General features: G+C 52.7%; 4 protein-coding genes across 14 annotated transcripts; 1 reads left to right on the top strand and 3 right to left on the bottom strand.

Annotated features, from left to right (window-relative positions):
* Positions 1–3,053: 3,053 nt before the first annotated feature.
* Positions 3,054–13,949, bottom strand: Misp (mitotic spindle positioning). 6 transcript variants are annotated; one of them, XM_029482801.2, is made up of 5 exons: positions 13,880–13,949; positions 7,243–9,056; positions 6,668–6,801; positions 5,233–5,271; positions 3,054–4,657 (listed from the first exon to the last, which is right to left on the bottom strand). In XM_029482801.2, the coding sequence occupies exons 2-5, from the start codon at positions 8,966–8,968 to the stop codon at positions 4,568–4,570; spliced, it is 1,989 nt and encodes a 662-aa protein (XP_029338661.1). In that variant the 5' UTR covers positions 8,969–9,056; positions 13,880–13,949; the 3' UTR covers positions 3,054–4,567. The 6 variants fall into 6 exon arrangements, with proteins under 6 accessions (XP_029338661.1, XP_085699101.1, XP_085699102.1 ...); XM_085842975.1 differs by having other exon boundaries at positions 7,243–9,023; positions 13,880–13,928; XM_085842976.1 differs by lacking the exon at positions 13,880–13,949 and adding an exon at positions 12,235–12,333 and having other exon boundaries at positions 7,243–9,023.
* Positions 13,950–14,076: 127 nt separating this feature from the next.
* On the bottom strand, positions 14,077–42,483 carry Palm (paralemmin). Of its 4 annotated transcripts, none has more exons than XM_021174125.3 (9): positions 42,087–42,483; positions 29,137–29,188; positions 28,706–28,786; positions 28,140–28,270; positions 25,606–25,756; positions 23,081–23,102; positions 19,776–19,832; positions 18,063–18,194; positions 14,077–15,925 (listed from the first exon to the last, which is right to left on the bottom strand). In XM_021174125.3, exons 1-9 carry the CDS (start codon positions 42,089–42,091, stop codon positions 15,405–15,407), a joined length of 1,152 nt encoding a protein of 383 aa, XP_021029784.1. In that variant the 5' UTR covers positions 42,092–42,483; the 3' UTR covers positions 14,077–15,404. The 4 variants fall into 4 exon arrangements, with proteins under 4 accessions (XP_021029784.1, XP_085699098.1, XP_029338667.1 ...); XM_085842972.1 differs by lacking the exon at positions 42,087–42,483 and adding an exon at positions 29,762–29,780; XM_029482807.2 differs by lacking the exon at positions 42,087–42,483 and adding an exon at positions 29,600–29,618.
* A 4,427-nt stretch (positions 42,484–46,910) lies between these two features.
* On the top strand, positions 46,911–53,548 carry Prss57 (serine protease 57). 3 transcript variants are annotated; one of them, XM_085843377.1, is made up of 6 exons: positions 46,911–46,973; positions 47,085–47,284; positions 48,863–49,016; positions 50,457–50,601; positions 51,994–52,257; positions 53,310–53,548. In XM_085843377.1, exons 2-6 carry the CDS (start codon positions 47,185–47,187, stop codon positions 53,499–53,501), a joined length of 855 nt encoding a protein of 284 aa, XP_085699503.1. In that variant the 5' UTR covers positions 46,911–46,973; positions 47,085–47,184; the 3' UTR covers positions 53,502–53,548. The 3 variants fall into 3 exon arrangements, with proteins under 3 accessions (XP_085699503.1, XP_085699502.1, XP_085699504.1); XM_085843376.1 differs by having other exon boundaries at positions 46,911–47,284; XM_085843378.1 differs by having other exon boundaries at positions 46,911–47,284; positions 53,371–53,488.
* A 622-nt stretch (positions 53,549–54,170) lies between these two features.
* Positions 54,171–60,057, bottom strand: Fstl3 (follistatin like 3). Its single transcript, XM_021174909.3, has 5 exons — positions 59,934–60,057; positions 58,577–58,762; positions 56,771–56,986; positions 55,602–55,829; positions 54,171–55,521 (listed from the first exon to the last, which is right to left on the bottom strand). Exons 1-5 carry the CDS (start codon positions 60,028–60,030, stop codon positions 55,478–55,480), a joined length of 771 nt encoding a protein of 256 aa, XP_021030568.1. The 5' UTR covers positions 60,031–60,057; the 3' UTR covers positions 54,171–55,477.
* Positions 60,058–62,997: the final 2,940 nt, after the last annotated feature.

Raw genomic sequence — 62,997 nt, 5'->3', positions numbered from 1 at the left:
ATGGCTCTCTGTGAGTTCCAGGTCAGCCTGGGCTACAGAGCAAGTTCCAGGAAGGCCAGGGCTCTGCTGATTTGAATAGGTTTTACCTCCCATAGACTCCAGTGTTTGAATTCATGGCTCATGGGGAGTGGCACTAGTAGGAGCTGTGGCCTTGTTAGGGTAGGTGTGTCAATGTAGGGTTGGGCTTTGAGATCAAGCTCCACCCAGTGCAGAAGAGACCCTCCTCTTGGCAACCTTCAGAAGCAGTCTGCTGCCTTCGGATCAAGATGTAGAATCCTCAGCTCCTTCTCCTGCATCATGTCTGCCGCAGGCAGATGATGGTAATGGGCTGAACCCATTGTGAGTCAGCCCGAATTAAATATTTGCCTTTATAAGAGTTGCCTTGGTCATGGTGTCTCTTCACAGCAGTGGAAACCCTAACTAAAGCAGACCCTGCCTTGAAAGACCAAAGCCAAGCAAGCAAGCAAGCAAGCAAGCAAACAGACAAACAAGAACCAATACATTCTAGTGTCACCAAAGCCAGTTTGAGTTGTTTTGGTTGGGTTATCTTCTTTCAAAAAGACCTTTGACTGTTCCCACACCCAACTTTGGTTCTCAGGGGTCCAGCCACCAATTGGCTCTGTGACACTAACAAAAGTACACAACCTCTCTGATCCCCAAGCCCACCTGGGTTGGGACACACTTCCCACAGTGAAGGCTTCTCTGAGGCTAGTCTGTGACAACCATGGGAGGAGTTTCCTTGGTGTCAGTGGACTTTCCTGCTGTTAGTAGATATGATATGTCACACACAGTCTACACATAACTGGAGGTGAGAAAATACTCCAGTCTCAGCCCCAAGACCTAAGCTTGTCGCAGAGGGAACCCAAGGCCTGTCTCCTGTTGTGCTCGGTCTTCCTGGAGAGGCCAGGTTGTGGTCGCCCTGCAGAGCCTTGAGCCTGGGAGAAGCCTCAGTCATGAATGGCCACAGGGCGGGGTCAGACACCTGCCGTGCTGATGTGTGAAGTGGAGACTTCTAGTTTCTTTGGACAATCAGTTATGTCAAATGATGGTTTGCTGGGGCACACAGTGAAAGTCTGCTAAAGCAGACACGTGGAAGAAAGTTTTCCTGAAGAAGACACAGGGGAAAGGATGCTTTTTGGAGCAGACATGTGAAAGGACCACAATATAAACTGATACATACAAAGTGTTTTTATGACCTGTTACGCCCTAAGTTAACACATCATATAATGCTTAAGCACTTGTTGAGGCCTAACCTTTGCTCCTCCTCAGAATCAGAACTGCCTTTGCTGCAGCCAGTACATGACAGTACATACATGATCCCTTTTTTTTTTTTTTAAGACAGGGTTTCTCTGTGTAGTCCTGGCTCTCCTGGAACTCACTCTGTAGACCAGGCTGGCCTTGAACTCAGAAATCCACCTGCCTCTGCCTCCCGGGTGCTGGGATTAAAGGCGTGCGCCCACTGCCCAGCACAGGATCCTTTTTGATAGCTCCAGATTGACTTCCCAACCATTTGTCCTGGACTCTTCTGCCAATCGCTGAACAAAGTGTTGGCAATTCAAACGTCACAAGTCAAAGGTCACAGCACGTCTCGTCTTGGGGACATGACTTCTTCTGCTTGAAGGCATGCTTGAAGAAGGCGAGGGGTGCCTTGCGCTTTATCTGCCTAAAGACTGTGGCAAAGAGTGCCAGTTTCCCAGGCAGTCGTACTTCCCTCAGCCCTGGGTACCGAGATCTGAGGGTGGCTCATCTCAGACTGACAGGCCACTTGCCTCCCCACACCCCAGAGCGGTCGATTTGAATCTATGAGAGGACTCTTGATGGAGGAGTATAAATCTGACCCCACAGACACTGAGAGACAAGCGCCGAGCTTTGGTTTGGTTTGCTCTACCTCTTTGATAAAAACATGCATGTATTGGTTCACCTTACATAGTGTTTTGGGGGGCTCTGCTTGTGGTAACGCTGCCATTGAGAGAAACTTGTCAAAGAACTGCTCATGAGGATCCTGTGACATCTTGCCCCTTCAGTGGCCTCAGGCTAGTTGGTGAGTCTTGAGGTTTCTTCAGCTGCTGGTTCACAGGTGGTGTCGGCCTGCCGAAAGGCCTGGACTGCTGCCAAAGAAGGTTGAGCTCGCCCCAAAGAACTCCAGCTAAATAGGTTCACTTCCCCCATAGCCTAACAACTCTTCTCTCCCACCCCCCCTGCTGGGCAATGGGCTAGAGGAGAGGGCACATGTTTATTAAAATAGGCTGCAAAAAATGTATGCCTACAGATGTTGATCCTGGCCCAAAGACCCTGGAGAGGTGGAGGCAGGTTCAGGTCCAAGCCACAGGCACAAGAGAAGAGAGATGATGTCCCAGGGCCAGGGTGGAAATTGAGGTAGAGATGTAGAAAAAGACTGGGAGACAGAAGTGAGAGACCAGTGGCAGAGAGAGAGGATGTGGGCTGGGGGCACAGCCTCCCCTGGGCTACAGCGTGGCAGGTAGCGAGCTCTGTAGTTCTCTAAGGGTGAAGAAGCTGTGGCCTGAACCAGGCTTGTGACTCCTCCAGACAGAAAATGGCACTAGGGTAGAGGGAGAATGTTTGTAAAAGATTGTTTGTTTGTTTGTTTGTTTGTTTTGTTTTTGTGAGTCAGGGTTTCTCTGTAGCCCTGGCTGTCCTGGGACTAGCTGTAGATCAGGCTGGCCTTGAACTCAGAAAGGTCTGCTTGCCTTTGCTTCCTGAGTGTGTGTGCCAGTATGACGCTTTTTTTCCCCTTCTCTTTCTCTGGAAGAGAGATGCTATTGTAGATGGTTGTGAGCCACCATGTGGTTACTAGGAATCGAACTCAGGACCTCTGGAAGAGCAGTCAGTGCTCTTCACTGCTGAGCCATCTCTCTCCAGCCCCAGTGAGAGGCTTTTAAGGAAACACCAGCCATACCAAGCCAGCACCACAGGCTTGGCCAAGCGCCCTGTGCAGGGGCAACCTGAGCACATGATCTAGGGAGAGCTGTTTTCTGTGCACCAGTGTGTGCCAGTGTGTGCACCTGTGTGTGTGTGTGTGTGTGCATGCATGCTTCTCATGTGTGTGGGTGCACATGTGTGTGCAGGTACATGTGGAGGCCAGACGTCTTCCTCGATGATGGCAGGCCACCTTGTATACTGAGGCAAGGTCCCAAGGCTCCCAGTCCTGAGTCGTGTACCCTGCCAGCTTACCCTCTGTGAGTTGACATGCCCATCTGGTATTTACCCAGGTTCTGGGTATCCACATATGGGTCCCCACACTTGTGTGGCAAGCACTTTACCCACTGCGCCCCTCTCAGACAGTCTTAAGAGAAGGCAATTGTTGATTGACACCCTAGCAAAGTCAGGCAGAAGGCTCCAGTGTTCCCACCACGGAAGCCTTGGCTGCTGGGGCCATATGACCTTCTGCGGTAGAAGGGACCCTGCAGATGGGCTCAAACTGAAGATCCTGACTTGGGGACCATCCTCAGGCATTCTTGGTTCAAGGTCACCACAGGGTGCCCAGAAGGACGCAGGAGAGTCAGAGAGGCAAAGAGACTAGGAGAGGCCGCTGAATCAGGAGAGGGCGGAAGAGGCCACTGCCTCTAGACACTGTTCCTGCAGGAAGGCTTTTCCTTCTCTAGGTCAGAATTTCCAGGACAAAGACCTCCTTGCCCAGGCTGCCTCTGTAAGGTGTCCCACCCCTCACCCTTACCCACTGAGGCCATCTCAGGCAGTGGGTAAAGTGCTGTTCTACCTGTAGACCAGGCTAGCCTCAAACAAACTCACAGAGATCCACCTGCCTCTGCCTCCTGAGTGCCGGGGTTAAAGGCGTTCATGTGGGAACCTTAAAGATATGTATCTCCAAATATCTGCCATGGACAGCTACCTGTAGCAAGGCTCAGTGACCCAGAGGGACTGACAGAGTTAACTGTCTCCAGCTGCTCCTAACAGGCCTTGAGGAAGGAGAACACCCACCCTCATTATTCACCCGTTGCCACCTGGGACAGGTACACAGGTTGCCCACTGCAGAGGGGACTTGGCCAAGGCTCGGTGTCTTTAGCAGCTGTTGGCGTCCACCCTGTCATCTTGCCCAAGTCCCCCTTCTCTGTCCAACAACACATCCCTGCCACCTGCACTACAGTAGCCTCCCAACCCTGTGTGCCTAGCTCTCCACATACAAGGTCCCAGGACCTCAGGGCAGAAGTCATCAAGATGAATGGGCCAGACGGAGGGCGGGGGCTGCCTGCGATGCATCCTCTGCTCTAGCCAGGCAGTTCAGGACAGGTTTATTTCATAGCAACAGGCATACGTTTGGGGTTGGCAAGAGTGGAATGTGGGTCCCCAAACAGAGCCTTCTTTCTGCAGTGACAGATCCAAGCTCTGGACTGTGCTGAGGGCTGAGGGATGTGATGGGGATCGGTGGATTATCATTTCAGCCCTAGCTGAGAACCACCCCTAAGCAGGAATCACTCGTCCACCCCGGAAAACCAAACCAACCACAGGCCGCAAACATCAGCCTGGGGGCGTGTCTAGCGGCCTCCACAGGACTGCAGTGAGGCAGGGGAATGGCCCCCTGCTTCCAGTCTCAGTTTTCATCCTCGCTGGCATAGATGTGTGCTTCCCAGCGTTCCGCCAAGAGATTCTTGTGTCGCTTTACCCTGGTGGCTCCCAGGACCTGTATACAAGGAGGCATGGGGTCCCCATGAAGAGATGGACCACCCCCAGCTGGCTCCGCATCACCAATGTGCAGAGCTGAGATGGGAACCTCCCTTCTCCTCTTAACAGTATGAAACTGCTAACTTCTGCTAAGCTCCACAGCAAAGAAATTGTGTGCAGCTTCAGCCCAGAAAAGGTTACAGCTATAATCTCAGCACTCAGGAGGCTGAGGCAGGAAGACTGTGAGTTGGAGGCCAGCTTAGTTTACTTAGCAAGTTCCACGTGGCCAGCCAGGAATAATAACAATAACAGCAACAACAACAATAATAATAAGGCTCTTACTGTGGCTCAATCTGTTGAAAGCTTTGTCTTCCAGTAAAAAAGCCTCATACAGACATTTTTGCCATAATCTGTGCCCACGGTAGGCATCATAAGCAGATGACAGCACAATCTACCCCAGGATGACTCTACCAACAGAGCAAATAGCTAGTGCAGTCCTACAACCCAGTGAAAGTCCTTCAGTGACCAGTGCTATGGTCGGGGTATGGCCAAGAAGGGACAGACTCAAGTCCTTTCCCTCTGGGGCTCACTTACCTCTGAGTTGACACGGTCTGAGGGGTTGATACCTGCATACTGAGTGAAAAAAAATGAAAATCAGTGCTCATCCTTCCTGCCCAGCCCCAGAACCCACCTGAAAGTTCTTACATAGCTGAATCACATCGCAGTGACAGATGGGACGAGACCACCCCCCCAACCCCCCAACCCCCACTGGTGGCACCTTCCCAGAGTCTCATGGTCACCGAACTCAAGGCTATCTGCCACACTGAACTGGCACTCCACTTGTTGGAACCTCTGGCTGACAGTGCCCGTTACAGTCTTAGTGTACCGCAGTGAGGACTGCAGACGAGTACCAAGCACCTCTTGTGGCCAACACTGGCCCTAGCACACAGAGATGGCTCCATCCACAGAACACTCATGGTTATCAGAGGAGGAGACAAAGGGTATGGAGCTATCGCTCGCCTGCACTTGGATCTGGGTCATTCAGAGTCATCACGGGGTCAGGCTGTGATTGGGAGGCTAGGCTGAGATGTGTGTTATTTTCTGAGGGGTCCCTGGACTCTCCCAGCATGGTCTGGGTCACTACACTTGAAATCAGGCTGGTTTGTGAGTTCAGGGGCCCCGGGAATGTGTGAACCCAAAGATGGGAAGGTGTGACTTCTGTACAGCCCAGTGTGGGGTGGGGTTCATACCATGACTATGGGGCCCAAGAAGATGATTTAGGACCTAAGATGCTTGCCTTGCGAGTGTGGGGACCTGAGTTCAAACCTTTGGAATCAGTGTGAAAAGGAGAGTGACAGAGTGTGTCTGTGTCTGTGTGTGTGTGAGTCCATTGTTCTGTAGGGGTGGAAGACTGAGACAAGAGAGTGCCCACAAGTGGTAGGCCAATGAGCCTGCTGCAGACACTGGCGAGCAGAAAGACTCTATCTCAAAGAAGGAAGCTGAGAACCAAGGCCCAAGGTGGTTATATGATCTTCATACCTGCATAGTGGCACGTTCTCATTCTCTCTCTCTCTCTCTCTCTTCCTCTCTCCCCCCTGCCTCTCTCTCTCTCATACAGGCACACTTAAAAAAATCTGGTAGACCTGGGCTAGTGGTGCATATCTTTAACCCTAGCACTCCGGAGGCAGAGGTAGGTGGATCTTTGTAAGTTCAAGACCAGCCTGGTTTACAGAATGAGTACCAAGACAGCCAGGGCTACATAGTGAAATTCTATCTCAAAAAACAAAACAAAACAAAAAAAAAAACAAAAAAACCCAAAATGATAATGACCAGTCAGTATCTGTTTCTTTCTTTCTTCATTAGTCTTCCTCCTTTGACCCTGAGGGTGACCCCACAAATAAGGACAATGTCTCCTGCTGGTGTGTCCTCTCAGACTAGATAGCAGAGATGATAAGACACCCAGTCAGTGTAATGGCCTTGCCTGACCCCGTGGGTAGCAACCAATTATACCTCAGTCGACCCAACTCACCCACATCTCCTTCCTAGTCTTCTGCCCTGGGGGAGCACCGTCCTCTGGGGCCTCCACCTTCCACACCAGCCCCGAATTCAGGTGGATGGGGGTGAAGAGCGGTGATTCCGACACTGAATAGCTGCCAGTGATGCCTGCGGTGGGGGCAAAAGGAGGCGGCATTGGAGACTTGAGGTCTCTGGGCAAGAGTCTGGAGGGCTTATGGAGACAGGGGAACAGACAGGCTGACAGGCAACTCTTGACAGACTGACTAAAACAGCCACTCAGGAAAGACTGTAGACTATGGGCCAAAAAATATCACCAAGTGATGGAGAATATGTCATTAGAAAGAGGGGCAATCGTTCCTGAGGACAAAGACTTGCAGACTTCTAATCCAATAACAGAACATTCAGAGCTATAGAGCAAAATCCTACGTGCCCAATAACAGGACATTCAAAAACTCTAAGGCAAAGTTGGTGTTTTCCTCTCCAAAATCTACTCTCTGGGAGAAATGGGTGTATTTGCACCTCCCCCTTCTCCTTCTCCAACCCTGGGGTCCTCGGGAAAGCATAGCCACCCTCCGAATCCCCGCTCACCAGATGCCCGGGAGGAACTCCGGGAGTCTTGCTCGTGGCTCTCATCCTCGGTTGGCACTGGGGAGAACACCTCTGGGAAGAAAGCATTCCTCCGCTCTTCAGCCACCTCCCGCTCCCTCCGTAGGACACTCTCCATCTCCCTCTCCAGCAGGTCAGATGACTGTGACTTTTGTAGCCTCAAAATGGGGCCTCCAGCCACTTCCCAGCCCCAGGTATGGGGGGTCTCAGTCCCCTGGGAGACATCTGGGACCTTGAATCGCAGTGGACGCAGGTGGAAATTCCCCAATCTCACCACACCCACATTGGCAGCCTTTCCAGGAGGCTTGGACCACTCTTGCTTTGAGCTCAGAGATCTGCCGGAGGCAGCCTTTCCAGGAGGCTTGGACCACTCTTGCTTTGAGCTCAGAGATCTGCCGGAGGATTCTGAGACATGCCTTGGAGACTCCGTGGCCTTCTGGAAGACTGTGGCTTTGGTTTCTCCACCGAAGACACCGCTTGGCTTGCTGTATACTCCAAAGGCTGAGAATTCTAGTTTAGGGGTCCCAGGGCCCAGATACGGCTGGTAGGCATCCAGTGGGATCCGGCTGACTTTCCTTGCCTCTGGAGCCGGGTCTGTGGCTCGGGCATCTGGGCTGAGGATGCAGTCGGAGCTCAGGCTTCTCTGGAGCCCAGGCTGAGGGTCCTGGGAAGGCCAGTCAGGTGTGGATGCCCTGCCCACCTGCAGCCCCTCTCGTCGATGATCTTCTTCCCGCTGTGTCTCTTGCACCATGTCCCTCTGCACGTAGAGGGATGGGCGGCCTCTGTCTCTTCGTGGAGGTGTCTCTGTCAAGCTCATCTTGCTGAGCAGTGGCTTGCTGGGGATCTGTACCAGCTCTTGATGCCCGGCAGCTCGCCCAAGCCCTCTCTGCTCCCTCAGCTCTGCCTCTCGCTCCTGGGCCAGCCTGATCTCTCTCTCGATGGGCGTCTCTTTGGGGGTCTCAGGGGATTCTGCTTGGGTCTGACTGCCAGGATCGTTGACTATATGAATGGATCTAGCTGGGGAAACATGGAAAGACTTCTCCAGGGTCACTTCCTTCATTGGTGACGTGACGGCAGCGGTATAGCCATTGGCTAGGTGGGGCCCAGTGGAGGCCTTGGACGCTTGGTTGATGTCTGGTGGGGTTCGTGGGAAGGTCTCCCTGGTTGTGAGGCTGCAGGTGACTGGGTTTGTGTTTGCCTTTTCTAAGCTCAGGAATTGCTGTCGAGCAGCCAGGAAATCAATTTGCTCCGTGTCCACCAAGATCTCCTCTGTGACCGTGGACTGAGGTTGTCTGGCAATCCTGAGGTCCCCATGGTCCGATGCAGCCTGGAGTGTGGCCACTGTGCCACCTTTCCTGACGACTGCCCAGCGCTCAGCCTCCAGCTCCCTCCGCTGCCTGCCGAGGGTGTCACTGCTGTCGTCCAGGTGATAAGACTTCATCTCCTCATCGTCATCTTCCAAGTGCAGTGACCTCGGGGACTGCTGGCCAAGGAAGACGCGTCTGTTGGAAGACACGTTTGTTCTCTTTACATCCGGCTTGGTCTGGTACTCAGTGGACCAGGCCTGCAGATCACCCTGGCTCCAACCAGCCTCAGGCCCCACGCCCACTAGCTCAACGGTGTAGCTGGTGTCTTCATCCAGTGCCAAGCTGGTGACACGTGCTGAGCGGGGGTTGCTGAAGATGGGGTATCTGGTCACTCGATCCATCTCAAAGGGTCTTGTGTGTGACCTTCCTTCTGTGGGTTGGAGGCCTCCAGGCTCACTTAAGGAGGTGAGAGAGACCGTGTCAGGCCACCTGGGGACAGGGACATTGTCAGGGGGCTGCAGGAGCCCTGTGGACAAGCAAGGCTTCTTGACAGCAATCCCAAACCCAACATGGAATCTTCCAAAAACATCGAAGCTCCTGGATCAAACTGTACCTGACTGCAGATCACACAACAAACTTCTGTTCTCTCTCTCTCTTTTTTTTTTTTTTTTTTGTTTTGTTTTGTTTTTCGAGACAGGGTTTCTCTGTGTAGCCCTGGCTGTCCTGGAACTCACTCTGTAGACCAGGCTGGCCTCTAACTCAGAGATCCGCCTGCCTCTGCCTCCCAAGTGCTGGGATTAAAGGCGTGTGCCACCACACCCGGCTCTATTTTCTTATTTAATTTCTTTATTATTTTCTCCTTCCTTCCTTCCTTCCTTCCTTCCTTCCTTCCTTCCTTCCTTCCTTCCTTCCTTCCTTCCTATCTATCCCTCCTGTCTTTCTTTCCTTCCTTCTGAGACATGCTTTCACTCTGTAGCCCAGGCTGTACCAATCCTCCTGCCTCAGCCACCCCGCTGCTGGAGTAACAGGCAAGCACCAGCACACCCAGCTACCTACCCTCTGAGTTGCAGGCACAGCCCCCAACTCATCTCCTGCAGGCTGAGTGCCTGTCCCTGCTCCATCCTGGCAGCTCTTACCCTCTCTTCAGCAATGCCAATCAAGGTCAGCCTTACACCTGAGACTGTAGGGGTCCCACCAGGGCCCTTCCCCCTCTCCAGGGCACAGCCCTGTTCCTCACACTAACTCCCAAGTCTTTGCACCTGACCTTCACAGACAGTCGTTGGGCTCTGGTTCTTGTCAATGGATGATGCCGAGTGGGGAAACTGAGGCTCAGAGCGAGTAGCAAAGCTTGTTTCCCAGTTCTCACACCTTGGTTCTCTGCTTTGGACAGCACCTGGCCCCATCTCAACAGCACCTGCCTCAGCTCCATAAAGCCAAGAGCTGGGAGTGCCTTGGACCTTGTTCCTGGTCCTAGGCGTGGCTCAGAGCCACAGGTGACACACTGACTTGTTATCTGGGGCTCAACATTTCCCCCAGCTCCTTCCCAGACACACACATTTCCTTTCGCTTTTGTTTCTTCAGTCTCCTGAGTCTCAACTCAGATAGTGCTCCCGGAAACAACCGACTCTGCAGTCCAGGAAGTCACCAATCTCAGCAAGCATGCACCCAGCTCCTCACTGCGGGATTCTAGGCAGGGTCTCCACCCCTGATCACACCCCCAGCCCCTTACTGCGGGATTCTAGGCAGGGCTCCACCCCTGATCACACCCCCAGCCCCTTACTGCGGGATTCTAGGCAGGGTCTCCACCCCTGATCACACCCCCAGCTCCTCACTGCGGGATTCTAGGCAGGGTCTCCACCCCTGATCACACCCCCAGCCCCTTACTGCGGGATTCTAGGCAGGGCTCCACCCCTGACCACGCCCCCAGTCCCTCACTGCGGGGATTCTAGGCAGGGTCTCCACCCCTGACCACGCCCCCAGCCCCTCACTGCGGGATTCTAGGGCGGTCTCCACCCTTGAGCCCTGTCCCCTATCATTCCTCTTTGTATTTTGAAGCAGAGTATCTTAAGTGGCTGGGCTTTCCCAGCACTCCTAGCAGTGTTGTGAAGGGTAATCCCTTTCCCCTTCCACAGCTCTTCTGAAATTGGGAGAATTTCATTCTGTGTGGATAGGCAGTCCTAAGATATACCGCAAGTATTAATCAAGACTGGCTCATTGAACCCTGTTGTTCCTGGGTGCTCAGTCACTGGCCTTCCAGCTGACTCCCATCCGCTGGCCCAGAGCTGCTATGCACCCATGTTTCCTGGCGGACTGATATGTATGCAGTATTTTATGGCCCTTGTTGTCCAACAGTCAGACATGACCTCTGGAGAAAGGGTGTCTCCCCTCCATAGGTGGGGTTCTCATTCTTCTCCAGTGATTCAGGTCAAAGGGTGGAGTTCTGGGTCGGAATTCAAGGCCACTGGGCCCCTCTCTGATATGGGCTTGGCTGGCAAGACAACCTTGCCAAGGATCTATAAAACTGAGTTCTGGGTGTAATCGCTCACTCCTTTTGCCCCAGTGGGATGCAGAGGCAGGAGGATCTCTGTGAGTTCTAGGCCAGTCATGGCTACATAGGGAGACCCTGACTCCAAAAACCAAAAACAATAATAACGAAAACAACGATAAAACCTAATTCAGCTCTAGGAGCCTGGTCATACAGCAAGCATTCTATAGATGCTTCACACCGGCTGTAGATCTGACGCTCCAAATCCAGCAGGGGTCTCAAGGTCTCCTATGAGCCAGTCCGAAGAAGCCCTGTGGGCTACAAAGGGTCCCTTCAAGGCCTCCATCTCCCGACAAGGGTCGTTTGTTAGTCCTGGGTCGATCAATCACCTCAAACATTAATGTCGTTTTCAGGGTTCATGAGAACCAGGGACAAGAGGCCAATTTTGTCTCTGCCCTGAAGGAACTTGGGCACAGACAATTGAAGCTAGAAGTTCACAGAGATGATGGGGGGGGGGTCCCAAAGCCCATTTCCTCCCAGTTACCACTAGGGAAGGCTCCAGGCAGCCTGCCCCACCCAGCCGCACCCTGGAACTGTGACTCCCTATTGAAACTGGGTTTATGGTCCCCGTGGGTGCACCTGCTTCCTCCTACCCGCGGGGCAAAGGCTCCTTGGTGGGGGCCACCACCTAGTAGGATGGTGCCCTTAGGTGTCCTCTCTCCTGTCCCTTAGGGCCTCTTTGTTGCCTACATAGCTGGCCCTGGAGAAACCTGTCAAGGCTTATCTCTGACCCTGGACCCTGGACAAGCCCAAGCCTGAACAGCCGGGCATGGCATCGCTGGTTTCTTCAAATCAGGCCCTGAATCCATGGGGCCTCACAGACCTCTGCCCCGCACCCCAGGGTCTTTGGTTCTAGCCTCTTTCTCAGTGAACTAGGATTTGGTGTTCTGGCATTTAGGTACGAATGGAAGCCTTATCCACACCAGGCTCAGGGTTTCTTTTGGGTTAGTGGGTGACAGAGCAGGCTCTGATATCCAGAGGGACAACGTGGGGCCCAGCCAGGGCCAAGAGTGGTGAAGTACAGATGGGGAAAGGCAGTCCCTGTGGCCCCCTGTAGGCGAGCCACCCCTGCCAGTAGGCACACCACAAACAGACCCCCTTCTCCTTCTGCACGTGCCTCACCTTACCCGGCTCCAGACTCCCAGCTTCCGGGACTCCCAGCGTCCCCCGCCTCACCTGCCAGCTCCAGGTGCCCAGGCCACCTCCCAGCCTCAGGTTCTGTCCTCTGCAGGAAAGGCCCCCGGGCTCCGCCCCGGCCACATGTTGCTAAGGGGACAGAGGCCCCACCCAGGAGCAGGTGGGCCCCTCCTCTCAGTCCCCACCCGGACATGGGAAACAAAGTCCAGAGAAGACAGAAAAACGATACTCAGGCTGACGAGGGCGGGCACCGTGCCCGCTGCAGGCCTTGGCCCTACAAAGCCGGAACTGAGCCTTTGCCTGGCTTCCCGGTTTCCCACCTTCCCAAGTCCTGCTGACTGAGGCGGGGTGCATCCCTGCGGAAAGAGGAGACTGAATCCCAAGCCTGGGCTAGCTTGTGGGACCCCTTTGAATCTCTGTCTCTTCTTTCGATCAATGCCCTATTTGATCCAGGCAGACTGAAGGACAGATGTGCACGATGTTTTCCAGACTAGCAGATACCACGGCAGGATTAGGTAACTCAGGGCCTGGGTCTCGAATTGCTGCTCTCTAGAAGGGGGTCTGTGGGGCTTCCGGCTGGCTCCTCCCCAACCCTCTGACCCTCCCTTACTCATCCAGGAAATGGAAATTCTCCCTGTCACATTCACAGAAAATTTCATATGAAACAATGACGCCTTCAGAAACACCCAGCGCGAAGCCAGATACAGAGAAAGAGGCCTACACCCCAGCACTCAGGAGGCTGAGGCAGTAGGATTGCTAATAGCTTGAGGTCAATTTTGGCTACAGAATGAGACCTCTCTCAAAAACTCAAAGGTAATCATGTAAAACGCCCAGGAACACGGACCAGACACAGGTAAGGTTCAGACCCCACCATGCCCCTCTGGCAGCCCACGGCCTGTGTGTGGGCCCTGGGCATAGTGCTGGGGTTCCTGGCCTCCCGTGGGCGGGCTTGTGAGCCCCCTCTGAATTTCTTGTCTTCCCTTCCCTCCAGTCCGCGGTCCCCCAGCTGGACTCCAGGGGCCCTTGACAGATGTGGTGCCCATCACCTACCATCGAGGAGACAGTCAAAGCCAGGGTTGAGACAGCAGTTTTCCCAGAGCCCCCCTTGGGCCCCTTCATCCCTATTTAGCAGAAGTGGGCATTGAAGTGCAGTGCATATCCAGTCCCACAGGTCAGATGGATTTGAATTAGCACCTCCCTCCCTACATCGTAGGTACTCCACCATACCAACCACCTTTCATGGGGAAACAGTCCTGAAAGGGCCTCTGATTGAGCCCACACACCTGACATCTCAGTACTCAGGAAACTGATGCAGGAGGATTACTTCCAGTTTGAGGTCAGCTTGGTTATAGGCTTTTTTCTCAAGTCTGGAATACCCAGTGTGTTGGGAACACAGGATTCCTAGACATCTATTTTATACAGATAGGGCAACTGAGGCCAAAGGAGAAAAAAATTCTCCAAAAACCATGAAGAAAAAGGGGGGGGGTACTCCTCTACTATGCAGAACCTAGCTCAGAACTTGTGGGGTATCTGTGAGGACCTCTCTACCCCCATCACAGCCCAAGGACATGGGTGTGGAAGATGTGGAGACCAAGGCCCGTGGGGGTGGCTGGCCACAGCTGTCCCTTACCTGTCCAGGTGCCGCAGAGTCCTGGAGAAAATGCCCAGTGAGGGCTGCAGCAGCCGCAGGGGAGAAGTTTCTCCTGTGTTCTACAGGACCCAGCCTTTTTATGGCTCCACCACTAGGAGGCCGCACCCCTTCCCGCCCAGGTGAAACCCAAGAACTTCAGCAACCTGGCTCTACACACTTTTTTTTTTTTTTTTTTAATTTGTTTCTCTGGGAAAGTCAAGAACATGGGGGTGAAGGGCGGGGCCTTGCCACACGTCAAAAGCAGAAGGGGGCAGCAAGGGCACTTCAGCCGAGGCTCAGGGCTTGAGGAACTCAGGCAGACTCAAAGGAGGAGGAAGAGGGGGGTGCCATGACCACGGCCATAGCTCACCCTCAGGAAAGTGCGCCTCTCCTCCAGGCCACGGGAAGGACAGGACACAGACCCCGTGGCCTCTGCTTGAGCCCCTACTGCAGCTGCGGGTAGTGACGGGGCCCGCAGGAGGTCTTGCACCCAGCTGCACACCAGGCTGGGGTCCCAAGGAAAGGAACCTAGACCGGGCGTGGTCCTTTGAAGCTGAGTCAGCGCCTGTGTGCAGGGTTGTGCCTCTGGGGACCAAAGTGGCTACTGCTGCCTGCCTGAAGGTTGGTGACCCTCTGCCAGGCTCCCGTCAGGCCAGGTGGCAGATGGGGGGTCCCTTACTCCCACCCAAAATGTGTGTGTAGCAGCCTAAACCTGCCTGGATATGCTAGGTTTTGTGGCGCTGGCAGACATACCCACTGACTTCTGGGGTATGGGGGTACGTGGGAAACCCAGGACCCTGGTCCAAACCAACTAGAGAAGAGGGCAGAGGTGACCCCAAAGCTCCCAAAATTAGCACCAGGAAGAAGGGCCCAGTGTGTGCATGGTGGGGTGGGGGTGGGACTCAGGACAGGGAGTGGCTTGGCTGGCCAACAATGACTCCATCTTGCGGGTGATTGTTCCATACCCGGTGAAGTTTCCCCTGCTTTGAGCTCCGCTACCTATGGGAGGGGATCCACAGGTGCCCGTCGTCCTCCCTAGAACTTCAAGACTTTGAGTCCCCAAAGAACTGTGGCCTCACCCCACCTGCCCACATTAGGCCACTGGCGCCTTGGCCAGGGAGACGCTTTCTGGTCCCCTCGAAGACTCCCCAAAAGTAACGATAAGGCACAGACAGGCTGGCCTGGGACGGCAAGGGGACACCAGGCTGGGACTATGGTGGGCATAAGCCGCCTGTGTAAACCTGCTGTGACCTGGACTGAGGGGTCCCCATTCTTAGAAGGGCTGATATGGGCTGGCCTGTCTCTCACCAAGGGGTGACCCATGGCTCAGAGGTTCGGGGTGAGTGTGGAGTGTGGTGACGGGCAGAGCACCCCCCACCCGAGACTTGAGGTGCATAGGGACCACACACGTGTCTGGGGCCTGTGAGGCGGAGGGTGAGGGTGGGCAGGCGCCGGGGAGGGCCGGGCTGCTGGGTTTGAGTGTGGAGCATAGGACAGGGACCGGGGACCGGGGTGCCCCGACGGCTCACATGACAGAACAACATCTACAGCGAGGCTTCTTCATGTCAAGATCCTGGGCGTCGCTGGGCGTGGTCGTGGGCCCGGTCTGGTTCTCCTCCTTGGTGGCCGGGAGCTCAGCCGCACTGCCATTGAGAGGTGCGGGCTCCCTGGGCGTGGCTGCATCTTCAATCACCACCAGTTCAGCCTTGATGGTGTCCTGCAGGCCCAGTACCTTCTTGGTTTCTGCTTCATCTTCCACGTTCTGATAACCCATGAAGACCATGGTGACCGGGGGCTCCTGACCGGGCTGGATGCCTGGTGGGCCTGATGTGGCCTCTCCTGGTTGAGCCTCAACTCCTGTGATCTCCCTTCTGGACGGCGTGGTCCTGGTGACATCCTCTGCGAGTCCCCGAGGCTCCACTGGCCCAGCTGTGGACCCTGCCTCGCTCAGTGTGACCTCATCGGCCTTGTGAATGAGTTCGTCCACCTCGGAGGAACTTAGAGGCTGGATCCCGTTCTCAGCGATGCCGTCCACAGCATGGACCACTGCGTGGGGACACACAGAGAGAGTTAGCGGGCTGGCGCTGGGGCAGAGCCCGGAGGCTGAGGCAGATACAAGCCTTGACAATCAGCTCTGGTGGTAAACATCTGTCATTCCAGAGCTCAAGGAGACTGAGGTAGGAGGATTACCACGCTCTCCAGCCCCAGCTTCCTGGGTGCTGGGACAACAGGTATGCACTATCAGGCCTGGCTGTCACTTTCTGGGTTATGAGGAGCTAAATAAGGTCAATGTCTCCTCACCGATGGGAACAGCTGTCTACAGCCCCAGAGCACACCTGAACCTCAGCTCTGCAAACTCCTCTGGGATCCTAGACTTCAGGAGGCGCAGACAGGGCGATTCCAGGAATCTAATGAAGGGTCAGGGCTACCATTCCCAGATGTTAGCTTCCCAAACCCCTGGAGGAGAGTCCCTGTGCCTGGTCTCTTGGTGACACTGGAGGTGCAGAAGGTGGGGTCGAATCTCTCCCATGGGCCTGGGCCTCTAAGATGAGAATTCAAGCCATCAGTCTCCACGGAAACAGATCTCCTGCTGTTACCAAGCAACCAGGGTCCAGTCTAGCTGGTTCTGGGTCCCCAGAGAGACTGTGCAGAGGTGGATGGAATGGCCCAGGGTGGAGCCCTGTGGAGTCACTCTGGGAGTGGCAATGGATATCATCAGCCTTGCTGTCCTTCATAAACAGTCACATCCACCGGGGCCAGCAAGTCCCACGTCAGTTACACTCTTGATAAGGCATGTGTGCACACACAAACATGCCCGGTAGTAAACATACACAGCACAGTCCTTCCACACTCTCTGACACACACACATAGCATGGAGGGACCTTAAGGACACCGCTTTTGCGCAGTGAGGAACCCAGACACAAAAGGTCACATAGTGGGGATCTCTGTGATAGGAACTGTCTGAAAGTGCAATCCTGAGACTGTGTGTGTGTGTGTGGTGTGTGTGTGTGTTCGTGGGTGTAATGGAGCGAGCGACAGCTTGTCGGGGTGGGGACTTCCTTTGGGGTAATGCAATGCTCTGAAAGTATATAAAATGACTGTAAACCTCCTAAATCACAAACTGTAAAAAGGACAATTATATGGTATGTATTTATTTCTTTAAAAAAGGGATGGGGTGGGGACCAATTTGACTTTATGGTTCCTGCTAAAAAATGTCCCAGATTAGATGTATCTAGTTTCCTCAACACCACTTCCCCATAGATCCGTCCGTTAAACACCTATAAAGCCAGTCAGGAAAGCCAGAAAGACCAACTTAGAATTCCACAGTGGGTAGGATGGAGGTGGAGGCTTAGGGGTGGAGCCCCACCTAGAATCCCCCAGTGAGGGGCTGGGAGCTTGATCAGGGGTGGAGCCTTGCCTAGAATCCCCCTCCCCCCCCCCCCCCCCCCCGTGAGGGGCTGGGGCGTGGTTAAGGGTGGAGCCCTTCCTAGAATCCCCCAGTGAGGGGCTGGGGCATTAGTTGTTAGCCTTTGCCTAGCACTCTGGAGGCTCTGACTTTTGTCTTTACCATCCAGACACATAAAATTAGATCTCTTCTATACCAACATCCCTCCGCCCAGGCCACCCATCGCTTTCAGGCCACAATCCCTTCTCCCCTGTAGCTCAAAGCCCTTTCTTCTTCTTCTGGTTTTGTTTTTTTGTTTTTTAAATTTATTTATTATGTATACAGCATTCCGCTTGCATCTATGCCTGCAGGCCAGAAGAGGGCACTAGATCTCATCATACAGCCACCATGTGGTTGCTGGGAATTGAACTCAGGATCTTTGGAAAAGCAGCCAGTGCTCTTAACCTCTGAACCAACCATCTCTCAGTCCCCACAGCCCTTCTTTCAGTATTCACCATCTGCTCACCTCAGGGCCTTTGCACAATCTATGGCTCCGGCCAGGTGCTGTTTCCTTCCCTTGGCTATGAACTGGGGGCCTCTGGGAAGCTCCCTCCTTGCTTTAACTTTGAGTGGCAGGTAAGAGCTTTACAATGAATGGCTAAACCTGCCTCTAGATTTCACCTCAGTGCTCAGCACACAGCCCAGGTTCTGAATGACTGACCAGGCCAGGAGAAAGGGCTGGGCAGGGCAACCTAGGCTCTGCTGGGTGCCCCTGCAGCAGGCACGGGCTTCTCATACCTTTTGTTTCGTCCTCGTAGACTTTCACGCCCTGAGGGAGTGGGTCCCGGGGGAGCACTGTGGTGCTGGACAGCACCCTGGTCTCCCCGGTCACCTTGTCCTTCTCGACCGTGATCTCCACCGAGTACATGGCTGATACAAGAGGCACGGGGTTACCCCACGACCCATCTGCCCTCAGGTTCAGGTTCCCCCCGCTGGGCTATGGCCAAGCCAGGGAAGAAAGATAGCGGCAGAGCCAAGCAGCGATGGCAGTCACGCCAGGGACGCTGAGCACGCTGGGATGCTGAGCACACCCCAGATGCAGCCCTCCCCACTCCAGATCCTTCCATAGCTCTGGATGACAAGGGTTCAAGTATGCATTCTGCTTAGAACCTAGAGCCCATGCTAATGTCCCCCACCCCAAGACCCCATGTCCTTCCATCTATGCCCACTGTGTCCCGCTGAGCCACTAGACTCTTCCTGGTCTTGAACTCACAGAGATCTACCAGTCTCTGCCTCCTGCATGCTGGAATTAAAGGCGTGGCCGCCATGCCCGGTGAGATGAATTTTAACAGCAGCTGCCTAGACACTGACCATGTTCCTGCCCAGAAACCTCTTCACGGTACTCTGAGAGATGCTAAACCCTAGCAGCCACATCAGACCTCACACAGAGCCAACTGAGCTCCCAGCACTCCATCTCAGCCTGCTGTCCATCCCCATAGGCTGGGCCCTCTCGCCGTCACCTCCAGAAACATCTAGAACTTTCTGCTGCTGACCCACACAGTACCCCACCACCAAGGCTGGGACCTAGCATGGCTCCCTGGCCCAGTGGTCTCCTCAGTCCTGGTGTGTTCTCTGTGCAGCTACGAGGGGTCACTTGTAAGCACGTGGGTATCCCTGCTCTTCCCAAGGCTGTCCTCCTGGCAGCTCTGGGGCCCTGAGAACTGCTCGCTCCTTCCCGCTGTCCTCTCTCCTTTTCTGGCACAGTTAATTGAACAGCCACTTGCACCCGCCAGAATACCAACTCCTCCTCTTTTGTGTCTGTCTTCATAAGCATTTGTTGAATGAATAACTGATTGTAAGTTAATCATTTGACTCTGTAACTACATACCTACTACATACCTACTTACAAGGCTGCCTGCTCCATTGGGCAGGATGTGTGCGCTCTCTACAAAGTCACTGGCTTGAAGAGATGGGGGATGGGAGCCACACCTGGTGTTATTACAACAGAGATTCTGACGGCACCTTCTGAATTATGGAACATCCCCTAGTCCTCCTGAACTTAGACTATGCAAGAAATTCTCGGTCTCCTGCTGTCTTCCTCTCCCTGGGATGCTATAATAGAGTACCCACTAATCCCTTGTTTTTCTGGGTTTTGGGTACAGAACATGTCAGGTCCTCCTCGTACGTGAGGTCAATGTGATGCTGGGACCCCTGGAGCAGGCAGGATGTGATGCAAGCATGGTCAGGCATGTGGGAGCATGTTCAGCCTGAGCGCCAACCACCCCCCAGGTCCTCAGGCTGAGGTTAGGGATGAAAGCCGCGGGCACTGGGTTAGAGCCCCCATGCTGGGCCCGTCTTCTCAGAGAAGCCTGGGCCAATCACAGCAAAGCAAATGGGCTCTGAGGTCACTGGACACCCTGCCAAGGGCACGTCCAGGTGAACCCCACTGCAGGATCCAGACAGAGCCTCAGGTGGTAGCTAGACACCAGGTAGGGGATGCGGGTGACCCACCTGCTTTCATCATTGTGGATCCCCCTGGACTCCGCACCGGTGTGGACGTGCGATTCTCTGCATGGGGCACAGGGTGGAGAAAGAGATGGAGTCAGAGACAAGATTACAGGATTCCCACAAACATCTCTACAAGAACATGAATCCAGACATGGCCAGATCTGCATATGGCCCAGACAATCAGAATATGTACTGGGACCCCAGACCTCCAACACGTGTCTGCACTCCAGACCCCCAACACATGCACCTGGATCCCAGGCCCTCAACATTTACACCTGCACCCCCAGGACCCCAATACAATGCACCTCAGACCCCAACAATGCATCTACACCCCTAGATTTCCAACACATTCATCTGTACCCCAGATCCCAACACATGCAACTGCACCGCACCTTTAGGCCCCCTAACACTTTCTCCTATACCCCCAGAGCCTCAATACACGGAACTGTACCCTCAGACCTTCAATACGTGCACCCAACACCTTCAGACCCCCAACACGCTATCTGCACCTCAAACCCTTCAGACTTCTGACATTGCCTGGGTCCCAGACCCCAACACACACACTGTCCTCCAGAGACCACAGCTACATCCTCCAGCACTGTGCACGCCCAGGGCCCCTCACCCCACAGCCAGCCCAGCTCAGCCTCAGACTCCTCATTATTCAGCCCAAAACTGGCTTTCACAGAATCCCTAAGAAGCCTGTGTGGATTTTCTTTTAATTATTAATTTTTAATTCTACCGCAAGACTAGGGGACACTCCATATGAATAATTAACAGCAAATCAGGTCAGAGAGTCCTAGGGCTGCACTGACAGCCATGTCTGCTGCCCTGGGCAGAAACACATGCTCAAAAATCAGAGAGCTGAGACGGGTGTGGTGGCACACACCATTGATCCCAGCACTCAGGAGACAGGCAGGTGGCTCTGAGTTCAAGGCCGCCTGGTCTTCAGAGGGACTTCCAGACAACCAGGACTATGTAAAAACCTTGCCTCAAAAGTAGAAAGAAAAATAGATAGATAGATAGATAGATAGATAGATAGATAGATAGATAGATAGATAGATAGATAGAGTTGGGCTTGGGCTCAGTGGACAGAGCTTGCTTGGCATGTAGGAATCCCTGGCCCCATCCCCAGTACCACACAGACCCACACACTGGCACTGTCAGCCCCAGTAATTGGGAGGCAGGGGCAGGAGGATCAGGACTTCAGGGTCCTTATCAGCCACAGTGAGTTTTTGTTTTTTCAAGACAGGGTTTCTCTGTATAGCCCTGTATAGACCAGGCTAGACTCAGACTTAGAGATCCATCTTCTGTAGATCAGGCTAGACTCAGACTTAGAGATCCATCTTCTGTAGACCAGGCTAGACTTAGACTGAGAGATCCATCTCTCTCCGAGGTCCTGGGATTAAAGGTGTGTGCCACACTGCATGGCTGAGACTCTGATTTTAAAAACTGTATTTATAGGGCTCGTGGTTAAGAGCACTTGTTGCGCTGGGCGTGGTGGCGCATGCCTTTAATCCCAGCACTTGGGAGGCAGAGGCAGGCGGATTTCTGAGTTCGGGCCAGCCTGGTCTACAGAGTGAGTTCCAGGACAGCCAGGGCTATACAGAGAAACCCTGTCTCAAAAAAAAAAAAAAAAAAAAAAGAGCACTTGTTGCCCAGGACCTGGGTTTGGTTTCCAGCACCCGCATAGAGGTTCCACCACCTCGTCAGCACCAGCACACATGGTACGGACACACATGAAGGCAAAACAGTCATACACGTAAAAATAATAAAGATAAACTAGGGAAGATATTTCTAAAGTGTATTTATACACGAGACATGTACATGTCTTACATATACATATATTTCTTCTTTCCTTTTTTATTACATATTTTCTTTATTTACATTTCAAATATTATCCCCTTTCCTAGTTTCCCCTCTGAAAATTCCCTATCCCCTCCCCGCTTCCCCCCGCTCCCCAACCCACCCACTTCTGCTTCCTGGCCCAGGCATTCCCCTATAGTGGGACACAGAACCTTCACAGGACCAAGGGCCTCTCCTCCCATTGATGACCAACAAGGCCATCCTCTGCTACATATGCAGCTAGAGCCATGAGTCCCATCATGTGTTTTCTTTGGTTGGTGGTTTAGTCCCTGGGAGCTCTGAGGGTACTGGTGCTCCTATAGGGCTGCAAACCCCTTCAGCTCCCTGGGTACTCTTTTTTTTTTTTTTCTCTGTGTAGCCCTGGCTATCCTAGAACTCGTTATGTAGACCAGGCTGGCCTTGAAATCAGAGATCCACCTGCCTCTACCTCCAAGTGCTGGGATTAGGTGTGTGCCACCACCGCCTGGCCATCTCTCTCTTTTAAAAATGTGTGTGTGGGGCTGGTGAGATGGCTCAGTGGGTAAGAGCACCCGACTGCTCTTCCGAAGGTCCAGAGTTCAAATCCCAGCAACCACATGGTGGCTCACAACCATCCGTAACAAGATCTGGCGCCCTCTTCTGGAGTGTCTGAAGACAGCTACAGTGTACTTACATATAATAAATAAATCTTAAAAAAAAAAAATGGTTTAAAAAAAAAAATGTGTGTGTGATATGTATACTTATTCATGAGGGAGTGTATACAAATGTGCGTGTGCACACAGAAGCCCAAAGTTGACACCCTGTGCCTTTGTCAATTGCTTTTCACCTCGAAGGCAGGGTATTTCCTCAGTGTATTATATCCTAGTTAGGCGTGTATGTGTGTACATGAGTATGTAGATGCTCATGGAATCGGGTCCCCTGGAGCTGCCTGACGTGGATGCTGGGAACTGTACTCAGGTCCCTGGAGGCGTGGCTTGACCATTGAGCTACCTCCCAATCCTGCCTGTTTCTCTTTTTTTTTTTTGGTTTTACGAGACAGGGTTTCTCTGTATAGCCCTGGCTGTCCTGGAGCTCACTTTGTAGACCAGGCTGGCCTCGAACTCAGAAATCCGCCTGCCTCTGCCTCCCGAGTGCTGGGATTAAAGGCGTGTGCCACCACGCCCGGCCCTGCCTGTTTCTCATGGAGCCTGAAGCTTACGGATTAGGCTGCGCTGGTCTGTCAGTGAGTCCAGGTTCCTCCCGCCGTGGCCGACTCAGCACCGGGATGACAGCGGTGACAGTTTACAAATGTTAGGCCAGAGGCCAGCCAGCTGGGGACTATGACACAGAGAGTGGATGTGGCCAGGTCTCCGCCACCACAGCCTGATCCATAAAGTGCGCTGATTGAGTTCCTCAAACCTCACCCACCATCCCACATCTCACCACCAGAGGGCACCAGAGGCTGCATGTCCTGGCTGGAAGCTTACCTTTTGGGGTACCCAACGGAGTCTGCAAGAAAAGAGGGAAAGGATTATGAACTGTCCTCTCAGCCTCCTCCACAGCCCTAAGCTTCATTCTCGGCTGGAGAATGAGGCCGTCAGCCTGACAGCCTTAACCTCTAATGGGGTCTCCAGCAAAAGCTGTCAATTTGTGCTTGGAGAATTCCTGTTCAATCTTCAAAACTCACACCCTCTGGGAAGCCTGCCCACCCTCCTCATGGCCCTAGATGCTTTGGGGGAAGGGTGGGCCGCCCAGTGCCCAGGGATTCCCTGAGACTAGGTCTGGTCACTTTACCAGCTGACAGTGCTCATGTGCCAAGAGGCTGGGGGGACACTCAGAGGACATTTTGGTCTCCCCAACCCAGGGTAGCATACAACAGGCGAGGGCTGGGCTAGCTCTCCAGTAGCAGAGCAGTTTCCCAGTATGCACAGCGCCTTGAGTTCATCCCCAGCCCCGCCCCTACAGATCTCCTGTCAGCTGTGTGGCCTGGAGTCAGACCCTTAACCTCTCTAGCCTTGGGCTTGGCCCTTTCTCCATCACAAGGAGGTGTTTAAAACTATTTATGGGCAGGTGTGGTGCCTTACACCTTTAATCCCAAGGATCAGAAGGCAGAGGCAGCAGGATCTCTTTGGGTTTGAGGCCAGCCTCGTCTAAGTAGTGAGATGCTGTCTCAAAAAACAAAACTAAACACAAACCAGATTGCTTATTATGATTATGATTGGAGAAGCAGTGTCCTGGCTACAGATGGGGAAGTTATTCCTACCAGAAAGGTATGAACATTATGGTTATTTAGTTCATGGGCATGCACACAGTACATGTTCAATAAAACACAGCATCAACAGGGCCAGGAGACAGCCCAGTTCATAAAACCATGCCAGCCATGCAGTGGTAGCCCACGCCTTTAATCCCAGCACTTGAGAGGCAGAGGCAGGCGGATTTCTGAGTTTGAGGCCAGCCTGGTCTACAGAGTGAGTTCCAGGTCAGCCAGGGCTACACAGAGAAACCCTGTCTCGAAAAAAAATCTAAATAAATAAACAAACAAAACAAAACCATGCCAGACAAACAGCAGGGTCTGAGTTCTGGTCCCCGCACCCCTGCCTGCAAAACGCACAAAGGAAGGCAGAGTCAGGAGGATCCTCAGAGCTCCCCGCTGAACCGGCGAACAGGCTTAATGGGAGAACTTGTCTCAAAAATAAAATAATAGATAAATAATAAATGAAAGAAGTCGGGTGAGGCTGGGGAGATGGCTCGCAGCCTAAGAGCACTGGCTGCTTCCACAGAAGACTCAGTTCCAGTCCCCAGCACCCACACTGGGCAGCTGACAATCACCCGGAACTCCAGTTCCAGGGGGTCTGACGCCCCCTTCCGGCCTCCGTGGTCACTGCACTCATGTGCACACACAAAGACACACGTATAAACACATAATTTAAAATAAATCTTTTAAAGCCAGGCATGGTAGTACATGCCTTTAATCAAGAGGGAGAGGCAGGCAGCGATCTGTGAGTCCAAGGCCAGCCCGGTCTACAGAGAGAGTTCTAGGACAGCCAGGGCTACTTAGTGAGGCCTTGATTCTAAAATAAGTAAATACATATTTCAAAAAATAATAATAATGTGGAGAGATCAACTGAGGCAGACACATCATGCAACTTGTGGCCTCTGCATACATACATACCTATGTGTGCACATAGATTTCACACACATACAGACGCTCGCGAATGTACCCCCCACCACATGAACACACACGTACACATGCACACCCACACAAACACATAAAAAGCAGCATGCACAACTGGATATGGCAGTGCAGGCTTGCTGAGGTTGGTAAAGGGAGAGCCTGAGCCCGAGCTGGCATGTATACAGTGAGATCCCATCTCAAAAGAGCCAAAACTTAGGTCAGCAAGATGGTGGCTCACGGGGCAAAGGCACACGCCACCAATCCTGAAGACCGAAGTTCAATCCCTGGGACCCACATCAAGGTTGAGAAGGAAGACTTGACCGCCAGAGGGGTTCTCTGGCCCGTGTGACATGTGTATGTACCCCACATGATTAAAAGTAAGAGATCAGCCTGGTCTACAGAGCAAGTTCTAGGCATCCAGGGCTACACACAGAGAAATCCTGTCTCAAAAGACAGAAAAAGAAAAAAAAAAAGAATATTAGGCTAATTTTTTTTAATTAGGCTAAGATGTGGATCAGTAATTAGGGGGGTGAATAACATGTCTCAGGCCCTAGGTTCAATGAACAATACTTCCCCTGAAAAAAAGAAAACAAGAAAAAAACTGAGAATAAAAACAGAAAATTTAAAAAAGCACAGGAAAGTCTGAGGGTGGGGTCCATCTGAGGCCAAGGCCTGACTGTAATGGCCAACAGTCAGGCATAGAAGTTGCCTCCACATACAGGAAACTGAAGCTCAGAGAGGTCAAGCAATTCCTCTCAGGTTGCACAGCCTCCACTCCCATGCACTGAGGAAGGGGTTGGTTTTGCTCAGGACCCCACCTCCTCGGGAGTCTCTCACCTGCTGAGCGTTCACCATGGTTTCTGACTTTTGCTCCTCCTTGGCTGGGCTTGCAGACTGGGGGCGGCCTGGGCTGGGGGCTGCTGAATTCTCCTTTGAGGCAGCCGGGGCTGACTCTCCAAACTCCAGAACATCGATCTCTTTCTCGAGCCTGGAGGGTGAGAGAACACACACTGAGCCCCACAAACTCAGTCTGTGTTTGTTTTTGTTCTTTTCTCTCCCGAGGACAGGGTTTTCTCTGTGTAGCCCTGGCTGTCCTGGAACTCACTATGCAGACCAGGCTGGCCTTGACCTGAGAGATTTGCCTCTGCCTCCCAAGTGCTGGGGTGACAGGTGGGCCCCATGATGCCCAGCTCAAACCTAACTTCATCTTTATTCTTTTTTTTTTTTTAAGATTTATTTATTTATTATATGTAAGTACACTGTAGCTGTCTTCAGACACTCCAGAAGAGGGAGTCAGATCTTGTTATGGATGGTTGTGAGCCACCATGTGGTTGCTGGGATTTGAACTCTGGACCTTCAGAAGAGCAGTCGGGTACTCTTACCCACTGAGCCATCTCACCAGCCCTCATCTTTATTCTTTTTTTTTTTTTTTTAAAGATTTATTTATTTATTATATGTAAGTACACTGTAGCTGTCTTCAGACACTCCAGAAGAGGGAGTCAGATCTTGTTATGGATGGTTGTGAGCCACCATGTGGTTGCTGGGATTTGAACTCCTGACCTTCGGAAGAGCAGTCGGGTGCTCTTACCCACTGAGCCATCTCACCAGCCCTCATCTTTATTCTTACATTTACTTATTACCACATAGTGTCAGTGCGTGTACACATGCCACGGTGCCACCAGTGTGCAGGGTGCCGTGTGAGTTCTGGGGACCAAACTCAGGTTGTCAAGCTCGGCCGCAAGCACTCTGGCCACTGAACCATCCTACCCAGCCTCCATTTGGGTGTTTTACCGCACGTGCAGCCCTGGTCAGCCTGTGACTCACTCAGGCAGCAAACAGCAGGGCTGGGATCCACCCAGGGCTGAGTCTGCTTCAAATAAACTCCCCTCTCTGTTTTCCCATTCAAACCTGACAGGAAGTGTTAGCATTGTAGGGACAATGGAAAAATATGTGTCACTGTCACAAGCATCAGAAGACTTCAGTACAAACAAATAACTAGGACAGAGCCGGGCAACGGTAGCTTGCCCCGTACGTGGCAGGACGCTGCAGGGGGGGAAGCAGACAGTCTTAAGGCAGTCTGAGATCCTGGTTCAAAAAAGCAAGCCAAAAAAATATAGAGCTGGAGAGATGGCTCAGTGGTTAAGAGCACTGACTGCTCTGCCAGAGGTCCTGAGTTCAAATCCCAGCAGCCACATAGTGGCTCACAACCATCTTAAATGGGATCTGATGCCCTCTTCTGGTGTGTCTGAAGACAGCTACAGTGTACTCACATAAAGTAAAATATACGAATTTTAAAAGATGGAGGCAGCCGGGTGGTGGTGGCGCACGCTTTTAATCCCAGCACTTGGGAGGCAGAGGCAGGCAGATTTCTGAGTTCGAGGCCAGCCTGGTCTACAGAGTGAGTTCCAGGACAGCCAGGGCTACACAGAGAAACCCTGTCTCGGAAAAAACAAACAAACAAACAACAACAACAACAACAAAAACAAAAAAAGATGGAGGCAGTGAGGGGGCTATGAGTGTGGTCAGGATGGAGCCCCTGATAGACTGTGGGTGTGGTGAGGGTGGAGCCCCTCTCTAGAATCCTCCAATGAGGGACTGGGGACCTGGCCAGCGGTGAGCCTAGGCCTAGGCTGGTTTTAGTCCTTAGTTCTACCAGCAGGGCAAAACCCAAACCCAAACCTCAAAAAACACTCAGTGGGACCCCTGAGCTTCATAGGGAGGGAAACTGAAGCCCCGAGCCCGCGGGCAGGCTGCACTTAGCTTTCACATGCAAGAGAACCCCAAATGCTATCTTTGACTGCTCCTCCTGGACCCGGAAATACTGGCTAACCCCATAGGCAAGGCCTCGGGGCCTCTCATGGCCAGGCTGAAAGGACTCTCACGTGGGAGTCCTTTCCTTGCTTGCAGGTACTGTAGATGTGAGTGAGTCATTTCCTGCTAGGCTGACCCCTCTTCTCCAAGCCAGACCCCTACCAGCCTAAGGAAACACTTGTGTTTTGTTCCAGGCTTCAGGGAAAGGCTCTTCTCCCCATCCTGTCCCCTCTACGGCTTCCTGTGAGCCCATCTGCCTCTGTGGTCTCTATTAGAGCTGTAAAGGCCAGCTGGGCTGGCGCCAGGAAGCCCTCAGGGAGGCTGGTGACGGTCCTTCCCTTCCTTCGGGACTTCTGCTTGCCCAGGCCTCCGCACACCTGCTCCTGTGTAGGGATGTCACAGAGGAGGAAGGCTAGGTTGTAGCTGGAGGCTGTACACTGTGTGATCCTTTCTGAGGCACATGGAAAGGTCCACACTGTGACACACCTGCCCATTTCTGACCCATCCATCTGGACTCCCCCATCATGTCACCTGGACAGGCCCCCTTCCCTAATGCTCACCTGGTGATGGATTCCTCCAGGCCCCGGGCTTTCTGCTCATCCTCCTGCATCTGTTTCCTCATGTCCTCGTCGCCCTCTGAGGCTGAGGATGGTGTCCCCTCCAGCAGCCAGCGTTCCCTCAGTGCCTTGGACTAAGGTGGCAGGGAAGCGGCTCAGAATTGAGGTAGAGTTATGGTTGGGTAGGGCAAAGTTAGACTCGGGACTCAGGTCAGAATTATGAACGTGGGTCACTCACTGTCCGGGTTAGGCTGGAGGTCAAAACTGAGATTACAGTGACCTTAGCCCCATCCCAAGGTCACATATGCCAGTAGTCCCATGCAGGCTCCACATAGAACTTCACAGACCCACCTTGGACAAACTGCCCCCATAGGTCTGGGTCCATCCCAAAGATCAGTGCTCAAATAGATCTAGAGCCCAAAGTGTCCCTCCAGGCCCCACCCTCAGTCTCCACACAAGGCCACGCCCATAGGTCTGCCCAAGACCCCGCCCACATGCTTCACCCAAGGCCCTGAACACAGACCCCACCCAAGGCCCCACCTGCTTCACCCCCTCCACTACGACCCTACCTTCAGGTACTGCAGCTGTCTTCGGTCATCCTCCAGTTGTCTCCGCTTGCTCTCAATCTCTGCCTGCTTCCTACGCTTCTCCTGTGGGTGCAGACCAGGTCAGGACAACCCTGGCCCCTGGGACCACAACCACCCCTGTGTTACCCAGGAGACTCAGCACCCCTGCGAACCGTACCCTGCACTGCCAGGTGACCCAGACATGGGAGCATTTGCAGATTGTAAGCCTGGGTTGTGACAAATGCCAGCCTCAGTTTCCCCACCTGTCCCCCAAGGGGGCCAAAGGTCACATGAAAACAAGAGGACCCCTACTTTCATTTCTGGGAACCCTAGATAACGCTACTAGCTGCATCCAAGTTCTGAAGCATAGACTGTGCATCAGGGATCCTGCCCACCCTGCTTGTGACCCCAGGACCCAAATGGGAGGAACTCACAGCGATGGCTTGAAGCCGCTCCTGCTGGGACGCCGTGTCTGTTGCCAGGACCCTGCATATAGAAGACAGAGTCAGGTCCTTTACTGTAGCCAATGCAGGGCCACCCTTAACCCTAGATTCCCTCTCCAGTGGGCCTCTCCTGGGCTCTCTCAGAGGCTCTGTCTAGAGACCTGGGATGGATATAGGAAAAGGGGGTATTAGGTTTGGGCCATGAAGAATACATAGTAGTTCACCAGGCAGCAAAATTAAAGAGGGGTGTCACCTCCGAGGACAGACTAGAGGACATGTCAAAATGACCCTCAGGGACCCTCCCCTCAACCAGGTCAAGCTTAGGAAGGATCAGGGACCCCCACCCGCCATCGGCCACTTGACCCTGCAAAGTAGGTGACAGAATGGTAGAATCTCAAAGCAGCCAAAGATTGGACAAGCAGCAAAGCCCCCGCAAAGCCAAGATCATCTCCACCTTGTTCTTGAGACAGCTGTCCAAAAGGGTTAGGCTCAGACACCGCCCCAGCTCCCCGAATTTCCTGATGCCTTATCTCCACAGACTGAAATTACAGCGATGCACAACACCCTTGGCCTGGGGTGAAGCTTCCCAGAATGCCCGCTAAAGGCTTCTCTGTACCTCTCGGGGCCTCAGTTTCCCCATCTGTGCGACTCAGGAGCAGGAGAGGCATGTAACTCTGAGCTGGCCTAGGACCACAGCAGGGAGGCGGTCCTGCAACCCCCACCCGAGAGCTGCCTCCACCCAAGTCCACCCAGACAACCTGGAGCCAGCGACATCTCCCCACCCCCAACCCTCCGGTTTAGTTTCCTGACCTCACTAAGGCCTGTGAAGTGACCGGCTCCCACGCCCTGACAGGTGACCCTGGACAGCCTGCTCCCTTCCTGGCAGGAAGCACCTTCCCTCTCAGTGCCTCCCTGGGGGCCTGGTAGAGTGAGCCCACACTGATTTATCTATTTTTACAGGCCTGGGAATGGAATCCAGGAACTTTTTTTACCTGATAAGCAGGGTCTCTACACCTGACCCCGCCCCCAGCTGATCATTGGGGGATTCTAGGTGTGGGGTGGGGGGTATCCATCTCTGACCACACCTCCAGCCCCCTCACCGAGGGATTCTAGGTGGGGACCCAATCTCTGTGACCACTGTGTGTGCATGCACATTTGTACACACATAGACACATAGGTGTGGAAATCAGAGGCCCATCTCTGGTGTTATTCCTCCGTCACTACCCTGCTTGGTCTATAAGACAGTTTGTCACTGGCGAGGAGCTCCCTGGTGAGGTTAGGTTGGCTAGCCACCTGTCACCCACACCCCCATTACTGGGGTTACAAGCACAGGCCACCACACAGCCATTCCTGGCTTTAACAAGGGAGCCAAGATTGACCTTAGGTCCTAGTGCATAGACAACTCTACCAACTGAAGAAGAACTTCCACTGTTATAGTGAGATAGGGTCTCAGGGAGCTGCCCATGCTAGTCTGAAACATGCAATCCTCCTGCCTCAGCCTCACTGAGGCTGGCTTCCACAGTGGGTTTCGGGAGAGGCTGGTCTCAGCTTGGCTCTGGGGACCTTACAGGGTCCATGGGAACAGTCTTTCTTGGCTACTTTCTTCCTATGAGGCCCACTTTTTTTTTTGTAAAGATTTATTTATTGACTATATGTAAGTACACTGTAGCTGTCTTCAGACACTCCAGAAGAGGGAGTCAGATCTCGTTAGGGATGGTTGTGAGCCACCATGTGGTTGCTGGGATTTGAACTCCGGACCTTGGGAAGAGCAGTCGGGTGCTCTTACTCACTGAGCCATCTCACCAGCCCCGAGGCCCACTTATTTCCTTACAGCCCCAAATGTCCCTGACCAAGCCAGACTTTTACTGTCCCCTCCCACTTCTCTGCCTCCCTGCAACTGCTCTATACCCAACAACGCAAACTACCTTCTCATAGCGACAACCCGACCCCGCCTCTCTCCTTCACTCACATCATCCCGCGAGAAGTCTGGGTCTGGTGTGGCCGACTTGCCTGGGTCCCGGCCCTCCCTACACCCAGGCCTTTGCATCTCCTGGGAGCTGCCTGCTGAGTTCTCTCAAGGCGGAATGCTGTGTGCAGAGGGGCTAGACACAGAGGGGCTGCTGTGCAGGCAGAGGTCGCTCAGCACTCCCTCCTTTGTCCTTCTAGGAAGAGCGCAGAGGTGAGAAGTCCTTCTCCAAGGCCATCTCTTAACCCCAGCACCTGGGAGGCAGCAGGCGGCTACATAGTGAGCTCCCAGAGCTACATAGTGAGACTGTTTAAAAATAAAATCCAGGGGCTAAAGAGATGGCTCAGCTGTTAAGAACACTGACTGCTCTTCCAGAGCTCCTGAGTTCAATTCCCAGCAACCACATGGTGGCTCCCAAGCATCTGTAATGAGATCTAACGCCCTCTTCTGGAGTGTCTGAAGACAGCTACAGTGTACTTAGGTATAATAAATATAAAATTGAAAAGATTAAAGACCCTCGGGAAGAAGGGCCACGCTGAACTACCCACCCAGTGTGTAATTCCCCCCACCAAAGAATCAGGTGGCCACAGGCGGGACACAGAGACAGCTGTGGGCGGGTGAGACAACAAAGCCGTCAGTGTCCTCAGCTGGACGGCCTGTCCCCAGTCCAGGGCCTGATGAAAGTCAAGCAGACACAGCCAGCCGACATAGACAACGTCCCAAGAAGACAATTTCCATCCCTCGGTCCCTTCCTTCTCCATATTGTCGCTGCTTGGTCACAAGTACAGGCGCGCAGCTGAACCCTCCCTGCGCACCCCTCCCCACCCCCGGGCGCCACTGCCACGCTGGATGGCGGGCCCGCGGGAGGCGGTCGCCCTGGCAACCTCGCTGTCCCCATGGCAACGCGAGGCCCCGAGTGTGGAGGTGGGGCCTGCGCTGAGCATCCACCCCCGGCCCGGTGCTAGGGGGCTGCGAGACATCCAGTAGCTTTGAGGGGTGCGGGGAGAGGGCGTTTTTCTCCTATTTTGGTTTTGGCGTGCCCACGCATCTCCCTAGAAAGGGTCCGGACCAGGCAATGAAGGTTAAGAGGGAAGAAATATGCAAATCATTAAGCCCAAATCATATCTACAGGCGCCGCCTGTGATTTCAGCAATAGACACACTGAGGCAGGATAGTGAGTTCAAACCCAGCTTGAAAAAACTTGGTGTGACCCGGTATCAAAATACAGAGTGAAAAGAGACTTTGGGGCTGAGGTAGAGATGGTGGGAGTTGCTCCAAACATGTAAGAGGCCCAGGTCATCCCCGCACTCAGGAGATAGGGTTCTGGGAATCAGTTCAAGGTCATCCCTAGTTACATAGAGAGCTTGGGAGCAGCCTGGGCTATGTGGGACTCTTATTTCCAAAAATAAAAATAAGCAGGGACATAGTGGCAAAAGCCTTTAATCCCAGCACCCCAGAGGCAGGCAAATCTCTGAGTTAGAGACCAGTTTGGTCTACAGAGCAAGTTCTGGGAAAGAGAAACAATGTCTCAAAAAACAAACCAAAACAACAAAAAAAAAGGTTTTATATGTGTGTGTGCAAATAGAGCGGGGCATAGTGGCGGATGTCTACCATCCCTGTGCTTGGGAAGCTAAGGAAGGGAACTTTCAGTAAGCTTGAGGCCAGCCTGGGCTACATACACCCTGAGAGAACCCCCTGTGTGGTGACCTTGTGGATTGGGGTTGGGGCTGGGAAACACCAAATAGAGGCTGTATCTACAAAGGTCTTGTATAAGCATGGAGAAGCTTATACAAGTTTAGTTTTAGTGAGACAGATGGCGTGCTGCCAGCTGTGTGTCCCCAGCCAGGTGACTTGTGGTCTCTGCTGAGCCTGTCCTGGTACCTCTGGAGATGGAGACAGTGGGCACCAGCTCGGAGCCCCCCATGCCCATTCAGCCTGCCACTCAAGGAGTAGCACCTTCTGGGGATTATTTTCAGGCACCCAGTGGGGGATCTGGGCTCCTTGGCTGCTTTGTGTGGGTGGTTGAGGACCAGGGAGGGCCTCATCTCCCAGCTCCTGAGATAATTCAACTCCAGATGAGATAATGGGAAGCCAGTGACAGCCCAGCCCAAGCCTTGGCTTCCAGTTTTGTTTTTGCAAGGCCCAGAGAGGTTATGCAACAGGCCCAAGGTCACCCAGCGGCCAGGGCGGCCCTGGCAGGGATGGGGTGGGGGAGGGGCACAGGGGGTGTTGACCACGCTTCTCCTTCCACAGCCTGGGCAGCTCCAGTGTCCGGCAGGACAGCAATGAGAGGGATCAAGCTGGTCAGGCATGGAGCCCAGTGCCCAGAACATTCCTGAAGCTAAATGAAAGGAAAGCGCTGATGGTAACCTTGGCTGGGAGGGGAGTGAGGCGGGGATGAGTGGGGATGAGTGGCGACTGACAGGGCAGCCCTTCCCCCACTGAGGCCTCCAGCGTGGGGTTGCCCAATCCACCTGTCTGCCCCCCCCCCCTCAGAGCACCCTGTCTCCTGGGCTCTTACTATTTGACACCTTTAGAAACACGCGCACCTCCCCCCAGGCTCTAAACCCTAACCTAACCCTATCCCTTAGGCTGGCTTTCCCTTCTTTTCATCAGCTCCAGCCTTTCCATCCCCCAAGATAAGCTGGCACAGCCTCTTCCCCCAGGGAGCCCTCCAGGGAGTCTCCTCAGGCTGGAGGAGAGACTCAGTCATCTCCCAGCAGGGCAGGCCCATGCCAGGGGAATGGAGATTTGGCCACTAACCTGTGGTTGGATGAGAAGCTGGACCCTGCCCTGGATCCTCACAGGTGAAATGAAAACTCAGGCATATTCTAATGCAGAGATCAGTTTCCACAGACACCCCCCCCCCATAACACTTCCAGGAGAGATCCTCAAACATCTGGAGCCTGCTGTGACCCCTGAACCTTGGTGCTTGCCATTCTGCCTCCCCCAGATCTCCCTACCCAGGCAACCCCTGACCATCTTAATTCTCAGCTCAAACACTCCTTAGCCCTAACCTCCGTGACTCATGACACTTCATCATTTTTTGTGTCCCATAAGAACAAAAAGAGCAGACTGGCAAAATGGCTCAGTTGTTAAGAGCACTGACTGCTCTTCTGAAGGTCCTGAGTTCAAATCCCAGCAACTACATGGTGGCTCACAACCACCCGTAATGAGATCTGATGCCCTTTTCTGACGCATCTGAAGACAGCTACAGTGTATAATAATAAATAAATCTTTGGGCTGGAGCGAGCAGAGTTGACTGGAGTGAGCAGGGGTCCTAAAAATTCAATTCCTAACAACCACATGAAGGTTCACAACCATCTGTTCAGCTACAGTGTACTCACGTACATAAAATAAATAAATAAATCTTTAAAAAAAAAAAAAGAACAAAAAGCGCAAAGCTTCAGCATATGGCACGGCGTGGAGTGACAGAATGACGGGAGCAACGGCACCGCTGCACAGTGTGGGACTCCATCCGGAGATTGGAAGCGGATTCAGGGATGCTGAAGACCTAGGGTGGAGTGACTTCATTTTGGGGTAGTGGGGTGTTGTGGCGTGGTGGGTCTCAACCTTCCTGCTACTGCAACACTTTCATAGGTCCCACATGTGGGGTGGCTGGTTGACCCCAATCATAAACTTATTTCATAGCTACTTCATAACTGTAATTTCAGTACTGTTAGGAATGTGAGCATCTGCGTTTTCCCATGGTCTTAGGCGACTCATGTGAGAGGCTTGTGGGGCTGTGACCCATGAGTGGAGAACCACCACTGGAGAGCAGATACAGGTTATGGTCAAATACATTGCATCAATATGTAGGTTAATGTCCCTTTATGGGAAACGGAAAGGGATCAACTTAACACAAAATGCATTTGGTTCAGGTATTCACAGAACACCATCTTTTCTCTGCGGCAGGGCCTCAGGTAACCCAGGGCACAGCTGGACTTTGTATGAAGCCAAGGATGCCGGGGAATTCCTGACCCTCCTGCCTGTGTCCCATCCATGCCTGCTTTCTGTGATGCTGGGAATGGGAGCTCAGGGTTCATGCGATACCAGGAGAGTGGCCTCTCCAAGGGACCTCAGCCCCAGAAGCACTGCATGCTGCATACTCGACCTGCTTCAGGAGGGACCAAAACCCAAGTCCTCTGGAAGAAGAGTGCTTGCTCTTAACCCCTGAGCCATCCCTGCAGGACCCAGGTTTCGGGTTTTCATCCAGCTTTGATGCACACCCTGGTTCCCTAGCACTCAGGAGGCTGAGGCAGCAGGAGGCGGTGTGTGCCCCAGGCTAACCCATCTCAAGGAGGGTGGGGAGAAAAAGAGATTCAGATTTAGAGATTTTTAGACTTCCAGTCCAGAAGTTCAGTTCAGACTAAAAACCACTTTTGGGACCAAGGAGAAGGGCTCAGTGGATAAAGGAGCTTGCTGTCAAGCCTGGCAACATGAGTTGGAGCCCCAGGACCCACAGAAAACAGACTTGTGAAAATTGTCCTCTAACTTCTTCTGCTCATGTCTTCTGTGTCATGCATGCCCATTCCATAAAACACACAAATAAAATGTAGCTAAAAAATACTTTTAGGAAGCCGGGAGAAGGTTCTGTGATTAGAGCACCAGCTGCTTTTCCAGAGGACCCAGGCTCAGTTCTCAGCACCCACATGGCAGCTCACAGCATGGGTAACTCCAGCCCTAGGAGAGCCAATGTCATCTTCTGGCTTCTGGCAGTGGTGTCATGTGCACAGCACTCATGTACATGCACAGAGAGAGAGAGAGACACATACACACACAAAGACACACATACGGACACACACAAAGACACATATACAGACACACACACATACAGACACATACACATACACACACATACAGACACACACACAGACACACACACAGACACACACACAGACACACATACAGACACACACACACACAGACATACATACAGACACACATAAATACAGAGATACACACAGACACACATACAGACACACACAGAGACACACATACAGACACACAGAGACATACACATAGACACACACACAGAGACATACACACAGACACATACATACACACAGACACACATACAGACACACACACACAGACACACACACACAGACACACACAGACACACACAGAGACACACATACAGTCACACATACAGATACACATATAGACACACATACAGACACAGACACACACAAAGACAGACACACAGACACACACACATACATTTATTGTTTAGATCTGTTTTTTTATTCATATGAGTGTTTTGCTTGCGACTCTGTTTATGCACCATGTCCATACAGCACCCTCAGAGGTCAGAGAGGGTGTCAAGTCCCCTGGAACTGGAGTTGCAGACAGTTGTGAGCCAACCGTGTGGGGGCTGGGTCCTCTGCAGGAGCAGCCAGTTCTCTAACCGCTGAGCCGCCTCTCCAGACCCATAAATAAGTAAATAAATCCACATGGGCTGGATATTCAGTTCTGCAGTTAAGAGCACTGGCTGTTCTTCCAGAGGATCCAAGTTCAATTCCCAGCAACCACATGGCCACACCTGCCTGTAACTCCAGTTCCAGGCAGACCAGACATACATGCAGGCAAAACACCAATGCACATAAAATAAAAACAAACAAATCATTTTTAAAAAGTCTGCATGGTAGTGCACTTCTTTAATCCCAGCACTTGGGAGGCAGAGGCAGGCAGATCTCTGGGAGTTCCAGCTCAGCCAAGGATAGATACACAGTAAGACTTTCCCTCAAAAAAACACAAAAGCCAAAACCCACACACACAAACAAAACTTGAACAACTCCTTTGAATAGGCGGTTGTGGAGAAGGGGCTGACGGTGACTGTGATGGTTAATACTGTCAGCCCAACAGTATCTAGAATCAACAAGGAGACAGGCTTCCGGCTGACTGAGCAAAAGTCTCTACACTTGATTAACAGAGTGGGAAGTCCCACCCTGACTGTGGTGGTGCCATCACAGGTTAGGTTCCTCAACCGAGGAGGAAGGAGACCAGGAGCTGAGCCTGGATGATCAGTGATCACTTCTCTCTGCTTCCTGACTCTGCCCCCGCCACGCCTGCCGCCGCGCCCTTTTCCACATGATGGACAGTAGGAACTGTGGTCAGAACTAACCCTCCCTTAAGCTGCTTTTCCCAGACGTGAGACAGGACACTAAGGTAACAATGGCTTATCAACTCATATTTCCAAGCATGGGTCCCCGTCCATCTCCTGGTACTGCCCTGAGACTCCTACAGATGGAGGATTTGAACACAAATGGACAAAGTGGTGTGAAAAGGGCTTGCTGCACAGCATGAGGACCCGAGTTCAAACCCCCAGCACCCACATAAAAAAGACAAAGTATGGTGGTATGGGCTTGTCATCCCAGCCCTGGAAAGGCAGAAACATCAGAATCCCTGGAGCCCATTGGCCAGGCAACACACCTTAACTAATAACGTTCCAGCCCAACGAGAGGCGCTGTTTCAATAAGTAAGGGGGTGGCTCACGCCTTGATCCCAGCACTTGAGAAGCAGAGACAGGCTGATCTCTGTAATTTTGAGGCCAGCCTGGTCTATTTATCAAGTACCAGGACAGCCAGAGCATAGAGGGAACTTGTCTCAAATCAAAACCACCAGCCAAACAACAGAAATTACAAACAAACAAACCCACAAACAAATGAGAAAAAGAAAACAGACAAAGGATGTGGTCTCATCTTCCCGTGGTAGGTGTCAGACTCCAGCCTCTGTGCTCCCCCGATTCCCCACATCTCCATCTAGCCTCTGCCTCCTTGCTGGGCGCCAAAGGCCTGGCCACACCCTCCACAGCTGTTTCTCACATCTGGGTCCACCGGGCTGCTTCCTCCCAGAAATCCAAGCCGGGGCTTGGGCTCCTCCATCATCAGTCTGACCCAGGGTCAGGCACGCACCTTCTGATGCTGTGTCCCCTGGCTCCCGGGGCCCAGCCTGTCCCCCCTCGCCCCACAGCGCCTTTGCTGCTCAGACACCAAGGGTGGCTACACAGCCTGCAGGCGTTGGGATCCAAGCGCACACACCAGTCTAGCCAGCAGATGCACCAGTCTGTCTGAGTGGCAGGTCCTGGAGAATCCTTTACAGAAAAGGCTCAGATGGGATAGACAGAAACAAAAGAAAAACATTTCTTAGACTAGGAGACTGATGCGGGAAGGTGGAGAATTTGAAGTTAGCCTGTGCTACACAGTAATAACCTGCCTTGAGGAGGGGATCATCTTTAAAAAAAAAAAAAAGTCGCCAGGCAGTGGTGGCACACGCCTTTAATCCCAGCACTCGGGAGGCAAAGGCAGGCGAATTTCTGAGTTCGAGGCCAGCCTGGTCTACAAAGTGAGTTCCAGGACAGCCAGGGCTACACAGAGAAACCCTGTCTCGAAAAACCAAAAAAAAAAAAAGTCAGAAAGCTGAGGCAGGAGGATTAACAAATTGAGGTTGATGCCACTCTGGGCTTCATGTCTCAAGAAAAACAAAGAGCCACCATAAAACAGCAAGGACAAGGCTGGCAAGATGGGTCAAGAGGTGAAGGTTTTCCCATGAAGCTGGAGGACCTGGGTTCAATTTCTAGAACCCATGGGTTGGACAGACAGGTTGACCTGCAAGTCCTTTGGTCCCCCCCACACACACGTGCCATGTCCCCACAATAATAACAAACTAAAAACACAACAACAAAAATCTCTAAATGAAGAAATTATACTCAACATTTCTCCAGCCACCTTCCCTGTTCTGAGGCTGGCCGGACAGTCTGCTAACTCCGTCCAGGGAGGTGGCTGTAGAAGGGCTTGCTGCCAAGCCTGCCCACCTGCGTTCAATCCCCAGAACCCACGTGGTGGAAGGAGAGAACGACTTCTGAAAGTCAGACTCCCTCTAACTTGCTTACTTGCCCACACACTCTCCCACACTACACACAAATCATAATTAAAAACAAACAAGCCGGGCGTGGTGGCGCACGCCTTTAATCCCAGCACTCGGGAGGCAGAGGCAGGCGGATTTCTGAGTTCGAGGCCAGCCTGGTCTACAAAGTGAGCTCCAGGACAGCCAGAGCTATAAAGAGAAACCCTGTCTCGAAAAAAAAAAAAAAAAACCAAAAAAATAAAAACAAACAAACAAACAAAACCTCACATTTCAAACTAAATTCCCTTATATTGTAGAAAAACATTACAAAGTTGCCCAGGCGGACATGCTCAGCTAGAGTATGAAGGTGCAGGGACTAAATAGATACAAATAGAACCAAAGCTTGCTCTGAAATTGAACTATCAGTGCAGACCTGGCACCAAGAGACTGACAGGCAGAGGGAGGGGGAGGGGAAGGTGGAGTTGGGGCAGGTGGGTGGGGATCCAAAGAGAACCTGGTGAAGGCTTCACATCTGAACACCCCCATTCCTCCATTCTGTTAGTTCAAACTTGTCGCTCCAGGATTCCAAGGGGCTGAGGCAGGAGGATTGCCACAGCTTCCTGGTCACCATATCCGCCACCTCTCTTCAAAAGTATTTTTTTATTAGGTCTTTAGATTTTTCAAAGCTTTATTTCATTTTTAGAGCCTGTGTGTGGGTTTGTGCATATGCACGCAATGCCTGTGGAGGCCAGAAGAGGGCATCATATCCTTTGTCTCTAGAGTGACAGGAAGTTGTGAGCCACCGTGGGGGTGCCAAGAATCAAACTGGGGTCCCCTCCCTGTCCCCGCCTCTCACCTGACACACAGGGTTTCTCTATGTATCCCTGGCTGTTCTGAAACTCACTCTACAGACCAGGCTGGCCTTGAACTCAGAGATCTGCCTGCCTCTGCCTCCTGGGACTAAAGGTGTGTGCTACCATGCCTGTGGTAGTAAGCTTTCTTATACACTAAGCCATCTCTCCAGCTACCTCCTTTAATTTTTAAATGCATATATTTACTTTCTTTTTTTTTGTTTGTTTGTTTTTGTTTTTGTTTTCGAGACAGGGTTTCTCTGTTTAGCCCTGGCTGTCCTAGAACTCACTCTGTAGACCAGGCTGGCCTCGAACTCAGAAATCCGCCTGCCTCTGCCTCTGCTGGGATTAAAGGCGTGCGCCACCACGCCCAGCATTACTTTCTTAAAATTTAAAATGCTTTTTGCTGTTGTTGAGCTGGGGTTTTTCTATGTAACCCTGGCTGACCTGGAACTCACAGAGACCACACACACACACACACACACACACACACACACACACACACACACAGACGACCTTTAAAATGCAGCATGAGCATCCTCTTTCTGCTGGCCTTTGCAACCATCTCATGTTCTGGGCCATGAAGTTCATCAAAGGAATGAGTTGCAGTGAGTTTAGCCCTTGTGGAAAAGGATTGTGATGGAAGTCAGGTGTCCAAGACTGGCCTGGTCGGTCCAGATGGCATTCACCCCACCTCGTATCAACTGGAAACCTAAGAGAGGTTTTCTCTCATTCTCAGCTACTCTAAGAGATAGGCTACCACCCAAGGAGAGCCTTGCAGCAGGTGCTAGGGGCCTCTGGGTATGCTGTGTAGCTCTGGGCTATCATCTAGTCCCCTCTGAGCCTTAGGATCCCCAGTGGGAAAAAAGGCTAGAAGAACAGGAAACAATAGGGGGCCTAACCAGAAACAACCCTTTCATCTGCTGTTCCGGGTGGGAGGTTCTGTCACCTGTCTGTGCGGCCCACTGACCACAGCCACACCCCACACCCGGGCCTGGCCCCCCACTGTCAGAGGCTCTCTTGGGTCAGGCCAGCAGAACAGATAAACAAGCCAGGGGATGTGGGGCAGGCAAGTGCAGGCCCTGGCTCCCCTGAGCCCCTGGCTGGGCTCCCGGGGCAGGGCGGAGGAGCAGCCAGGCCTTTGTCTGGGCTTTCTGAAGTAAAGGACGCAAGGGCTGGGTGTCAGCCTTCTTGGCCAGGGAAGGATGTGACAGCTCCCACCCATCAGAGGGTGTGGCGGGTCACGGGTTAATCCCAAGAGGAAAGTTGTCTTGCACAAAACACACCCAGAGAGGGAAGGGCAGGGGGAGCGGTCACCAGCCAAGCCGGGCTGGCCAGACTGCTCTGCCCCAGCCCTGGCTTCGGTAAGGACAGGCTCCCTGTGTGGGATGCCCCAAGACACCAAGCAGGCAGATTTGTGACCTAGAAGATGTTTTCCTACCACCAGGCTTGTCAAGCACCCCTAGACCACCTATCTTTCCCACCTGTGGGAGTAAGGGGCTTGGGGGACACCCTCACATTGCCCAGAGTGGGCTGCATGCCTGAACGGGCCCCGGTGCGTATGAAATCTTCCACTGCCCATCGCTTCGCAGACCCACACAAACAGACCCCAGCTCACTCAGACTAGATTTGGGGACTGGGTTCCACCATCATTTTCAACCTCAGTCAGCCACTCCTTTGAGTCACACCATCTGGTCCCCGCTTTTTCTGGGAAGGGGGAGGGGATACTCTTAGAGGGAAAGGGGGGAAATCAGATTAAAGCTTCTGTCAGGGAACCGCCCGCCTAGCTCTCCACGGAAATCTACCTCTCCAGCCAGTGGCAACTCAGGACATCTAAGGGGTCGAAATTGGTTTGGCCAAGAGGCTGCGGACCCAGAAGAGGCCACGAGGAGGGCAGAGCGCAGGAAGAACCGACAGAAGCGCCAGGAGCAGCAAACCGAAGCTGGGGGAGGGGAAGCGGGGAGCACCCAGCCTCTTGAGGAAGGGTCCCATTACTCCCGAAGTCCCGCAGCCTCTGGGGGGGGGCGCCCACCCACAGGTGGCCCAGCTTGGATAAAGGGTCTTGCGCGCGCGTGGGCCTCTCTCCTTTGCATCCTGCAAGAGATGTGTGGGTGCAACCCACGTGCCCCCCCCTCCAGCTTGATTGGGGACCAGGCCTGGAGTGCGCAGCCCAGCTCGATCCTTCCCTTTTGCAGCTGGGCACGGTCTACCCGCGTCGCCTCTAGGTTCCCCGTTGGGGGCCTGGGGCGGCAGAGCGCGCGCGGCTGGGTACTCACTCCATCTCCCGCGAGGTCCGTGGGCGGTGCAGCGCGGGGCAGGGCCGACTCTAGGGCCTGGCGGCCGGGGCTGTGCGGCGCGGGGGCGGCACCGGGGCGGGCATCGTCCCCAGCGCGCCGGGTATTGTCCGGGCGCGGCCGGGTGGGCTCGTGTGCGCGCCGCCTCTGCGCGTTCCCTGGATCCCGCGCGCCCGCGCGCGCCTCCTGCCGGCCGCAGACGCTCCGCACCGCGCAGCTGCACCCCAAAACGTCGCAGGGATCCCGGACCCAGTCACCCTGAGTTCTCCATGGGATGAAAGGAGTCCTGATACAGTTCAGGGCCCCTAGTCGGACCCCCGACCCGCGAGAGAGCCACAGCAGCAGCTCCTGAGGGGTTTCAGCTTCTGCACGAGGCCCAGCCTTGGCCAATGGCTGGATATGGTCTACTGAACTCAGGAGTTTAGTCAGCCCTGTGATGCTGCCAGACTGAGCAAAGGGGTATTGGGTGAACTTAGACTTTGTTCCCAGGGCACTGGAGAGCCACAGTAAGAAAGACATAGGGCCTGTCTCCCTCAGAGAGTGCACCATGTGACTTTCTGCCTGGACTGCAGCCCCTTGGCCCTAGACACTCACTGGGCCTTGGGGCAGCACAGGGAAAGTGAGTCACAGAACTCGCTTCTGTGATAGAGGAGTTGTCCTTTGGTTTGGTTTTGGAGACTGTATGCTCACTTTGTGTGCATGTGGAGGTCCCAGGACATCTTCCACTGCCTTCCTGCCGAGCCACCCACTTTCCCTTGGTCTTCTTTTGAAACTATGTAGACTACTATGTAGACTAGGCTGTCCTGAAACTCACAGAAGTACCCACTGCCTTAGCCAGGCCTGCACCACCACACCTATCTTCCCTGGGTTTGGATCTGGGCTCACCGGTATAGTGGTGTGTGATTCTGTGTCTGTTTCTCAGCCTTTTCACCTCTCTGCCCATCCCACCTCCTCAGATGCTAGAGGGCTAACGGTGTTGTCTCACCTGGACACACTGAGGGTCAGGTGAACTTTTCAGAGAAAAGGCCAAATAGTAAACACTGTCAGCATTGTTGGCTGGGTGGTTTGTGTTGCAAGGACAGTACACTTATCATGAACACCAGAGGAGTTGGAGGAGATCTGTGAAGTGGTTCTGTGTCAATAAAACTTTATCAACATTGACGGGCTCTATGCTGTGTGTCAATAAAACTTTACTGACAAAGTGCCTGCATTAGATGCTCAGACTAACAGCTGGTATCTTCCATGTTCCTGGACCACTGTCTTTTCAGTCAAAAGAGAATGAATGAGTTCTTACTGTATTCTCTGGGGACTTAGGACACTATCTTTGTCTCCTAAGCAAGTGAGTTAAGATTTGAAGTGCTGTGGGGGGCGCTATGGGGGACTTTTGGGATAGCATTGGAAACGTAATTGAGGAAAATATGTAATAAAAATATTAAAAAAAAAAAGAAAAAGAAAAAAAAAAGAAAAAAAAAAAAAAAAAAGATTTGAAGTGCTGGGCCGGGCAATGGCTGGGCTGGGCAATGGCTCAGTAGTTAAAACTGCTCTTCCAGAGGTCTTGAGTTCAATTCCCAGCAACCACATGGTGGCTCACAACCATCTGTAATGGGATCTGACGCCCTCTTCTGGTGTGTCTAAAGACAGTGACAATGTACTCACATATAATAAATAAATAAATCTTTTAAAAAATATTTAAAGAATTATTTATTTTAAAAAGAAGAAGCTGGGCGTGGTGGCGCACGCCTTTAATCCCAGCACTCGGGAGGCAGAGGCAGGCGGATTTCTGAGTTCGAGGCCAGCCTGGTCTACAGAGTGAGTTCCAGGACAGCCAGGGCTATACAGAGAAACCCTGTCTCAAATAACAAAAAAAAAAAAAAAAGAAGATTTGAAGCGCTTTCTGTGCAAGCAGTGGTCTGTGTTTAATCCCTACCCACATGGTCCCATGCTCAACATGGTAAGCTCAACAATGGGGAAGGGGAGACACAAGCATTCTGGGGTTCCCTGGCCATCTGTCATAGCACAAGGCAAGTTTGAGGCCAGGGAGAGATCCTGCCCTAGAAAATCAGATAATCAGGTAAGGAAGGAGAGCTGGGGCTGCTCTCCATGCCCCACTCTCATGTGCTTACACTGCACACAGAACATGCATACATGTAAAATAAGGGATGCTGGAGTTGGGCATGATGACACATGCCGCTTGTCCCTGACCTAAGGAGGAAGGTCACCACAAGTGCCAGGCCCACCTGGGCTACCTAGGGAGACCAATGTGTGTGTGTGTGTGTGTGTGTGTGTATGTGTATGTATTGATATGTATTTTTAAAGTTATGGGCTGGAGAGATGGCTCAGTGGTTAAGAGCACTGGCTGCTCTTCCAGAGGTCCTGAGTTCAAATCCCAGCAACCACATGATGGATCACAACCATCTGTAATGGGATCTGATGCCCTCTTCTGGTGTGTCTGAAAGAGAGCGATAGTGTACTCACATACATTAAATAAATAAATAAATCTTAAAAAAAAAAAAAAAGCCCGAAGTGAGCTGATGTCGCTATACAAGTCTGTCACCTCAGCACCTGGGAAGTAGAGGATAAAAGTTCCAGGTTATCCTTGGCTACAGAGTGAGTTTGGGGGCAACCTGGCTACCTGAGTCCTTGTCTAAGAAAAGAGAGAGCCACTTCCAGGAGATCTGGAGGAAATGGAAAGCCAACGTCCTGGTTGGTGAGCTGGGGGCGTGTCTGAGCCTTGCACACCATTCGTCTCTCATTGTCAAAGCCACTGACAGATCTTCACTGGGTCTCTATATACACATAGTGTCTAAAAAACACAAAAACCAGCCGGGCGTGGTGGCGCACGCCTTTAATCCCAGCACTCAGGAGGCAGAGGCAGGCGGATTTCTGAGTTCGAGGCCAGCCTGGTCTACAAAGTGAGCTCCAGGACAGCCAGAGCTATACAGAGAAACCCTGTCTCGAAAAACCAAAAAAAAAAAAAAAAAAAAAAAAAAACCCACAAAAACCAGGCAGTGAATAAATAAATACATTAATTAATTAATATCTCAAAGGGTCCCCAGATGCCCCAGAATGGAGTTGGAAGCCCTTCCTGGGTTTCTCAAGCCAGTACAGGGTCCAGATGGCTGCTGTGAGCTTGGCAGTTGGCAGTTGAGGTGAGCGCAAGATGGTTTCACAACCGTTCATCAAAGCAGAAGGAAACAGAAGCAACAGAGCTCCTGCATCTGCAGCCTGAACTTTTCCTACACTTGCTGTGCGATTTTTTCCCCCCTGAGACACAGTTTCTCTGTGTAGCTCTGACTGTCCTGGAACTCACTCTGTAAACCTGATTGACCTTGAACTCACAGAGATCTGCCTGCCTCTGCCTCAGAGCTGGGACTAAAGGCATGCGCCATCACACCCACCCTGCATCACACACCTTCCCACTCTCTGTAGTTGTCATCCCTGCTGATTTCTCTTTACATCGCTATCTTCATCTCTGTTTCTGTCTCCCTCTCATTTATTTTATTTGTTATTTTCTGAGTGTTTTTCTGTGCGTATGTACCACATGCATGCAGTACCCACAGGAGCCAGAAGTGGGGACAGATCCATTGCCACTATGTGAGTGCTATCAACCAAACCCAGGTCCTTTGGAAGAGCAGCCAGTGCTCTAAGCTGCTGAGCCTTCTCCCCAGACCTGCTTTCTGTCTGTTTGTTTGCTTGCTTGCTTTTTGTTTGGCAGGGACTCACTCTGTAAAGCAGGCTGGCCTTAATCTCAGAGACCCATCTGCCAGTGTCTCCAGAGAGCTGGGGTTAAAGGTATGCATCCTCTTCAGGCTTGGCTTTCTTTCTGTCCTTATCTCTGTCTCTGTCTTCCCCTCCCTCTCTGTCTCATTCCACCGCCACCTGTTTCTGTTACTCTCTTATGTTCCTCTGGCCCTGGCTCTCTGGTTCTGGCTCTCTGGGGTCTCTCTCCTTTCCCTCCTGCTCTGTGTCTACTACCTTCCTGAGCCCTGGCTCCCTCCAAGGCCTATGGTGCAGAGCTTCCCCCGAGTCCTCAGTGGGGGATGGAGTGACCCTTTTGGGAGGTTGTTGCTAAGACAACAGTGCCTTCTCCTGCAGGATGCCCTTGCTGACCCTGGGCCCTCTCCCCTCCCTGAGCTGTCTGGAACCACTGTGCACCCTGGGTTCACCCAAGCCCCTCTCTACTCTTAGGCACCCACCATTTGCATCAGCTCTGGGGTGAGTCCTACAGGCCAACTGGGGCACAGCCTGTAGCAGACTTAAAGCTGCAGCATCTGCTAACAAGCATGGACCAGTACAAGCCCAGCCAGTGTGTGCTCTGGGCTCCATCTCACAACCTAGGGGAAGCTTACATTCCCACCTTACGTGGGTCCATGGTAGACAACACCTGTGGCCTTAGCACTTGAAGGATAGAGGCGGGAGAGGCAGGCAGGCGTTCAAGGCTATTCTCAGCTGATAGCTAGTTCAAGGGGCATACTGAACTAGAGGCCAGATAACTGAACTTTCTCTCCCAAAGGTCCCCACCACGAGGAAACCCAAGCCCAGCACATATCCTGATGGGTGGTCTCCGGACTCCAGACCTTAGGGTCACTCTCTGCTATGTCCCCAGTTCTTCCAAGGAAGTGTGGTATACAGTAGGACCTCAATAAAAGCAACAAAGTCAGCCCAACTCAGAGCCCTCCCCAAAGAACTAGCTTTATGGTCTTTACTGACCTCAGGTTCATGATGGGGAAACTGAGGTCAAGGGTCAAGGTGCTTGCCCCTGGGCTACCTGGCCGGGGACAGACAAATAAGCAGAGGTGGTGCTTCCAGGATGACTGTCCCCTGAGAAGGTCTGAATGCGTGGCCGTGGCCAGATAATCTAGTAGGAAGGTACAAGGGGAGTTTGAGCTCACAAACCAATCTTGGTTCTAAGCTTCTGGGTTTTCATGAGCAGCACAGTTGGGGACAAGGAACAGTAACGTGGCCTTCCCTGATTCCCAGAAGTGCCTGCTCCACCTTCTGACCACAGACCACAGATCCGGAACAACTTTCTGGACTGAACCGTTGGGTGCCTCCTGCACCTGCAGATCTCACCAGAAAGATGCCATCCTCTACAGCTATGGTGCCTGGGACAAGAGGAGGCTGGCACTGCCTGGTGCTGACTACAGCAGCTGCCCTGACCCAGCTCATGTGGCTCCCTGGTGAGAACTCCAAATGGCCATTAGACCCTACCCAAGGTGACCAGGCTCCCACACAGGATGCACGTGTACTCTTGCTCAGGCAGGAGGCTGTGGGGGTGGGGGTGGGGCAGCCAGTAGGGACTTCAGCCACCTCAGGTACAAGATCGCAGAGTCTGGGCTTCCTAGCTTTTGTTTTGTTTTGTTTTGTTTTTTGTGTATATTAGTGTTTTGCCTGTATGTTTGCATGCATGCAGTACCTGGAGGAACCAGAAGGTGGCATCAGATCCCCTGGAATTTACAGTCGGTTGAAACAACCATGTAGATGCTGACATTAGAATCTAAGTCCTCAGTAAGACCACAGCCAGGGGTTTTAAATAACGGGCCATTTCTCCAAGCCTCCTATTTTTTTAAAAAAATTACATTTATTTATTTTGTTTTTGTTTTTGTTTTTTGTTTTTTTGTTTTTTCGAGACAGGGTTTCTCTGTATAGTCCTGGCTGTCCTGGAACTCACTTTGTAGACCAGGCTGGCCTCGAACTCAGAAATCCGCCTGCCTCTGCCTCCCTAGTGCTGGGATTAAAGGCGTGCGCCACCACGCCCAGCTTATTTTGAGAGGGTACATGTAGACAGTGCTTGTCACAACCAGTGGAAAACTTGCAGGGGTCAACTCTGTCCTTCTACCATAGGGGTTCCTGGGATTGAACTCAGGTTGTCAAGCTTGGTAGCAAGTGCCTTTGCCTGCTGAGCCATATCACTGGCCCAAAGGGTCACCTAGTCTCACTCTTTAATTATCTATCTATCTATCTATCTATCTATCTATCTATCTATCCATCCATGTCTGTCTGTCTGTTTGCTTTCAAGACAGGGTTTCTCTGTGTAGCCCTGGCTGTCCTGGAACTCACTCTGTAGATCAGGCTGGCCTCAAACTCAGAAATCTGCCTGCCTCTGCCTCTCAAGTGCTGGGATTAAAGGCATGCGCCACCATTTGACCCCCTCTATCTCTCTTAAGTAAAGTGGGTTTCTCTTGGTCCAGGCACCTTGAAATAGCTGGGCAGCTGAAAGGGGGAGTCACCTTGAATTCCTGATCCTCCTGCCTCCACTTCCAGAGTTCTGAAATAGCAGGGTTGCACTGCTATACCACGCTTATGTGGTGCTGAGGGTGCCTGGGACTGGCTTTGTCTCTCTGTGTCTCTGTGTCTCTGTCTGTCTGTCTGTGTCTGTGTCTGTGTCTGTGTCTGTGTCTGTGTCTCTGTGTCTGTGTCTCTGTGTCTGTGTCTCTGTGTCTGTGTCTGTCTGTCTCTCTCTCTCTCACACACACACACACACACAAACACACACACACACACACACACACACACACACACACACACACACACATAGGCGAGGTCTCATCATGTAGCCCTGGCTGGCCTGTAACTCTCCATGTAGACCAGGCTGACTCTGATCCCACAGAGATCCTCCTGCCTCGGCTTCCTGGATGCCTCCCTCCATGTTTGCCCCTTCCTCTCAGCCCAGCCTCCACCCCTACTCCCTGCCAGGGCTGTGCTCCATTGCCCTTGATTTCCTGTCCTTGTCTCTCACATTGCCTCACCTCTTCCAGGTTGCTGTGGGTCCTACATTGTTGGAGGCCATGAGGTAACGCCACATTCCCGGCCCTATATGGCCTCTGTGAGCTTCGAGGGCCATCACTACTGTGGAGGCTTCCTGTTCCATACCCATTGGGTGGTGTCAGCTGCCCATTGCTTCAGCGACAGGTGACATGCTGGGGCCACTGAGGGATAAACTTAAGGCCATCAGGAAGCCAGGATGTGACACAGACAGGACCAACTCTCTACCCCCAGCCCTGGGCACTTCTGGTGATAACAATCAAACATAATGACTATGATCATCTTCAACACAAGCGACACATGCTACTGTTTGGACTCACATTAACTGTGGGGAGAGCAGCACAGTCTGGGGACTCCAGCTATCCAGAGGCTGGCTCAGGGGGACGAAAAACTGAAGCTCAGTGTTAGCTACAGTCTGGAACCAAGTCTCCATAGGCAGACAGACAGACAGTTAAATAGTAGAGGTCTTAACTGGAGTGTGGCTCAGGGATGGAGCCCCACATAGAATCCCCAAGTGAGAGTCTGGGCGTGTTGACATTTGTGGAGCCCTTGCCTGGAGTCCCTCAGTGAGGGGCTGGAGATGTGGTCAGGTAGTGCACTTGCTCAGTGAGAAGCATGAGGGTTTCTTTTTTTTAAGATTTATTTATTTATTTTAAATTCGTTTTTTTTTTTTAGGATTTATTATTTATCTTATGCATGTGAGTACACTGTAGCTGTCTTCAGACACACCAGAAGAGGGCATCAGATCCCATTACAGATGGTTGTGAGCCACCATGAGGTTGCTGGGAATTGAACTCAGGACCTCTGGAAGAGCAGTCAGTGCTCTTAACCACTGAGCCATCTCTCTAGCCCCTTAAATTCTTTTTTTAAAAAGATGTATTTTATTTATTTATTTATTTATTTATTTATTTATTTATTTATTTATTTAGGGTTTTCGAGACAGGGTTTCTCTGAGTAGCCCTGGCTGTCCTGGAACTCACTCTGTAGACCAGGCTGGCCTTGAACTCAGAAATCTGCCTGCCTCTGCCTCCCAAGTGCTGGGATTAAAGGGGTGTGCTACCACTGCCTGGCTGTTTATTATTTTTATGTACACGAGTACACTACTGCTCTCTTCAGACACACTAGAAGAGGGCCCTGGATGCCATCAGATGTGTGGTTGCTGGGAATTGAACTCAGGACCTCCAGAAGAGCAGTCAGTGGTCTTAACTGCTAAGTCATCTCTCCAGCCTGGGAGGTTTTTAAGTTTTATACTCAGTGCTACAAAATAGTATTATGGCTGGGCACGGTGGCATACACCTTTAATCCCAGCACTCCGGAGGCAGAGGCAGGTGGATTTTTGAGTTTGAGGCCAGCCTGGTCTACAAAATGAGTTCCAGGACAGCCAGGGCTACACAGAGAAACCCTGTATAGTATTATGGAATTAAGAATTATAACAAATAAGGTTGTATTGTGTTCAATTTAAGCTTATTTTTATAACTCTGGAAGTTAATACTGCAAGGACTGGAGGCTGCCTGGAGAGGGTGGGGTTGTATGACCTCATGACTTCAGGGCAGTCTTGGTGACTTTGCTCCTCTTGTTGACCTGCAGGGACCCCTCCATGGGGCTGGTGGTGCTGGGGGCCCACTCACTGCTCGCCCCGGAGCCCACACAGCAGACATTTAGCATTGCAGCTGCTGTCAGCCATCCTGATTTCCAACCTGCCACACAGGCCAACGATATCTGCCTGCTAAGGGTGAGCTGGGCTGCAGCAGGGTGATTGGCAGGTCAGGGATCGTCTGATTTTTGAGTTTATTCATTTAATTTACTGGTGGAGCGGGGGATGAACTCTTTCTTTTCTTCCCTTTCCTTTTCTTTTTCTTTTTCTTTTTCTTTTTCTTTTTCTTTTTCTTTTCTTTCTTTCTTTCTTTCTTTCTTTCTTTTCTTTTTTTTTTTTTTTTTGGTTTTTCGAGACAGGGTTTCTCTGTGTAGCCCTGGCTGTCCTGGAACTCACTTTGTAGACCAGGCTGGCCTTGAACTCAGAAATCCACCTGCCTCTGCCTCCCAAGTGCTGGGATTAAAGGCGTGCGCCACCACCGCTCGGCTCCCTTTCCTTTTCTTTTTTTCTTTCTTTTTTTTTTTTTTTTTCTTTTCTTTTTGAGACAGGGCCTCGCTATACAGCTCTGGCTATCCTAAAGCACTATATAGACCAGGTTGGACTCAAACTCACAGAGATCTGCCTGCCTTTGCCTCCCCAGTACCACCACAACCATCCTGGACCCTTTTCTTGCACGCTAGGAAAAGGCTCTGCTATGAGCTCAGGCCTGGGTCCCTGAATCCTGTCATCCATCTGAACTGTCTTAAGCCCTCCATGCTTCCACCTGTCAGAACAAAAAAACCAAAGCCAAGAACCCCTGGGTTCTGTTTCTCAAGGGTGTGTCTGTCTCAGAGCGGGCCTACAGGAGGTACCTTTGCAAGTCCTCCATGGACTGTGAGCTTCAGGGTGTGGTGAGTTTTTGTTTTTGGTTTTTTTTTTTTTAGGACAAAACAAGAGTGAATGAGGGTTTCCACAGCCAGAGGCTGGGTGTAGGACCCCTTAGAGTCACCTGACCCCCCCCAGTACAAGTGAAGAAACTGAGGCTGGAAAATAGGGAAACTTAGGTAGAAGTGTATTGAGATGTGCCTGGGTCTGGTCATTTTTTCCACACCCTTCATCTGTGTGGCAGGAGACCGGCCGAGGCCCCAGGCAGCCACCTGGCAAAGCTACACAGCTAACTGGGTGCACAGGGGTCCCGAGGTGCCTGTTTGCACTGCGGAGTTTCAGAGGCCTCCTGAAGGAAGTGATGTCTAAACTGAGGCTCAATGGGAAGGTACTCCAGCTGGGAAACTCTCAAGGAGGTTGGAATCACCGGTGGGCCAGGAGCCTTCACCCCAAGGACAAGGGGAGTTATGGAGGGCTGAGAAGAGAGGAGGACTCTGAGAGATGAGCTGGAAGGTCATATCCCTGGTCCATGATGGAGCTGCCTGGTATAGTTGGAGACAGTGTCTGATGGAGGGTAGACCACATCTGTTACTGATTCTAGACACCATAGGGACACTGAGTCGGGTGCGAGAGTGGGTGGCACTGAATCTAGTATTCCTCCTGCAGTTGAATGGCTCTGCTGTCCTGGGCCCCGCTGTGAGGCTATTACGATTGCCAAGGAGAGATGCTAAGCCACCTGCGGTGGGCACGCGTTGCCACGTATCCGGCTGGGGCTTCGTGTCTGACTTTGAGGAGCCTCCGCCTGGACTGATGGAAGTCGAGGTGCGCATACTGGATCTGAGTGTCTGCAACAGCTCCTGGCAGGGCCAGCTGAGTCCTGCCATGCTCTGCACTCACAGTGGGGACCGCCGGCGGCGTGGTTTCTGCTCGGTATGATTCTACACCCCGCTTGCTTGTCATATGGGAAAACCGAGGCACCCAAAAGGGGGTCAGAGTTGGGAGCAGGCTACCTTTGAGAACTGAGTCCCATTAATGTTTGATTGGATGGAGAAATTGAGGTCCAGGGAAGTGACAGGTGATTGAGAATCATACAGAATTACTTTCATTTCCGCAGCCTGTATGTATCCTGCACAAAAATGCCCAGATGTATGTCTAAACATACGAGGCACGTCCAGTAGGGGGCGCAACAGATACCTCTCCCAGGCCTGGGGTCCTAAAAGAAGATGACACAGCAATTTCTTTTTTCTTTTTTTTTTTTTTTAAAGATTTATTTATTATATGTAAGTACACTGTAGCTGTCTTCAGACACTCCAGAAGAGGGTGCCAGATCTCATTACGGATGGTTGTGAGCCACCATGTGGTTGCTGGGATTTGAACTCTGGACCTTCGGAAGAGCAGTCGGGTGCTCTTACCCACTGAGCCATCTCACCAGCCCCCACAATTTCTTTTTTCTTTTCTTTTCTCTTCTTTTCTTCTTTCTTTCTTCCTTCCTTTTTCTTTCTTTCTTTCTTTCTTTCTTTCTTTCTTTCCTCTCTCTCTCTCTCTCTCTCTCTCTCTTTCTTTCAGATTTATTTATTATTATACATAAGTACACTGTAGCTGTCTTCAGACGCTCCAGAAGAGGGCTGTAAGCCACCATGTGGTTGCTGGGATTTGAACTCAGGACCTTAGGAAGAGCAGTCAGAGCCATCTTGCAAGCCCCCAACATAGCAATTTCTACATAGCAATTATGACAGTGATGCCAGTCAGTGAGTTGGGGTTTTTTAGGCTAAATACCGAGGAACACTAAAAGTACCACTTAGAGAATTAAGGAAAACTTCAGCTTCTTGGGGAGATACATCAGAAGGCTATTGCACACAGCTATGTAGGCTTTGCATTGCTCAAAGACCACTTACCTGTCTGCTTATAAGAGACTCCTTTAGGGGGACAAGGACACAAGACCCCAGGAACAACTCTTAACCTCAAACATTTTTTCACTCCAGGCAGATTCTGGGGGACCCTTGGTCTGTGGAAGACGGGCCCATGGTCTTGTATCTTTCTCAGGCCTCTGGTGTGGTGACCCCAAGACTCCGGATGTCTACACTCAAGTGTCAGCGTTTGTGACCTGGATCTGGGGTGTGGTTCGGGCAAATTCATCCCCTGGTTCTACTGGACGCTCTGTGAGGGCTGTTTGAATTTCAGCCCTCTACTGGGACAGACATGAATAGCAACCTGTACCCATTGGCTCACATCTGGAATATTCCATGGCTTGAGACTTGGGCTACTGGCATTCATCCTAAATGAACAATTGTACTGAGGGTTGACTACCTAGATACATGGTTTATGGTTTGATGTATGGTCAACTCCAGCCGCCGCCCTTAATCCACAGTCACCCTTGTAACCAAGACCCGCTATGCTGCCCGCTCCTGAACTCGTCGCTTCTGGGTGGCTCCCAGGCCTTTGCACCTGCTCTATCCTCTATGGATCGTGACAAACTCCACTAACACAGACAGGGACTGACATATGTAGTGAGGACAAAAATCCAAACAGTTATAACTCCACTCCTGCCATCCTGGCCTCAGTGTAACAGTTGTCTTATTGTCTATCATTCCTCCTGGTCTGAGTTCAACCTTCACTCCGGAGCCCCAGACAAGGTGCCATTTAAGGCCCTCTTGTCCCTGTACCTCTGGGACCCCAGAAGGCACACTTCCTTTCCCTCCCATCCACTCAGCTCCAAGCTTCCCAGTGATTCTTGAACGCGTGCCATGTGTCTCTGAAAGCTTTCGTGGATCGTTCCACGCTCCACTCTAGTCCCAGGTTTAGAGGAAGGAGGCAGAAAATACACCGTGGTTTCTATTGTCTTTTATTTCCTTGGTGAGGCAGAACTCCAGGGTAGGGGAGGCTACCATAGCTCCCTGCTAAGGACACTTTTGGGGATATTACAAGAAAGGCACAGCTGAGAACTGGAGGGTGGTGAGAAAGACCCTGGGAACTCCTTGCCCCCAAACTGGAGGGTTGGGCACCTTCCCATGGTCTTCTGTTGTGGTCTGACATCTTGTCTTCCTTTTAAGTTTTTTTTTCTTTTTTCAAAGATAAGATCTTATATAGCCCAGGCTGGCCTTGAACTCACAATGTGGTCAAGGATGAACTTAAACTCCTGATACCCTTGCCTCTACTTTTTTTTTTTGAGACTAGGGTTTCTCTGTATAGCCCTGGCTGTCCTGGAACTCACTCTGTAGACCAGGCTGGCCTCGAACTCAGAAATCTGCCTGCCTCTGCCTCCCAAGTGCTGGGATTACAGGCGTGCGCCACCACGCCCGGCCTTTGCCTCTACTTTCTAAGTACTGGGATGACAGGCCTGAGCCAACATGTCTGTTTATGTGGTGCTGGGGATGGAGCCCGGGCTCCATGAACACTAGAAAAGCACTCTCTACCTAAATGCACAGCAGCTCCCCCTTTTGGCTTCCTTGAAGGCACTTGTGGGTGTGGGCAAGTTGCAGCAGAAGCTGTCAGAGTGAAGGCAGTAATTCAGTCTGGCCCCAAACAGCATCTGGCTGGTGTCACCATCTGCAGCTGGGCTTGGGGACAAGTGGGGCTGGTGGGGAACTGTGTAAAAGCTAATGTGGGTGTGCAGGGAACAGGGCAGTGGGTGCTAAAGTGACTCTGGGTGCTCTGGGCACAGTGAATCCTAGTGTCCACTGGCTGTCCTGGGCCTGCAAGTCAGCCAGGGTCCAATGTTTCTACCAGGTTTCACCCTGAGTGGACTGAACAGGAATGAGCCCAGTGTTTCTCTGACCCGATGTTGCCCCCTCTGGTCTGAGGCCAGCCATATGCAAACACCAACTCGTCCCTGCGCAAGCTGTGCCCTGAGACAACTCCAGCCTAGAAAGCAGGCGAGGAGATCAAAGCAGGGGGATCTCCATGTAGCTGCCCTCCCTGGGCAGCAGGGGTCTTGGGTTCTAACTTTGATTCCAGTACCTGGCGAGGGCACATACCAACTATCATAAAAATCTCCCTTCAGTCCTTGTGATATGTGCTCAGGATCCCAGGGGGATCCCCAAGTGGTTCCAGGCCAGGTTTGGGGAATGTCCATGTGACATAAATTAGAATCTTTTCTATAACAATAAATAAAATCGGGATGGCCTCAAATGCCAGACCCAGTGGCTGCAGCTCACACGAAGTTCTCTTCCTCCTCTGCTGGTACTTTGGGGCCACCTACAGGTATGGAGGCGACAGTAAGCATGGCGCACTGCCCCTTGGTGGATCAGATGCCCAGACCCACCCACATCTCTCACCTGTGCAGATGCCTGGGTGCCGAACCCCAATGGAGCGGCCCAGGAAGCAAGTGGCCTGGCGCAGGTGACACGACGAAATGTAGGTAACATTGTTGTTGCCACATAGTTCTTGGCCGGGGTTGGAAGGTACCGGGCAGGGCGCAGCGCGACACACCACGCAGTGTGCGCTGCCGGTTTGATCCACAAGGCACGACTGGGGACGTGGGCACACTACCTGTGCGCAAGACTCTGAAAGCCCGAGAGAGGGTGGGTCAGGTGCAGGATGGTGTCTCCTCCCTGTGAGTCCAGCTACCCTCAGACAAGGACTCCACCCGAAAGTCCCATTCCTAGGACAAAAAACGCACCTCCACTCTTCCGTGCCCTGCCCTGGGACACTAGCCCCACCCTGCTGTCAAGATCTACTAGATTGCAAGCACCACTCCCCTGTTAAGCCCCGCCCCAGAACACAAGTCTCTTCAACTGTTAAGCCCCGCCCCTCAGAGAAGTCCCGCCCCCAGAATGACAGCCTCACTCAATTGTCAATCCCTGCCCCAGTCTACCAAGCCCATCAGTTTGCCTTCATGGCCACACCCACATCTCTCCCTCCCCAGTCCATCACAAGCCTCTTCCCGTGGCTGCACACCTTCTCCCGCGCGTCAGCACTTGTAAGGGCACGCTGGCCCGCAGGGCACACCCTGCCGCGCACAGCCCTGCTCCTGGACACGCCCGAGAGAGTTGGCGCTAAACAAGGGCTGGAGCTCGATCTTTGCAGCCTGCCTTCTTTGGTTCGCACTTGACCCGACCCACAGTTGTGCATAGCTCTGCCCCTCCCTCAGGCCCCGCCCCCCTAGCATCAGCAACCAGTGATGTGGTAAAGTGCAATCAGCGAGGCTCTGCCCCTTCTTCTCGCTAGGTGTGGACTTGGGCAACAACCGGCTAGGCTCCGCCCCTGCATAAATCACACCTTCCCTTAGGCCCCGCCCCTCAGCCGGCCTTACCTTGGTCTTGCCGTTTGCCAGGCCCCGCCCTCTCTAGACTCCGCCCCTCAGCCGGGCCTATCTTTTCCCAGGCTCCGCCTTTCCCAGTCCTGAGGTGCCTCCCTGTCCTCCCGTCCCTAGCCCCGCCCCCAGGTCCTGCTTGATTCCTTGGCCCCGCCCCCGCGTCCCCGCCCCTCCACGGTCACAGCTTACTTTGACAGCGGCCGCGGTACATGACGCGCAGGTCTGGGTGTCCGCGACAGCGCGCGGTGCGCAGTTCGCATTCGTCCCGGTAGGTGGCGCCATCAGAGCCGCAGACCTGGAAGCCGGCGGGAAGCCCCTCGCAGTTGGGCACGCACTCGCAGTGCGGACGGCCCCCCAGCATGCGGCACGCCTTGCCCGGGCCGCACTCCACTCCGTCGCAGGAATCTGAGGACACAGAGCACACACGAGTGCGGTTCCCACATGTCACTGAAGTCCAGGTGCACCGTGATGCACAATTACTGGGTGCATCCATTACTGGTTTCCACTAGGACCTTCCCAAAGAGGCATGGGGGAGAGGCTCATTCACCCTGCACATCTTTATGTCTCAGGTGGGGAAACTGAGGCTCGCCTAGACATTCTTGTGTTGGCATTTACACCTAGCCACACACTCTTTTGTTTTTTTGAGTTGGCCTCAAGTAGCCTAGGCTACTCAAACTTGCTTTGTAGCCAGGGCTGGCCTTGAACTCTTGATTATCCAGGATCTGGGGAGACCCACATTACAGGGTTACACCTGGGTACCCCCCCCCCAGAGGGCCCACCCACCATACATCTGGAACTGACCCTCTAGCCAGCTTTAGAAAATCAAAGGCCGGGCGTGGTGGCGCACGCCTTTAGTCCCAGCACTCGGGCGGCAGAGGCAGGCAGATTTCTGAGTTCGAGGCCAGCCTGGTCTACAAAGTGAGTGCCAGGACAGCCAGGGCTACACAGAGAAACCCTGTCTCGAAAAACCAAAAAAAAAAAAAAAAAAAACAAAACAAAAAAAAAAAAAAGAAAAAAGAAAATCAAAGAAAGAAAAGGGAGAGGGCAAATTTCCATCCCCAGTCCCGAGGACCAGAGGAGGCTGGGAGGACAATCAGGCCCTCAAGCCCCGAAAGGCTTTTTTTTTTTTTGGTTTTTCGAGACAGGGTTTCTCTGTGTAGCCCTGGCTGTCCTGGCACTCACTTTGTAGACCAGGCTGGCCTCGAACTCAGAAATCCGCCTGCCTCTGCCTCCCGAGTGCTGGGATTAAAGGCCTGCGCCACCACGCCCGCCCGGCGAAAGGCTTTTCTTGAAATCCCTCCTCTTCCCAGAAGCTGGAGGAGGAGGGGAGTGTGGCAATGGGCTCTGGACCACACAGCCAGGCTGATGGGAGATTAATCTTACCCCTGAGGCCAACGCAGGCTCCTTCCCTATCCTCCTATCTATCCTGGAGGGTCTGCAGCCCTACCTAGCTTCCTCCTGGATGAGCTGCCTGATGTTGCTGCTACCTCTAAAGACTGACCCTAGACCCAGTGCACTCTTCCATATGGGCTTCACTCAACAAAGTCCTAGTCATCACCCCAACCCTAGATCTTATGCCTGCTCCCTCCAAATCCTTCCCATCACTTTCTCTGGGTGCCTACTGGTTCAGTCCTGAGCACAGAGAGGCCAGGGGTGCCCTCTGTCACCTGGACTGTTACTCATTCACCTCAGCAGGGATGCGGGTGGCATGCTCAGAATAAAGCACAGATAGATACTCCAGGCATATTAGCCATGTAAAATGTGTGGTGCTCAGGGTCCCAGGAGGGTGGCAGTTCGGACATAGCCTGAGTGCCTGGTCAGGATTTAAGGCTAAGTTCCTCCCCACCAGGTGAGGTAGGATGCAGGTTGGAGGCTTTACATGATGAAACCAGGGGGCTTCTCAAAGCCTCCGCAAGCTGTGGGCCCCAGGGTCCACTCCCCAGTGCCCCATTCACTCTGGGTCTTGTCCGCCATCAGGAGTCCCCACGGCTTCACCTTTGCAGGGGAGGCAGTGGACGAGGCCCAGGAACCCTAGCAGGCTGATTTTATTGCCTGGGTGGGTAAAGTTGGACCAGGCAGTGTTGATGTTGCCGGAAGCGCAGCACTCCTCCCGGCTGACACGAGTCTTCAGCACCAGACTGCAGGTGGCCTCTCTGCCCTGCTGGAGCCAGCACACGCCACCTATTCGGAAGGAGGAGGAGGAGAAGGGGGAATGGGGAGGCTCCAGACCCCATCTCTACCTAAGAGTTATCCCTATGCATGTTCTTTGTGGAACAAACTCCCAACTAACCCCCAACACCTCAGATCTAATTCCCCCGGCCAATTCAGAGATGTCCATAGCCATCCTAAATGCCCTGTACAGGAAGAAAGGGCAGAAAGCCACAGCTGTGGCTCGAGGTCTTCTTCTGTGGAGGGAACCCTTCTCCTCTGAGCCGCACCCGAGTGCTCCACCACCAACTCCCGCCTAGCCTCCAGGCCTGAGAACTGGCACCCTGCCCAGCCCCTTCAAATGCCAGGCGCTCGGCATGTGAGGGTCTGTGGGCCTGCACTGGCTTCCCGCCTCTGCCCTCTGTCTAGACAGTGCCCAGGACAGCCGAGCCCCCGGCCTGCAGCCCCCCCTCGCCTGACCCGCCTCTTACTCACTCCAACTGGGGAACATTCCCTCTGCGTGAGCTCACTCCCCTGGGACAGGGACGGGGGACGCGGCCCTAGGGGAGGGGGCTTGGCTCCCTTGGAGGGCAGCAGCCCTGCAGGGCTGGTAGGGGCTAGAACACAGAACCTTTGGCTTTCTTCACCCTTAAGTGAAGACAGCCGCACACCTCCCCCCGCCCCCATCAGAACTCATTCTTGCTCAAGAGACACTGCTGAAACGCCTTCCATGAACTGGGCCCCAGCACCTTCTGCAAAGGCTTTACAAAAAGGGAGACTGAGGCTGGAGCTCTCCCGGCCAGATGCAGGTATACCATTCGACCTGAGGCATCTCATCCAGAGACTCCTGAAACCCTCTGCCTAAGTGGCATTAGCAGGGACAGCCACCCAGAGATGTCTCTCTAGGGCCTACGGAGCCACCTACCACGTCATTTAAAAGGTTCATGACCCTGGGCCTCAGTTTACCTATCCTGAAAACGGGGAGGAAAAAGTACCCACAAGCTTTGGCTGTTCTGTGAACTTATGGGAAAGCACGTAAACAGTAAGAGCTCAATAAATAAATGTCAGTCCTCTTTTGAGGCTGGAGGCGTGGAGTCCCGCATTCGCCCACCCAGCCAGAGCACACCCCAGACATCCCCCTGCCGCATTCCTCAGGCCACGTGGGTGGCCCGCTCGCCCGCCCCTTCCGCCCAGCCCCACTCACCGGGCACAGAATCCCCGGAGCCCATCACGGCGCCCACGGATCCCACTGTCCAGACCAGGGCTCCCCAAAGCAGCGGCCACAGTGCCCCAGAACGCATGGCGAGTGTTGGGCAGCAGCGGGGACTCAGCGAGTGCAGACGCCTCGGCCTATAAAAGCCCAGGGCGGGGCCGGCGGCGGGCGGGGCGGGGCGCAGCGGGACGGACGTGTCCCCGAGGCGCAGGGCCCGGGCCTGCGCGGGGGTGGCCACCGGGGGCAGGCCGTGTCCCATCTGGGAACCAGACAGTTGTCTAGGAAGAACAGTCCACAATGGGGTCAGGTCACAAAGTGTGGCCCGGAGGGCATGTCCTGGGAGGTGGACACCTCCAGGTGTCCAGGGTTCCTTTGGGGATCTCTCGGGTGCAGGTGAGAAGCCCCATCTGGGCTAAGGGGGTATTGAGATTGCCGTCTGGTCTCTTTAGCCTCTTGCCTAACCTTCACCATGACAGTACCCACGGTTGCAAAGGGTGTCCCCATGCTGTTCCAAACTGTTTAAAGACTCATACCTACCATTCTAGCCTTTGGAGGCTGAAGCAGGAGGATTGCTGTGAGTTTGAGGCCAGCTAGGGCTTCAGAGTGCGTCAAACTAAAGTTGAGGTTGTCTGTAGCTAGCTCCGTGGGAGCTAGAGTGCTCGCCCAGCTCGCACAGGCCCTAGAGTCCGCCGGCACGATGGTGCACACCTGCCATTCCAGCTCTCAGGAGGTAACGGCTGGTGGATCAAGAGTTCAAGGACATTCTCAGCTACACAGGGAATTCAAGGCTAGCCTGGGCTACCTGAGACCCTGACTCAAAAAGGGAAAAGAAGCCAAACCCAGAGTTTAGAGGATGGCTCAGGGGTTAAGACTGATTGCTTCAGAGACAGGAAGACCTGAGTTCAAATCTCCAGCATCCATGTAAAAAGCCAATGTGGGGCAAGGACGCCTGTAATCCCAAGTATGTGGGGGTGGAGACAGGAGGATTGCTGGGGCTTTCTGGTCACTGTACCTCCAACTTCAGTAAGAGACTCTTGTCTCAAAGGAATAAGGCCAGATGTGAGAGAGGGGACACCTGATGTCTTCTGGCCTCTGTGAATGGGTATGTGCACATAGGAAAAAAATCATGTCAGGAGTCGTACCCCAGAATCCCAGCACTTATGGGGGCCACAGGTTAAAGTTCAATCTGGTTTACAAAGAGAACACAGGGCAGAAAGACTCTGTCTAAGAAACAGGATGGGAGCTGGAGAGATGGCTCACTTAAAGAACACTGACTGCTGTTCTAGAGGTCTTAAGTTCATTTCCCACATGGTGGCTCACAACCATCTGTAATGTCCTCTTCTGATGTGTCTGAAAACAGCAGCATTGTACTCACATACATAAAATAAATAATCTTAAAAAGAAGAAGAAGAAATACTAATCCCAGCCCTCGGGAGGCAGAGGCAGGTGGATTTCAGAGGCAGGCGGACTTCTGAGTTCAAATCCAGCCTGGTCTACAAAGTGAGTTCCAGGACAGCCAGGGCTACACAGAGAAACCCTGTCTCGGAAAAAAAAAATACTTTGAAGAAACAGGATAGGATAGCTCAGTGATCTGGCTTGGTGGACTACACCTCTACTCCTACTGCCTCTTGGGAGGCAGAGGCAGGCATAGCTCTGTGGGTTCAAGGCCATCCGGAGTTATACGGTGAGACCCTGCCTCAAAATAACCATCAAAACAAAAAGATGTCTTGGAGGGTAAAGGCATTTGCAGCCAAGCCTAACAATTTGAGTTTGATACTCATGTGGTAGGTAGGAGACCTGACTCCTGCAGGTTGTCCCCTCTGACCCCACAGCTAGCTGTGGCACATGCAGACTTGAAAGGCTTTTTCTCTTCTTCCTTCCTGCTAGGAGACCCACCTTCTGACATCATAGATAGACCTTAGGTACCATGGGACTTCCATGTCTGAGGCAGCATATCCCACAGCCCATGAGGGTAACACTGGCACACATATGGCTGTGGACTTGTCTCTTAGACACAGAACCTCCTATGCAGGCCTCCAAAGTAGCTAGGTCACCATCCCTTCATCACCCTTGGGTCTATGGGTTCTCTCATGGATTTGAGATATTTAGTTGACAAATCACAGGGTTGGGAAATCCCAAGTGACCAAGGCTGACCTATTCCTGTCCCCACACAGCTCATGATTTAGACAATGTATAAATAAAGGCCTGGAGAGGTGGCTCAGGAGTTAAGAGTAGTGTCTGCTCTTCCAGATAGCTGGGCTTCCGTTCCAAGCACCCATGGAACTGTCTATAACTCCAGTTGCAGGGAACCTGCCGCCCTCTTCTGGCCTCCTCAGGTACTGCATACACATCGTGCGCAGATATGCACCCACACATATAAAATAAGTCTATTTTTAAAACACACAGGTAAATTAATTTATAACTGGAACATATGAGTGATGGTGCACTGGGTTTTCTGAGATCACCCTCCCCCCATCCTTCCATCCACTCCAGACCCCTTCAGGTGACATCTTCCCTGTCTTGGCACCACACAGTGGAGGCCCAGCAGATCCACAGACTGCAGAAACCATTTTTTCCCTCACTATTCAGTGCCAGTGAGGGAGGATACTGACCTGGCCCTGGTCCCTGGCAGTCCCCCAAGGATGCTCCTAGGTTGGGGCAGGGCACAGAACCCTATGTTCTCACCAGGAGCTTGCAGGAGAGGGTGGAGGGGGTGGACAGCGCTGACCTTGGCCAAGGCCTGACCCCTTACACTGGACTGCCATGGCCTGGGCTGGGTGAATCAAAGGACCATTGTGTGGTTGGCATGGGTTCAAGTCCCCTCTTTGTCCTGCTCCCACGTACTAGGAACCCATGAGTTCCCCAGGGACACCCTTGGCACAACTGGTCCCAGCTCAGCCTTCTCTCTCCTCTCCTCTGCTGCCCACTTCCTACGGCAAAGCTCTCAGAGTCAGGTGTCCTGGGCCACGCCTCAGAACGTCTGCTCAGCTTCCTAAGAGTCCCTCTCACCCAGACTCACGAGCACAGAGGAAGTGACAGGCCATGACCCCTGACA

This window comes from Mus caroli, unplaced genomic scaffold (genome assembly GCF_978045245.1).
Source record: "Mus caroli unplaced genomic scaffold, Mus_caroli_1 scaffold_9, whole genome shotgun sequence".
NCBI lineage: Eukaryota > Metazoa > Chordata > Mammalia > Rodentia > Muridae > Mus > Mus caroli.
The sequence above is the reverse complement of the archived record's forward strand: the minus strand, read 5'-3'. Positions and strand labels throughout refer to the sequence as shown.

Coding starts and splice junctions, on each gene's coding strand:
- Misp (XM_029482801.2), bottom strand. CDS start 8,968: ATGGATCGAGTGACCAGATACCCCATCTTCAGCAACCCCCGCTCAGCA. Junction 6,802..7,242: donor GAGTTCCTCCCGGGCATCTG/GTGAGCGGGGAT, acceptor CCCCCACCGCAG/GCATCACTGGCAGCTATTCA. Junction 4,658..5,232: donor CAGACCGTGTCAACTCAGAG/GTAAGTGAGCCC, acceptor CCTTGTATACAG/GTCCTGGGAGCCACCAGGGT.
- Palm (XM_021174125.3), bottom strand. Junction 25,757..28,139: donor CTGGAGGAATCCATCACCAG/GTGAGCATTAGG, acceptor CTCACCCTCCAG/GCTCGAGAAAGAGATCGATG. Junction 15,926..18,062: donor CTACGAGGACGAAACAAAAG/GTATGAGAAGCC, acceptor GTCCCCACGCAG/TGGTCCATGCTGTGGACGGC.
- Prss57 (XM_085843377.1), top strand. CDS start 47,185: ATGCCATCCTCTACAGCTATGGTGCCTGGGACAAGAGGAGGCTGGCAC. Junction 49,017..50,456: donor GCCCATTGCTTCAGCGACAG/GTGACATGCTGG, acceptor GTTGACCTGCAG/GGACCCCTCCATGGGGCTGG. Junction 50,602..51,993: donor ACGATATCTGCCTGCTAAGG/GTGAGCTGGGCT, acceptor TTCCTCCTGCAG/TTGAATGGCTCTGCTGTCCT.
- Fstl3 (XM_021174909.3), bottom strand. CDS start 60,030: ATGCGTTCTGGGGCACTGTGGCCGCTGCTTTGGGGAGCCCTGGTCTGG. Junction 58,763..59,933: donor CTCCGGGGATTCTGTGCCCG/GTGAGTGGGGCT, acceptor CCTTCCGAATAG/GTGGCGTGTGCTGGCTCCAG. Junction 55,522..55,601: donor GCACCCAGGCATCTGCACAG/GTGAGAGATGTG, acceptor CCATACCTGTAG/GTGGCCCCAAAGTACCAGCA.